Genomic DNA, 50692 nt, shown 5'->3' with positions numbered 1-50692 from the left:
TCTCTTCCTCTTAGTTTTTTTTTTTTTAACTTTGGTTACCCCATCCGGCCAAAATTAAAAGAGACATCTTATAATTGAAACAAAAATAAAAATAAAAAGTTGTAACAATAAGCATTCTCTACGTCCACTTCGTACCTTGGGAGTCGAGCAATTACAGAAAATAGAGGGTGTAAATTGAAGTTTTTCTTTTAAATGTATTTCTTAATGCAAAATCTGTGGTTTTTGGCATTATATGTTCCCTATCCCTCTTTTCTTTGGGTCGGGGAAAATTGCTTCACTACTTAGAACAGTGACAATTTCGAGGCAAAACTCAAGAGCACCTTATCATAAAACTTTCGCCGTGATCATCGGGGTCAACCCTCGTGATCTCGCTGCGATTAAGACGGATTACCAAATGTTCAACTCCTAAACCCCCACACTGATGTTCTTCTTATCTTCTAATAACGCGTCCTGTCTGGCGAAGTAACCTGGACATTTCCTAGAAACTTAGAAGACACGGTGAAGATTTGTCTTCTCCGAACAACCTTTGCGTGTCCTTTTTTAAACCATTTTCACACCGACTAATTATTATTTTTAATTTTCTAGTGATGGCGACCAAACAAATGATGACTAGACGATGAACAAATTGCGACAGAAATGACACTAATCTCGCGTGATGCTGCCGATGACGTCTCGCCAAAGAATGAGTTCAATTGTTTATTTCAAAATGATATAGATATTTTATGTCATAATAATATAATTATTAATAAAAAAAATTACGTCAAGTGATATGTGAGTCACAACGCATTCTTCTCCTGTCTTTTCTCTCGTTAAGGCATCCAAGGAGTGTCATCCGATAGAGTTTATTGGTAGTGCTTTCAAGCCGGAAAAAGTATTAAAAAATTTCTTAAATTTATTGCATTTATACCAATTTAGTACTAAACTTTTTTTTTGTTCCAATTCAGGCCTAAATTTTTTATATTTGTGCCAATTCAATCATAAATCTTTTATTGATGCCAATTGAGTATTAAACATTTTGGATTTTTGCCAATTTAGTCCTAAGACTTTTTCCATTTATACCAATTGAGTAAATCCAGTTAATTTTGATCAGAAATCGCTAACGTGGACGTCGATTGTCCTACGTGGAATGGTTGGCGTTGACATGGATTTTTTTTTCAAATATCATTTCAATAAATTTTAAATTATTTTAACTTATTTTCAAAAAATTATTTAAAACATTTCACAAAAATAATATCAAAGACGCGTCGGCCGTTCCACATAGGACAACCTACACTCATATCAGTGCTTTTCAAAACTAATCGAATTGACTCAGTTGGTACATATGTAAAAAATTTAGGACTGAATTGGCATCAATCCAAAAGGTTAAGGACTTAATTGACATCAATCTAAAAGGTTTATGACTGAATTAGCACAAATGCAAAAGGTTTGTGATTGCATTGGCACCATAAAAAGGTTTAGGACTGAATTAGCATCAATGCAATAAATTTAAAACTTTTTTTTATACTTTTCCCCTTTCAAGCCTCATTGTTTCTATTAAAACACGTTAATCATCACTTTTTTGTTCCTTCTCACATGCATTCCCCTCGAAATCGCATCAAGCGAGCTGTGTGCCGGTAAATATGCTAGACAGTTTATACAAGCAAATTTTCTGGTTCGGTGTTTACTGTGGGAATTACTTGAATGAGCACAACAACGTTCAAGGAACCCGCGGAACCGGTTCATGAAAATTTTGCGTGTGAATTTCTCAGGGAAAGGAAGAGAAAAATGTCAGTTTGAAATATACCGGTTTGTGCGATTCTTCCTAGTCTGATTAGCGATTCCTGGAGACGATGTCGTTTGTAATTTGCAGTGTAGTAAATCACTTGTGCTTTTCTTTTTTCGTGGCATTGTCTTGGCACTTTTTTTTATCATATCCCAAAGAAAATAATAGCAATCACGCGTTCTAACAGGACGTCACATAGAGACTTTTGGGTCTTGGTGGGACAAGCATCCCAACTTTTCAAGTATAAATTTTAAAGGAGGATAAAATATATCGCACATCAACACGGACAAAATAACTCGAATGATCACGGTGTAGAAGGAGTATCCTGAACCGGTTCATGAATATTTGAGCATCAATTTCCTAGTGGAAGGACGAGAAAAATGTCAGTTTGAAATCTCGACTGGAACTAACTTAAGGCAGTGGGCATTTTGCTTTCTCTCTGGTGTTGTCTAAGAAATTGTTCGCAGGTTGTTTCCGAGGATGGACGGCAAATCTCGACTGGACGACGCTGATTCCATCACCAGAAGCTTATAATAGATTAGTTAGAACGAAAATGTCGCAATATTAACCCCGACAAAGCCATGCGAGTTAAATTATAAAGTCATCAAGGTGCTTGGAATGAGTGTCCTTTTGATTTGTGTCTCGTAATGTCGCCAAGCTAGAATGTCTTATTTTTATGGGGCATGAGTATTTAGTAATGATTTATCTTTGTTTAACGTTTTAGAGAAGCAAGTATACATGATAGAGACATTAGAGGGAAAATTACCCAATTAACTCTGAACCTATTTACGAATGCCAATTTAGTTCTTAACTTAATTTTCAGTTTTGCTAATTTACTCCCATATCATTACGTGATATTCAAATATAGTCCTTTCGATCAATATTAACGGGAAATTACATACGTAACGGTTCAGTCATCACCGACCATTTTACGTGACACGTACCATGTTAGTGATTTTCTGGCAAAAATTGATCAAAAGAACTACACTGAAATTTTGGGCAAAAGTTTAAAATCAAATTAGAACTTAATTAGCATTCATGTAATAAATTTAGGATTGACGGAATAATTTTCCCCCACATTATGACAAGGCACGCCGCAAATTCTTCTTGCAGAGCAATAGTGATCACTTTGACTACAAGTTCGGCGTAGTAAAGTGGGATTTAAAGTGTGAGGTTTAACTTATAAGAGAGCGAGAGTGAGGGCGAGGGGATATAGTGCAATCATTTAGACTGTGAAATCTTACGTGTACGGGAGTGAGAGTTCATGGGACTAGGTGAAAATAATTAAGAACATTTAGAGTTTAACGTGTAAGACAATTAGAATTTTCCAAGTTTAACTAAGAAAATTATAGAGTTGACTTGATAATGGGCTCTGCTTGTGTTTGGTGGGGTTAGAGAAAAGGAAGCGGAGAAATGAAGGGCTGGTTTGTTTTACATGTCGTATGATGTTATGCATCTTCTTTTATAATGTTCCAAATTTAGATATGGGATGTAAGGCCTGCCAAGTGATGCATCAATTACCACACACTCCTAATGATCGCCACTTTGATGTGGTCACTTATAATATTCGTTTTATGGGCCAGAGGAAGAAGGAAAAAATAAAATAAAATAAAAATATAACATATACAAAAGTTATTAATAAATTTTGTCAATGTAGTGCTGGCCATGCTACGCAAAATGGATGACATCTACGTCATCGATTTCCAGCCTAAATCGGTTTGACGGACTGAATTGACACAAATGTAAAAGATTATAACTCAATTGGCAAAATTAAAAGATTCATGTTTGAATTGGTAAAAGTGAAATAAGTTTAAGAATTTTTGGACAAATTTCTCAACAAAAACACCAAGCACATCACACGTTGCACTTGTACCATGAGATCTTATGGAATGTCAAATTTTGTGGAAAGAATCACCATTTGTAAAACCAAGAAGAAAGCCTCTTTCATGGCCAGGCAAATGTACTTTTGATTGATTCTTGGTTTTTGATATAGTTGTCAACCAGAATATCGACCATACTGCCCACATTTCATGAAAGATGTCAAACTCTTACAGGGTTCGACGAAAATATAACTGAAATTAACAACAAGATCATGGAGTCCAAAAGGCTTGATTACAATGATGGTCAAAGTTTTTCGAAAGCTTTGGTGATCGCAGATTGATACTTAGGGCAAGTGTACAAGCACAACGTTTCAAGTGCCGATTGATGGACGTTGGCACCTTACACATTCGGGTCATATCATACCATGATTGACTCCATCCACCCCAATAATTTGTAATGCAACTTGGAAAAACACTCACAAGACTTCCCAATAGGAAGTGCATTGTTTACTTTCACCAGCCATATGACATACGATGTCGAAGAATCTCTGTTTCTGCTCATTCTTTTAATATTTTACGAATTACCCTCTGTTGGAATATGTAACTATTAAGCCACACCTTCTTTTATCAACTTAAGCTTTTAGAGCAATTGATCGTGGTCCCATAAAATCTTTCATGGTATCAGAGCAAGAAGTTCTGAATTCAAATCTTTTTAGGCCTCTATTTGCCTCCCCAATGAATATTTCCACGCTTAGTACTAGGCAAAAGACCAAACTAAACATGAGGAGGAGTGTTAGAATATATAACTATTAAACCACACCTTCTTCTATCAGCTTAAGCTTTTAGAGCAATTGATCGTGGTCCCATAAAATCTTTCACCCTCACTTTATCATGAACTTTTTTGGCAGTTGTTCTCTGTAACTTTTTTAACGTGTCTTCCCACGCCGGTTTGCTTTTGGAGCAAAGAGAGGACCCCGATAACTTCAAGAGCCGAATGAAGTATGTCTATGATTTTGGCAATCTTGGTTGAGATACTATTGTAATCATGTGACGATCTCTCCTAGATGGCTAGAAAGCATGCTTATTGGAAAAGCTAGAAAGCATAACAAAGAGGTATTTCCTTCCATTGTGCGACCAGGGAAAAGCTCACAAAACTTCCACATTAGTAATGGTTTTGGTTTGTTTCCATTTACCTTGTCTTTTGGTAGTCTTGTTGTGGAGTATGATGTAGGATTGGGTTTGGGTTTGTGGCTGTCGAACTGGGCCAGGACCATTTGGGCTTGTGAGGCATTTGGTCTACCCTCTCCATCTGGTAGCGATGAAGTTTTGGACATGATTTGCACAGAATTCTGCTGGCGAAGGTCTCTCTCCCTCGCCAGAAGTACTCTTTATCTTGTTTTTTTTTTTTTGGTCCAAACTCTTTATCTTGTTTAGTGCAAGAAAAGAAGTGAAATTATCTTGATTATCCCCCTAAATCCAATGACAGTATTAGACAATCTACAATGGTCGATTCGCGATAGAATATTCGCTTGATTTTGCGTTTGTTGGTCGTGTATGTATATAAATGTGATATTTTATTCATTATTAAATAACAATTTTACTAATTAAGTAAGGTTAATTCGACCTTTTCCAAGTTTTCCGTTTTTCTAAAAAAAAAATGATGTGTACTAAATGCTTCTTTACCTATGTCGAGAATTTTTTAAGAGAGTGATAAGATTGACACATGTTGTTATCTATGAATAAGGATGAACCGGAAGTTTCCTGTATCAGATTGATGTAGCGAAGTGTTGCCATTGTATGAATATGAAGTTTGGAGTTTTGCGACAAGTATTACTTTCATTAGACAATTACTTCGTTGATTATACTATCCGTTTCACATAAGAGTGTCAAGGTTGTCGGTCTTCGGCGTTAGGTGGAGATTAGCTAGCTTAAAGAGGGAAGTTGCAAGTAGATATGTTTACGTATGTTAATTTCTGTTGTTGTATCATTTGTACTAGTCTATAAATAGGCTCCATGTAGTGGTTGTCCATTCACACATTAATCTCTTTATCGTGTAATCATACATTTCTTATTCAGATTCCTTTACTTCCTCATAACATAGATTAAATGCAGTCAAAACCATGCTTCTTCTTTGAGATCTCTTGCCCTCCACTGCCAGACCCGCGATTGAGTATTCGGATCCTTCTAAACCTCGACTTTAAGACCTAAGATCGACTTCTGTTCCTTTCTCGAATGTCATTCGCTTGTTTCGACTACAATCGCGCCAAGGTTTCTGATCGGTTGAAGTCGAGCCACAATCAACCTGGCACTGACTTGCATTTTTCAGACTCGAGTGAGCCTCATCACATCTTACATACGAGGACTTAAGATAAAAAAAATGTGAGCTTGTCATGCATTCGGTGGACCCTCTCTCTTTGGCAGCAATAAAGTTCATCTAATTACCAACAAAAAAAGAAAAATGTACCGCTCGCGGAGGTCTCTACCACATACGAAGCACTCTTTACCCTAATTAGAACAAAAAAAAGTAAACCCATTGTTCATTATACCGCTTATTCTGACATAAGTATAGAGAACATATAATTAACAATCATAATTAAGTACTTATTTGAATTTTTGTTTCTATTCACTCTTAAATAAGTCTTACTAATCACGCGACGTTAATTACATTTTGCTTTTTTTTTTTTTTTTGGTAATCCAGGATCCGCCAGTCGTAATCGGGGCAACTCACCACCACCCGAAGGGCGGCGAAGACCCTTTCCGACGGCGACTATACCTGGAGGGAGGCTAGCCCCGCAGCCCACCAGCAAGGGCCCCCCACTTAAGTCCGAGAAACGCGTTGGGAGGGTTTTGAACCTTCGACCAGCTTACGCCTTAAGGCCAAAGAGCTCAAAGCTCACCAAACGCGCCATGCCCGTGGTGGGTATTACATTTTGCTTTTAGTTGTCAATTTATCTGGAAATGCATATTGCGTGCGCGTTGAAGAAAAACGGGCATGCATTCTACGACGCTTCTTTACCTAATGTTAAATTTTTTAAGAAAGTCCGTAAGACTGACGCATGTTATTGTTATCTTGGATGTAGATGAAGCCGAGAATTCGTTGTGTCGGATTTAATGCAACGAAGGGTTGGCACCGTAATATCCGAAGTCTGGACTATTTTGACTAGTATTACTTTTCTTTGCCCACTGGCTGAGACAATTGCCTCGTCGGCTCCATTACTTGTTTCACATTCTGATAAAAATCTTATATTTTAGAGAGATGTTTACGACTATTAATTCTGCTGTTGTGTCCTTTGCTGTATGTATTGTGTCCGACTAGATATTTCCTTTGTACCGGTCTATGAATAGGCTTTGTGCAGTGGTTCCCCGAACCAGATATATTAATCTCTTTATCGAGCCACAGCATAGTTCTAGTTCTTACTCTTGCACCGTTGCTTTCTTCGTAACTTGATTCAATGTCGTCAAAACCAAACATCTTCTTGAGATCTCCTGCCATCAACTACCAGAGCCCGCAATCGAGTATCCAAGCCTGTTCTAGACCTTGACTTGAAGACCTAAGATCAAGTTACTTTGCCTTTCTTGATTGTCGTTCGATTGTTTAATGTACAAGGACTGTAATCGCGCCGAAGTTTCCGATCGGTTGAAGTCGAGCCACAATCAACCTGGCACTGACTTGCATTTTTCAGACTGCGTAATTTTAACGTGAAGACGAAGAGAGGGGAAAAAAACACGTGAGACAAACAAAGTTCAAAGTCTGGCCAGGTAATTGTGGCAACCCCCGGTTTACAGGCGGAGGAGCTCCTTCGTTTCTTCATTGCTGAGGATGTGGAGAAGTTTTGCAAGGCGATTTAGAAATTTTTGGTGGCAAATGACCCAAATAACTAGCAGCGAAAAGATAAGAGTTGCATCACATCTTGCATACAAGAACTTAAAAAATAGCTAAGTGCGGCTATTTTTCAATCTCAGTAGAAGGGCAAGAACGTTATGTATGCACAACCTATAAAATAGAAGGGTTAATACCACGGAAAACCCCAAACTGGTACACTTGTGACAAATTTACCCCAAACCATTTTTTTTATCACAAAAAATCCCAAACCGGTACATACGTGACAAATTTACCCTAAACTGGTACACATGTGACAAATTTACCCTCCGTTAATTTTTTTAAAATTTAACTATCAAATTGCTGATTTGGTGACACGTGACGGTTGACGGGTATACCAGTATGGGGTTTTGACCCTCCGTTTGTCACGGGTTTATCAATTTGGGATTTTTCGTGATATTAAATCAATTTAACGGGGGGTAAATTTGTCACAAATGTACCAGTTTGAGGTATTTCTTGGTCAAAAGAATTAGTTTATGGTAAATTTGTCACAGATATACCAGTTTAGGATTTTTTGTGGTAAAAAAAATAGTTTGGGGTAAATTTGTCATAGGTGTACCGGTTTGGGGTTTTTCGTGGTAAAAAAAATAATTTAGGGTAAATTTGTCACATGTGTACCAGTTTAGGGTTTTTCATGGTATTAACCCTAAAATAGAAAAGATGATGAGAAATTTCTGATTGTGGATTCAAAGCTGCCCCTCACAACCTTCCCGATCCAAAAGGCGACAAGGGTTATGAAACAACATGAGGCAGCATCCCGCATGAGAAAACAATCATACGACATGTTTCCGTATTCGCTACAATAGGCAAACTTTCCAACGAGTCACAAAGAGATAATTGCAACATTGCCGGGTTACGCAAGGCGGAAAGATCCGGTAGCTCTTTTAAGGACGGGCAGGAAGCAACGCATAAAATCTCCAGTGATTCTGATTGCTCGAGGCCTTGAATCTCAACTAGCGCCGGGCAATTAGTAACCCTCAAATACCCCATCTTTGTTAAGCTTTGTACGTGAGATAGTCTCTCAAGGAGTTGACAGGTCAATATATGCAATTGGCCAAGGTTCTCCAACTGTCCAAGCACATCCAATGGAATTTCTATCAAGCATGACCTGGTTACCTATATTAGGAACAAATTTCTGAAGGTGTGACGGCATGACCATCCATCTGTGGACTCAAGATCAAAGAACCTCAACATCTCAATTTCCGGGGGAATCCACTCGAGAGATTGAAAGGAGGAGGCTGGTAATTCACCATTTCGGAGTTCGATAAGGGTACTAAAGTCGGTAGGCAATATGGTCTTGTCTGAGAGGTCCAATCTCAAAGATGTCAACTTAGTTAACCTCCCAATCCACTACAGATCTTGAGCTTGGCATGCGTTTGGTGGTGCATTAGGCATGTCAAGATATCTAAAACGATCATGATAAAACAAAACCAGATATTCTAAGTTGGTCGGGCTTGACAGATCCGGAATCCTCTGTAAAGATGAAGATGAGATGTCCAAAGATGTCAAACTTGTAGGAAGCTCCGGCAACAGTTGAAGCTCATGACAATTACGCAAACCCAAATCCTAAAGTTGAGAAAGCTGACTAATAGTTGGCAGCACTTCAAAAATACGGGTATCTCCTAAGCCTAGGATTTTCAATGATAATAGTGCCCCAACTTCCCTTGGAATTTCTCCCTCCAAAAATCCGCAACAGCCAACTTCTTAATATTCAAGCTGCTCCAACATCCCTATTGCCTTAGGTAGCTTTCTTAGTTTACGGCATTCCATGAGTAGTACCTCTAATCTCTTAAGCTCTCCAATCGAGTCGGGCAGCTCTATAATGTTCGTACGAGATATATTCAACTCAACTAGAGATTTCAGTTTTCCAATTGACTTCGAAAGTTACTCCACAAATGAATCACTCAAAGACAACTCTTGAAGACCAAATATGTCTCCTATTGAGTTCGGATGTTCAAGGAGTTCCAACTTTTCCATCCTTAGCGTTGATAGACGCTTTAGATGGCCCAATGAGTCTGGCCATGATTGACGTACCGTGCCTAGATTGAGCGTGGTTGGAGCTCCTTTAAGCACCCTCAAACCATTACACCCATTAATATTTCCAAGTGCTTCAAATGCAGTAGCATACTTATGGATGGAACCAGCCTTCCGCAATCCTTCACAACGAGTCTCTCCAAAGTCAAGCATGTAGAGAAGTTAAGCATCTTGATCAACCTTCTACAACCCACGAGATGATAGACGCATGAGATTTCCCAATCATGGCCAGATTCAACTCAACTAAAGATTTCAATTTCCCAATCTACTTCGAAAGTTTCTCCACAGATAAATCACTCAAAGACAACTCTTGAAGACCAGGGATCTCTCCTGTTGAATCTGCAAGTTCAAGGAGTTCTAACTTTCGCATCCTTGGCGTTGATAGATGCATGAGATTACCAAATGAGTCTAGCCACAATTGACGTAACGTGCCTAGATTGAGCATGGTCGGAGCTCCTTTAAGCACCCTCAAACCATTACTTCCAAGTGCTTCAAACGCAGCAGCATCCTAATGGATAGACCAATTCCAACCAGCCTCCCACGATCCTTCGCTACGAGTCTCTCCGAAGTCAAGCATTTAGAGAAGCTAGTCATCTTCAGTTTGGTTTGCAGTTTATTCATATTGAAATTTGGCTGAATTATATACAGAGGAGAGAAAATTGTAACTTGAATTTCTGTTCTTCTTGAAAAAAAAGAATGGCTTGAGGTTTGATTTTCTTCTGAAATTTAATTATCCTGTCGTTACATCATCTGATTAGCAGGATACGAGGGCACTAACAACGATCAACCGTCGTCAACTAATCTCTTGTATTTAAGACCGCGATGGTGCCTCTTCTGTCTTCATCGATTCGTGTGCTCACGTTTATCCGTCGTACTTCATACAACATAAAAGCAAATATAAATCACACTAGAACCCCGCCTCACCCTCTCTCTCTCTCTCTCAACATCAACATCAACCCTTGCGACGGGATAGCAAACATGGCTTTGCTCTCTGCACTGGCGACGGAGATATTCATCCCTGCCGGCGCCGTCGTTGGGATAGTATTCTCTCTGGTCCAGTGGTTCCTTGGTCTCGCGCGTCAAGCTCACGCCGGAGCAGCGCGCATTGCCCGACGACGGCGACGACAGGAAGAATGGCTTCAGCGACGGCCTCATTGAAGAAGAAGAGAGCATCAACGAGCACATCGTACTCTCCAGGTGCGCCGAAATACAACGCACCATATCGGAGGGTGAGATTGAGGTTTTTCGGTTGTTGGGTCTTCTTTGTTATTCTAGCTCGTTCAGGTGATTGCTCTCTGGTTGTTTGCGCATTTCCTTTTTTTATCTTCTAGCCTCTTTTGAGATTCTCTGGTCGCGCGTTTTCTATTCTCTAGTTGAAATTTTTAGTGCTCAGCTCTGAAATTTTCTGAAGCTTATAGTTTCTGTCCTCTGTTTGAGTTGAGACTCTTAGCTTATGTCTGGTTTCTTGAACCATGGAAGCGTAAAAATGGAAGTGTGTTCTTGTGGGTGTTCATTTAGACTAACTCAGATTGTGTTCTAATTCGACAATGATTGAGAGTTTGCGGTGAACAATAATATGGGCGAAACGAAAAGTTTGAGTCTTTAACACCTTTTGGCGACCGACTCGTCCCAAAGGTCCGGCTTTTACAGTGTCAAAGAGTTTTCATTAGGGTATTCAGGGCCGCTCAATCTGCAGAAAGCATGATTTTCGAGGTTTTGGTTTTTGTTTATTTTTATGATAAGGATAGTGTTGAATATTATTGTCGTATGGAACAACGTAAGGAGCGCCAAGCGTTGTAGTGTAGCCCTTTTCAATTTGTCTTCTGGGCATATAAAAATGGGCTGGCGTTTATCATTTTCGTCTTATGTACATAAATGAAGTCGGTCTTATTTTGTTCGGATCTTGACCGGGTCCGAGCTCTATAGAGCTTAATCACGTGACTTGCACGTGAATTCCAAGGAAAGGGCTAAAGCAATCCTAGAGCTCCTATTTCTATGTTCAGGAAATGGCTTCAGCTACAACGTAAGTCATTTCCCAAAACTCATTCAACTCGCCAACTGGGTTTGAAGCCACCTCGATGACTGTGTTCAACTTTGATTCCCTTCTTAGCAAAATTGTCAAAATGGTCTCATCGGAATACTCAAGTCTTTTATGTGAAGGTTGTTGCATAAGCAGAACGATCTTTACAAAACGAATCATTAGGTTGTTTCCCCTCTCATAATTTTGGAATATGTTGATGTGCACGGGATGTTGATTCACCTCCTAGCTTTGAAGATGTGTAAATTTCTCACATCAAACATGGGTGGTTTTTATCACAAGAAGAGTGGCGACCATGCGTATACACTGTGCAATGCACATGCTTTTGAGGATGTAATTGCTACTCTTAACAAATTGCCCATTTCAACAGTCTAAATTGCAATACGGAAGGGGCTGATCTCCAAACAAGAAAGCTATGCAGATTTCAGTCGAAAATGAAGTTAGCTTATAAGTGTTAGTTGCTTCACATGCTTTAAATCAAAATCTTCTGAGTAATATGTGGCTCTTACCTTTGAAATGGAGTAAATAGAAAGCCGCGGTTCTATCAGTCTTCTCATCCAGCCTTCCCCTCATGGTCTTGCCGCCTAAATAAAAATAGACAGTAAATGAGCCTTGATGTTGACGGAACAGAAATTAATGTTGGGGATGGACCTTAGGGCTTCCTCTCTATCTGGAAGTAGGGAATCCCTTTTCATGATCTAAACATATACAACACTATAAACACCAAAAAAACCGTAATGTAGCAGGATTTCCAAAAAATCTTGGTACTTATACTTTGTGTCATTCCAATGCCAAAAAATATTTGTATAGTCCTTACCATGATTTGTTGCTGTTTGAGAATTTTGCAAGCAGCTTTCAAAGCTTCTGCAGATCATTGTGCCAGGAAGAAATGACAGAGAATTCTCTCGTATGCATATTTTGATGCGATGGGATAAATTCATAATGACCACTATGAGTAGTTATTATGTGGGAGCTAGCCATTCTAATCAACGCATATGCTATCCTCCCTTTTCTTCTTTTTTGATGGAGATACATTGGTATTATTAACTCGATCATTGAAATGACGTTTCTAAGCATATGCAACTGAAAAATGATTGACTTGCGGACATGCGGATGTAACAGGTGGGACATCTTTTCTATTTACCGAGTATCAGTTGTTGGAGTTTTCATGATTGCCTTTGCAATGTTGATCTTCCTGTTTCTTGGTTCTGTTGAGGGCTTCAGTACTAGGAGCCAGCCTTGCACTTATGACCCATCAAGGATGTGCAAGCCTGCACTTTACACTGCCATCTTCAGTACAGTATCGTTCTTGCTTGGTGGTTTCACCTCAATCCTATCTGGCTACCTTGGAATGAAGATCGCGACTTATGCTAATGCAAGGACAACTTTGGAAGCAAGAAAAGGCGTTGGGAAAGCATTTATTACCGCATTCGCGTCTGGTGCAGTAATGGGCTTTCTACTTGCTTCCAATGGTCTTTTGGTACTTTTTGTCACCATCAATCTCTTCGAGTTGTATTATGGAGATGATTGGGAAGGTCTTTTTGAGGCTATTACTGGCTATGGTCTTGGTGGATCTTCCATGGCTCTATTTGGAAGGGTTGGTGGGGGCATTTACACCAAGGCGGCCGATGTTGGAGCTGATCTTGTTGGGAAGGTTGAGAGAAACATACCTGAAGATGATCCAAGAAACCCAGCTGTAAGTCATATCATGCTTCTTTTCAAAAGGGAAAATATAGCTCATCTTTTATCTATCAACCGCTAACATAAATTACCAAATGCATACTTGAGATTTGAAGGAGAAATTGTTTCGTCAAGCATTTCGTGTTTAAGCATTAGGATAGATATTTCTTTTCATAGAGGAAACAATCGATAAGATTTTGCCCTCTCCAACGGCAAATTTATGTTATACCTTTCTTTTTTTTTCTTTTTCTCTCCATTCGCTCATGTGTTTGGCCCTTATAAATCTCTAGTTGCTCCCGCTAATCCCTCTCCATGTCTCTTTCCCGCTCTCTTCTTCTCCTCTTTCTGCCATCTATCATCAGTAACACAATGTGGCCCGTCGAAGGCCCGTCGGAGTACCTCACCATGACCGGAGGTTCAATCAATGACATTGAGCTCGCGAAGAAGGCGTGTCGGTGTTTATATTGGGTAGTGTTTAGGTCTGAGTATGCTGATGCTTATGTTGGTAGTATTTAGGTCTAAATAGGCCTTTCTGATTTATGTCTACCATGATGGTTGATAGACACGGCTGATATATGTTTAGATTTGTGATTGCAACTTACAGTGGTATGAAAGACTAAACATCTTGCACGTTGCGTTTTACATGTTTAATTCTTTAGTTGTGTGCTTGAACAGACTATTGGTGATCGGACTTCCTTACAACAGGTGGATGTGTCCAAGGCAAAGATGAAGGGTAAAGTCGGAGCTATGCTCTATGCTGGACAGACCAAACAAAATTCTGCGAAAATTGTTGCTGAGACCAAGATCGTAGCAACTCGATGGCAAGGAGAGGGGCAGTAGGAGGAGATAATGGTCAGGACAGCAGTGAAGATGTTGGAGAACCAAAAAGAAGCTGAATTGGCCAAAGCGAACGCGAAGCAATATGGCTGCTACTATGGCGCAATGAAGGACTACCTTATGCTCAGAGGGAGCGGATTCCAAGAGCCGACCAAGTTCGGTGGAGGAGCAGAGAAGGTGCGGCTTGTGCCGAAGCCGGCATCTGGTGTAATGGGCAAGCGATCGACGGTGGGATGAAGGATGTTGCCGCCTTTGCTCAAGACACTACATGAACAGGCGCTGGGCTTGGCACCTTGCTTTCTCCGACTAAATGTTTTAGTGCTTAGTTGCCCACGTTTTAGACGGTTGTGCAACGAGACATGTTTTTCTTGAGGTTGGTTCTTCTTGCTGCTAGCACGGGCGGAGGGTGCTTTTTCTTGGCTTATAGGACCAAGAAAAATAGCTCAAAGTATACACTTAAATAAATCAACGAGATTACAAAAATTAACCAAGTCGATATAGTCGGTATAACATCGGTTTGAGTACGTGACCCGAGACCAGACAAGGTAGATATTGGCGGGATACCAATTATAGGGGCCCTTTATCAATGGCCACATTAGTCACGCAAGTTCCTATAGATGGTCATACTTGTTGATGGCCCCTACCGCCTTCCTCACCTAGGGGCAGGAAGGTCAAGGGCTTTTAGGAGACGCTGTAAATCTCCTAATTCAAGATATATTCCATGTAGGCCTAATGTTATAATCTACAAGACTACAACAAGCCAGATCGTTATATCCATCTTGGGGGCAAGATGGTTAGGCAGTTCTAGTGCAAGGTCCGGAAGATGTCCAAATGTCCGTCGGCGAGGTAGGGGAAGGCCTCCGATTTGACGGAGGAACATTAGGGCCAGGTATAGAAAACCATGTCCACGGTGGGTTGATGCTATGCCCTGTCCAAGAGGTTACAAAAATGCTCTGACTTTACTCTGTTTGCTGGGGAAGATGATCAAAGACTGCTTTCGCTTTGTTTACCAATCTACCGGCCAATTTGATTCAAAATTGGGGGGAAATGGAGACACAATTCTATGCTCAATTCTATAGATCAATCTGTGACTATACTGATTACAGGAGTCCTTTATCAATGGCCATACTGGGTTGCGTGAGTTATCGATGGCCATGATCGATTATCGATAAACGACTACTATTTATAACGATATTCATCATAGAGTTGACCGAATGCTAGTAATGGTCAAGGCCTGTCGATGGCCAGCAGAGGGAAAAAGAAAGAAGAAAGAAGAAATAAAAAGGAAACCAAAATTTATGCGAAAAAATATATTAAAATAAAAAAATTATAATATTTATAAAAATAATCCATGTAAGCGCCGGCCGTACCACATATGAAGATTGATGTGCACATCAACGATTTTTGGCAAATGTTGGTCGAGTGAACTTAATTGGCAAAGCATGAAAATGTTTAAGACTCAATTAACACAATTAAAAAGTTTATAACTAAATTAACCAAAGTACGATAGATTTAAGATCTTTTGGAAAAATTTTCTGGTAGCAGTCATTTGTCCTTATCAAGCTTTTCGTAAGTTCCTGCACTCCCATATCACCTATACAATTATTTGAAGTTATACATATATAAATATATATAGGCATATTTCGAATATAGAGGAGTCAATTACTTATTCGTTGGGACACTAACCCCTAGGGTAGGGACAAATTTGAGGATGACAGAAAAAAAAAAATAGATTAGATGGAAATAATATATACATTCTATCGAATGCTGAATTAAACCCATTAAATTATTAAGGGTCTGTTTAACAACGATTTTGATTATCTAATTATGTTTTTAGGAATAAAAAAAGATGAGAAACATGTTTGATAACATAAATGATTTGATTCTAATTCTGTTTTTGAAAACAGTTTTAGAGCAAAAACAAGAAAAAAAAAATTTTATTCTGAAAAAAAATCACTTTTGAAAATCACAAAAAAGAACAAAATTTCAATTCTTTTAAAAAGATTAAATGCACGTGGACTTCTGAAATTTGAAAAAATTAAAATTTGGATTTGAAAATTTACTAACAAGTAATTATTTTGAATACATTTTTTAAAATTAAATTTAAAAATAATTTTTAAAAATTAACAAAAATTTGGAAATTTAGAAAAAGTGGAAAATATGTAGAAAAAATTGCAATTTTTTTAAATTTTTTAAAAAATTAAAAAAGATTAAAATTAAAAAAAAATTGCCATCCAATTGTTTCCGGGAACATAAATTTAGTGCAGTTACCAAATACAATTATATTCGGGAACGTAAATTTTGTGTAATTATCAAATGGGTTTTATTCTCTAAAATTATCCAGGGAACATAATCACAAAATATGATTCTAACTAGAATTATTTTTTTGGATCAGAATTGTTATCAAAATGGCCCTAAATCTCTAGAATTATTTCAATGAAAGACCACGTCAATGATTAAGCCTATTCTAGAATCTAAATCCCAAAACTAACCTAAACAATACTAACATTTGCCTAATATGTGGAACATTGTTCACCGGCATAGAAGGTTGGTCTGTGCTCAAAAATAGATAATATACTGTTCTTTTTTCTTTATACATAGTAGAAGAGACATTTGATGAGAAGCTGGGGCGAAAAGAAATTTACTTTAGAGGTTTGGATGCGCTTATCTTAAGAAATTGATAGTTATCGCTCCCCTATATCTTACTGTTTAGTGCAAGAGAATGGATAAGAGTGCCCGCAGATTTCAGCCTATTTGCGGAGCTCGAGAAAGCAAGCTAATATTCAATCGATTAGTTATGAAATACCGGACCTACAGAAGGTGTGACAGTGGGTTGGGGTTTGGTGAATCCACTGTTCTCTAATCAGGGATGCTTTATTCCTAACTCCATACAATAATTCCCTAAAATAGGTAACTACTAGCTAGATCAAATTAAGGTAAGTATAATACTAAGATCTAATAATCTAATCAACGCCTATTTTTTCTAACCCTTTTACAAATTTTATTTTATTCTTTGTTTTAGTTAATTTTCTTTGTTTGGATTGTTTCTATTGCTTTTTCTTCAGTCCATTGTCCCTCAGTCTCTCACCCAGAATCTGCAATCACTTCTTTACTTTCATACGTTCTCCTTTTTTGCGCAGAAAATCTTAATGTTAATTCAACACAAACTCCCTTCTAATTGGCGGTCTAAGCTAATGGGCCCTTTGGAATTTAATTGAAGAGCACAAAAGTCTCTTGGCCCAACTAAAAGATGTAGAAGTGATTTATTATCCACGATGAACGAAACATTGTGTGGATTGGATTGCTAAAGCCCATCGTTTATGATCCCTCCTTTCTAATTGGATGTCTAAGCCTCCTCAACCCCTTTGGGAGTTGTTATGTTTGGATGCTAGTCAACATCGTGCTACTATATTTGCTAATTAAATGAAATTGATTTGTTTTGACCACCCCACCCCCCCCAAAAAAAAAAAAAAATCAACGCAAACTAAACTTTGAAGTGAACCCATTCATCTTCTTCACCCTGAGCCAATCACCCCGAAATTCACAATCCACCTCCTTTTCTTTCTCATGCCAACTTTACTCAAATCAGATAAAGGAAGACATGTATGAATGCGCACATCTACACTTCGATCCACTAGAACATATGCGAATACCACCAGAAATTGACGCTCGCACGCCAGCGACTCCAAGCCGTTCCTCATTAGTGGTCAACGTCGGACACCACCGGTCATCGAACATTTTCAACTCAGAGATGTACCACAGACGAATTGAACTACCAAATAGAGAGCAGGAAGTAGTCACGCTTACAGACATCGCCAAGCGGAACATCATCTCCAAACCGTTACATATCGGCGATCGCCACAAGACCGCGATAGTAGAGCAAGCATAGCAGAAACAGAGAACGAACATACTCGCCTTCATATCTCGGTAATCATGACAGATTTAAAAAATCGTGCTTAATAACCTGTGCAATCCATTAATTTCATATGTATTGTATCAAGGGCACATTCAGATATGGACGGAAGTACATATTAGCTCATGTCCATGTCTTTGAGGCATAATATCAAACAGCTCTAGAAGCTGAGAACAAATCGAGCCAAATCATGGAATCTTGACAGTTTGCATTTCTAAAATCAATGTGGGAACAAGAATACGAGCGCAAATCGTTAAGCAAAAACACTTATTCTTTTTACTTTACACACAGACAATATCAGCCCTGCCTAAAGGAATGGGTTGGCATAATGAATTCGATAAAGATTCAGGTATTGACAATAAGTGATGGCGGAAAGATCGGGTCTCATCAATCGCGTCTTAAGTATAATAATTAAAAGAGAGCAAAGTGTAGCTGCTTTTCAATCTTGGTACAAGTCGCAATCTATAAATAGAGGAGATGATCCGCGGACGAAGCAGATCACTAAACAGAGTTCCCCCATTCAAGACTCACATAGAAAGCTGTTAGCTCGGCATACCATTGAAATTCTGGACTTGAATGGGGAGGCAGCATCTTGCATCTGAAAACATTCAAACGACATTTTTCCTTATTCGCAACAGGCAAACTTTCCAAGGAGTCGCAATCAGATAAGTCCAACCGGCTCGGTTTCAGTAAGCTGGAAAGATCCGGTAGCTCTTTCAAGAACGGGCAGCAAAAAATACGTATTTGCTCCAGTGATTCTGATCGTTCAAGACCTTGAATCTCAACTAGCCGAGGGCAGTTTTCAATAAACAAGTATGTTAGCTTTCTTAAGCTTGGTAAATGGGATAGTCTCTCAAGAAATAGACAGTCGAATATCATTAGCCAGCGAAGGTTCTCCAGCTGTCGAAGCGCATCCAGTGGAATTTTGGTTAAGGACGACCTGCATATTTCAAAACGGAACAAACGTTTGAAGGTGTGAAGGTTTGACGGAGGAACATTAGGGCCAGGTATAGAAAACCATGTCCACGGTGGGTTGATGCTATGCCCTGTCCAAGAGGTTACAAAAATGGTCTGACTTTACTCTGTTTGCTGGGGAAGATGATCAAAGACTGCTTTCGCTTTGTTTACCAATCTACCGGCCAATTTGATTCAAAATTGGGGGGAAATGGAGACACAATTCTATGCTCAATTCTATAGATCAATCTGTGACTATACTGATTGCAGGAGTCCCTTATCAATGGCCATAATGGGTTACGTGAGTTATCGATGGCCATGATCGATTATCGATAAACGACTGCCATTAATCACGATATTCATCATAGAGTTGACCGAATGCTAGTAATGGTCAAGGCCTGTCGATGCCCAGCATAGGGAAAAAGAAATAAGAAATAAGAAATAAAAAGGAAACGAAAAATTATGCGAAAAAATATATTAAAATAAAAAAATTATAATATTTATAAAAATAATTCATGTAAGCGCCGGCCGTGCCACATATGAAGATTGATGTCCACATCAACGATTTTTGGCAAATGTTGGTCAAGTGAACTTAATTGGCAAAGCATGAAAATGTTTAAGACTCAATTAACACAATTAAAAAGTTTATAACTAAATTAACCAAGGTACGATAGATTTAAGATCTTTTGGACAATTTTTCTGGTAGCAGTCATTTGTCCTTATCAAGCTTTTCGTAAGTTACTGCACTCCCATATCACCTATACAATTATTTGAAGTTATACATATATAAATAAATATATATATTGGCATATTTCGAATATAGAGGAGTCAATTATTTATTCGTTGGGACAAATTTGAGGATGACAGAAAAAAAAAAAAAAGATTAGATGGAAATAATATATACATTCTTGAGGGTCATTATCGAATGTTGAATTGAACCCATTAAATTATTAAGGGTCTGTTTAACAACGATTTTGATTCTCCGATTCTGTTTTTCGGAATAAAAAAGGATGAGAAACATGTTTGATAACATAAATGATTTGATTCTAATTATGTTCCCGAAAACAATTTTAGAGCAAAAACAAGAAAAAAAAGTTGATTCTGAAAAAAAAAAAATCACTTTTGAAAATCACAAAAAAGAACAAAATCTCAATTCTTTTAAAAAGATTAAGTGCACGTGGACTTCTGAAATTTAAAAAAATTAAAATTGGATTTGAAAATTTACTAACAAGTAATTATTTTGAATACATTTTTTAAAATTAAATTTAAAAATAATTTTTAAAAATTAACAAAAAATTTGGAAATTTAGAAAAAAAAAAGTGGAAAATATGTAGAAAAAATTGCAGTTTTTTTTAAAATATTTTAAAAAATTAAAAAAGATTAAAATTAAAAAAAATTGCCATCCGGTTATTTTCGGGAACACAAATTTCATGCAGTTACCAAATACATTTATGTTCGGGAACATAAATTTTGTGTAATTATCAAATGCGTTATATTCTCTAAAATTATCCAGGGAACAGAATCACAAAATATGATTCTAACTAGAATTATTTTTTTGGATCATAATTGTTATCAAAATGGCCCTACATCTCTAGAATTATTTCGATGAAAGACCACGTCAATGATTAAGCCTAATCTAGGATCTAAATCCTAAAACTAACCTAAACAATACTAACATTCGCCTAATATGTGGAACATTGTTCACCGGCATAGAAGGTTGGTATGTGCTCAAAAATAGATAATATATCTTACTGTTTAGCGCAAGAGAATGGATAAGAGCGCCCACAAATTTCAGCCTATTTGCGGAGCTCGAGAAAGCAAGCTACTGCTCAATCGATTAGTTATGAAATACCGGACCTACAGAAGGTGTGACAGTGGGTTGGGGTTTGATGAATCCACTGTTCGCTAATCAGGGATGCTTTACTCCTAACTCCATACGATAATTCCCTAAAATAGGTAACTACTAGCTAGATCAAATTAAGGTAAGTATAATACTAAGATCTAATAATCTAATCAACGCATACTTTTTTCTAACCCTTTTACAATTTTTATTTTATTCTTTTTTTAAATTAATTTTCTTTGTTTGGATTGTTTCTATTGCTTTTTCTTCAGTCCATTGTCCCACGGTCTCTCACCCAGAATCTGCGATCACTTCTTTACTTTCATAGGTTCTCCTTTTTTGCGCAGAAAATCTTAATGTTAATTCAACACAAACTCCCTTCTAATTGGCGGTCTAAGCCCATGGGCCCTTTGGAATTTAATTGAAGAGTGCAAAAATCTATTGGCCCAACTAAAAGATGTAGAAGTAATTTATTATCCACGAGGAACGAATCATTGTGTGGATTGGATTGCTAAAACCCATCGTTAGGGTCCCTCCTTTCTAATTGAATGTCTAAGCCTCCTCAACCCCTTTGGGAGTTGTTATGTTTGGATGCTAGTCAACGTCGTGCTACTATATTTGCTAATTAAATGAAATTGATTTGTTTTGACACCCCCCCAAAAAAAAAAACAATCAACGCAAACTAAACTTTGAAGTGAACCATTCATCTTCTTCACCCTTAGCCAATCACCCCGAAATTCACAATCCACCTCCTTTTCTTTCTCCTGCCAACTTTACTCAAATCAGATAAAGGACGACATGTATGAATGCGCACATCTACACTTCAATCCACAAGAACATATGCGAACACCACCAGAAATTGACGCTCGCACGCCGGTGACTCCAAGCCGTTCCTCATTAGTGGCCACCGTCGGACACCACCGGTCATCGAACATTTTCACAGTATCTCAAAGATGTACCACAGACGAATTGAACTACCAAATAGAGAGCAGGAAGTAGTCACGCTTACAGACATCGCCAAGCGGAACATCATCTCCAAACCGTTACATATCGGCGATCGCCACAAGACCGCGATAGCAGAGCAAGCATAGCAGAAACAGAGAACGAACATACTCGCCTTCATATCTCGGTAATCATGACAGATTTAAAAAATCGTGCTTAATAACCTGTGCAATCCATTAATTTCATATGTATTGTATCAAGGGCACATTCAGATCTGGACGGAAGTACATATTAGCTCATGTCCATGTCTTTGAGGCATAATATCAAACAGTCCGGAAAGCCGAGAACAAATCAAACCAAATCATGGAATCAAAACAGTATTTATGTCTAAAATCAATGTGGGAACAAGAACACGAGTGCAAATCGATAAGAAAAACTCTTGTTCTTATTACTCTACACACGAACAACATCAGCACCGCACCGCCTAAAGAAATGGGTTGGCTTAATGAATTCGATAAAAATCCAGGTATTGACAATAAGTGATGGCGGAAAGATCGACTCTCATCACATCTTAAGTACAATAATTAAAAGAGAGCAAAGTGTAGCTACTTTTCAATCTCGGTACAAGACAAGAACGCGATGATACACAATCTATAAATAGAGGAGATGATCCGTGCACAAAGTAGATCACTAAGCAAATTTCCCATCGACAAGACTCCTATTGAAAGCCGGTCTCTCAAGATACCATTGAAATTCCGGACTTGAATGGGGAGGCAGCATCTTGCATCCGAAAACATTCAAAAGGCATGTTTCCCTATTCACAACAGGCAAACTTTCCAACGAGTCGCAATCAGATAATTGCAACCGGCTCGGTTTTCGTGAGTTGGAAAGATCCGGTAGCTCTTTCAAGTACGGGCAGCGAATCATACGTATTTCCTGCAGTGATTCCGATCGTTCAAGACCTGGAATCTCAACTAGCCGAGGGCAGTCATCAATAAACAAGAATGTCAGCTTTCTTAAGCTTGGTAAATGCGATAGTCTCTCAAGAAATTGACAATCGAATATCATTAGCCATTGAAGGTTCTCAAGCTGTCCAAGCGCATCCAATGGAATTTCGGTTAAGGACGACCTTATTATTTCAAATTGGAACAAATGTTTGAAGGTGTGAAGGTTTGACCATACATCTGTGGACTCAAGATCATAGAGCGTCAACCTACGAATATTGGGTGGAATCCACTCGAGAGATTGAAAGGTGGAGCTTGGTAATCCGAGAAACCGGAGTTCGGTTAGGGTATTTGCAAAGTCGGCAGGCAACGCGGTCCCATCAAAAAGGTCCAATGTCAACGATGACAACCTAGTCAACCTCCCAATCCACTGAAAATCTTGAGCTTCGCATGCGTTTAGGGGTGCATGAGGCATATCGACATGTTTTCTCTTAACATGATTGGATAAGTGCGGATAACGTAAGTCTGTCGGGTATGACAAATCCGGAATCCTATGTCTTGCTGAACGGTTAAGGTCCAACCAGGTCAAACTCGTGGGAAGCTCGGGCGGTTGTTGAAGCTCCGGACATAAAGTCAAAACCAATCTCGCAAGTTGAGAAAGCCGACTAATACTTGGTGGCACTTCGGAAATACGGGTTCCCACTAAAGATAAATCTTTCAAAGATGATAGTTCCCCAATTTCCATTGGAATTTCTCCCTCCAAAAATCTGCAATATGCTGCATCTAATTCTTCAAGCTTCTCCAACATCCCTATTGCCTTAGGAATCTTTCTTAATTTACATCCTACAATGTCTAGAGTCACCAATCTCTTAAGCTCTCCAATTGACTCGGGCAGCTCAACAACGTTTGTGCGAGATAAAATCAACTTGGCTAGAGATTTCAGTTTCCCAATTGACTCTGGAAGTTTCTTCACAGATGAATTACTTAAAGACAACTCTTGAAGACTATGCATCTCTCCTAATGAATCCGGAAGTTCAAGGAGTTCCAGATTTTCCATCCTTAGTGTTGATAGATGCTTTAGATTACCAAATGATTGACATACCGTGCCTAAATTGAGTGTGGTTGGAGCTCCTTTAAGCACCTTCAACCCTATACACCCCTTAATTTCCAAGTGCTTCAAATGCTGTAGCATAGTAATGGATGGGTCAATTTCAACCAACCTATCACAATCCTTCACAACGAGTCTCTCCAAAGTCGAGCATGTAGAGAAGCTAGGCGTCTTGATCAACCTTCTACAACTCACGAGATGCAGAGCTTTTAACCTACCTTCTCCCCGTAAAATTACTCATGCAAGAATGTATAAGGATCATCAGATTCACCATGCATAAAGAAAGAGTATATGTAAATTGCTCATATTACATAGTATCGTACCATGATTTGGCTCCATCCACCCCAATCATTTGTAATATCGGATTCTGAAATTTTGAGGACAACTAGATAGTTGGGAGAAAAGTTTGTAGCTTGGAACTCTGACGGACAATTTTGCCAAGAGAGCCATTTTAGCTCCAAGAGGAGATTTTGGAAGTCCCCTACAAAGTTCCCTCCATCCAATTCAAGGAACCTTAAATTTACCAGCCTTGAAATGTCTTCACTTGAAATATTGCACACTTGAGATTGTCCCCCTAGTTTGAGTGCTACTATTTCTTTGGTTCCCTGGTAAAGGAAATTAGAGCTCAATTAGCCTAAGCTATGGCGAACATAATAAAAGTGCCATGAAATTAGCATAAAATATTTCTTTTTGTTAGTAAAAAGCTGGGGAGGGACAATAGTGCAGCTACCTACGGAGACATTAGCATAAGAGTCTCACACATTCTATGGAGTGTCCGGTTTGAGTCATAGTTATTCAGTCCACCCGTAGGTGTATGAGCCCATTGAGGTAGCAAATGCCTAACACACAAGCTGGCGGGGGTTCGCTCATGACATGACTCGAACTTGTGACCTTATGGAAGATAGTGTGACTTCTTTACTACTGAACTACCATCTATGTAGTAATCTAATAGATACCGACCTACTCGATTTTCCATACAAAGTGTAAAGTAGAAATTTAATCAATACGTACCTGTTTCTTTCGAATAACATCCATGGCTACAGTGGCACACCATATTCTACTACGCTCTCCCGGATGCTTGAAGCTCTCGCTACGAACAAGTTCCCTTCCTAAATCTCCGAGTTGGTCATGCATCCAAATGCGGTCATTCTCCATTTTCATTAGAGAATTACTAATAAGAACTGGGATGTTTACATGTGGATAAAATTGACAAGCCCTCCACATAGCAATTGCGTCGCCTATTTGTTCGCCAACCATGTGACATGCAATGTCAAGGAAAATTTCTTTTTGCTCATAATCCAACATGTCATAACTTATCTTCAATACCTCCTGAACTTCTTTGTGAGGCGTTTTCTTCAACTTGGCTAATACTTCATGCCATACTTCATCTCTTTTCTGGTAAAGCGAGGATCCGATGACCTTAAGAGATAGCGGCAGTCCACCAGTGATTTTCACAATTTCTCCTGTTATTTTATCATATTCACGTGGAGGAGCATCGCTCTTAAATGCATGCCTACTGAAAAGTTGAATGGCAAAAGAATGATGCATCTCCTCCATCTCGTAGAACTGACACTCTTTAGGATGTATTGAGGCATTATTCGTGAAAATACTGCTATCCCTAGTTGTCACAATGATTCTGCTTCCCGGACCGAACCAATCGCACTTTTCTGCAAGCATCACAAGCTGGTCCCTTTTGTCCAAATTATCAAGAACAATAAGAACTTTCTTGTGGCGACATCTCCCTCTAATCATGTTGATCCCAAAGTCAGTATCGGGAACCTCTAGGGATTTGGAATTGAGGATGTCAGACAATAATCTTTTTTGCAATTTCACAATTTTACCCCGCTGTGATAATTCTCGAATATCCGATAGGAAGCTGCAACCATCAAATTGAGAAGCGATTTGGTTGAAAACAAAGTTGGCAAGAGTTGTCTTACCGATTCCACCCATTCCATGTATTACAACAAACCATACATCAAGAGAGTCTTTGCCTAACATATACATCACATTTTGCACTTGATGATCGATACCAACCAAAAGATCAGGCACTACTCGAACTCTTTTAGCCAGTCTCATTGAAACCTCATCGGTAATAAGTTTTATAAGTTCTCCTTGCCTGCCATACAAGAAACTGAGATTGAGTAACAACATAAAGGACATCAAGTTCCAGGATTTTCTGAATGTAAAGTCGGAGTTCACAACAGTGGCAGAAATAGAAATTTTTTGTAAGCTGTCGAAGCAAATTAAGGCCAAGATCTATCTTATTTATACACACACATGTATCATATCTTTTTACAATGAGAAAGGAACAAAATTACGCACACAGAGAGAGCACAAGATTTCTGGCAAATTTACCAAGTTAAAAACTTAACAATCGGAAGTTAAAGCCCACGGCATGGAACCTTGAACCCGAAAAATGACAACACATTCACGACAAAATGACCATACTGAAATATCCTTGACTAATGCAAGCATCACGTTTATGCTGTGCGAAAAAAGAGAATTGATGGAAATTTAAACCAACAAAAATAAATTTCGAATTAGTTATAACGCTACTCCCTCGTTGGGTGCTTAGAGAGCGGGGATATAACTGTCTTTCATGGCTGCGTTTGTTTCGCGGAAAATCATCCAGTAGACAAATCTTATTTCCTAAAAATGATCGTTAGTACGTATTACTTAGAAAGATTAGTCAGCGGATAATATTTTCATCATGGACAATTGTCTGTGTTTGAAAATTAATTCGTTGATGATAAATGTATGTTCTGTCCTAAATCATGATAAAGATACAGGTATCACAGTTACTGATCACTTGTAGCTAATAGTTGTAAATAAATATCAACTCCAGGAAATCAGAAATCATCTTTTCTCTTTTCTTTTGGAAGATATGCAAGAGGAGTGAATTATATAGTCTTAATGAAAAGTTCTCAAACCTCTCGTACCTTTCACCTCTGCAGTCCCATCCACCGATTGAAGCGACCTCTGTGAGAGCCTCCTTCCATGGTTGCACTTTATCGTAGCCCAACCTGTCCTCATGCTTTTTCAAGGCATCACTGTATAATTCAGTTCTGAGCTTAACATCGCGAGGATCGACATCAAGGAAAATGGGAACAATCACTTTCTCCGTTGATCTTCTCGAGCATTCCACCATGTAGGCGAGTTCGCGAAGACACCACGCACTCGATGCATAGTCTCTGGAGAAGATGGGCATATAAATTCTAGAGTCGTCGATCGCACGCCAAAGCTCTTCTCCAACCTTTTCACCTTTTCGGATCTCTTCGTTGTCCATGAAGACGCGAATTCCAGCTCCGTTCAAGGAGTGATAGAGGTAGTCGGTAAAGTTAAGGCGAGTGTCCGGCCCTCTAAAACTCAAGAACACATCGAATTCAGCTCCCAGTGACTCGTTGCCACCACTCGTCGACGAGGACGTTGCTGCGTCCGAGTCCCTTTTCCTCTTCATCGTCACCAACGCCATTTGCTGAGTTGAACTGCTTCTAGGGGGTACGATTCTCCTAGTCTGATCAGCACGATTCCTGGAGAGGATGTCGTTTGTTTTATAGAGCTATAAATCATGCGTGCTAATAGGACGTCAGAGAAAGAATATGAATGTTGGTGGGATTAGATTCCCAAAGAAAATAATACCATTCGCGTGCTGACAAAAGAAGATAAAATTCTGTTAACAACAGGAGACATTCATAACTGAAAGGAAAGTAGAGACATAGAGACTTGTCATAAAACTTTTGCCGTGATCATCGGGGTCAACCCTCGTGGTCTCGCTGCGATTAAGACAGATTACCAAATGTTCAACTCCCAAACCCCACACTGATGTTCTTCTTATATTCTAATAACGCGTCTTGTCAGGCGAAGTAACCTGGACATTTCCTACAAACTTAGAAGACACGGTGAACATTTGTCTTCTCCGAAGAACCTTTGCGTGTCCTTTTTTAAACCATTTTCACACCTACTAATTATTATTTTTAATTTTCTAGTGATGGCGACCAAACGTGTACGGGTCTTCTCTTGCAAATGATTTTTGCCTTTTGAAAGGCACTACAGAGCTGTTGGGCCCCTGTCGTTCTGGTTTCAAGGAAGCATCCATCGGTCAAAGCTATTATAGAAGTTGAGTTCACACACACACTACACAGCTTTACTAGATCTCTCCCTAGCTTTTCATCACCTCAACCGGGTCAGGTCAGATCCACGAAGAAAACTGGAAAGAGGGCTTGTTTTGGAACGTCTCATTCACTCAGGGATGCATGTAACATCACCAAAACACCAAATGGTCCTTCTTCTTTTTTATAATTACATGGTCTTTTTGCTTTCTTCATAACAATTACGTGGGAAGTTAAAAATACCATAAGCTTTGGTTTTGAATAACAATAGCCAGAGAGCTTCCTATCAAGTGAAAGGGAACTGACATTTCATGGAAACGGGGAAAATTGTTCGAAAAGTTCTAAACTTATTGCACGGCGGTCAATTCAGTCTTAAATCTTTTAATTGTGTCAATTTTTTTTGTTGAAATTATGTCAATTCAATCATAAACCTTTCAATTATGCCAATTTAATCTTAAATCTTTTAATGATTTACCAAACTAGTCCTACACCTTTTTATGAATTGCCAATTTAATCCTTCCGGCCAATCACTCGGGTAATAGGCTCGGGACTAAAATGGCAAAATTTCAAAAGATCTATGATTAAACTGGCAAATTATCAAAAGGTTTATGATTAAATTGACACATTTAAAAAGTTTAGGACTGAATTGGCATCAATCCAAAAGGTTTAGGACTCAATTGACATCAATCTAAAAGATTTAGGACTGAATTAGCATCAATGCAAAAGGTTTGTGATTGAATTGGTACCACAAAAAAGTTTAGGACTGAATTGGTATCAATCCAATAAGTTTATGACTTTTTTTATACTTTTCCCCTCTCAAGCCTCATTGTTTCTATTAAAACACGTTAATCATCATTTTTTTTGTTCCTTCTCACGTGCATTCCCCTTGAAATCGCATCGAGCGAGCCGTGTGCCGGTAAATATGCTAGCCAGTTTATCCAAACAAATTTTCTGGTTCCGTTTTTACTGTGGGAATTACTTGAATGAGCACAACAACGTTCAAGGAATCCGAGAAACCGGTTCATGAAAATTTTGCGTGTGAATTTCTCAGGGAAAGGAAGAGAAAAATGTCAGTTTGGAATATACCGGTTTGTGCGATTCTTCCTAGTCTGATAAGCGATTCCTGGAGAGGATGTCGTTTGTAATTTGCAGTGTAGTAAATCACTTGTGCTTTTCTTTTTTTGTCGCATTGTCTTGGCACCTTTTTTTTTTATCATATCCCGAAGAAAATAATAGCAATCACGCGTTCCAACAGGACGTCACATAAAGACTTTTGAGTCTTGGTGGGACAAGCATCCCAACTTTTCAAGTATAAATTTTAAAGGAGGACAAAATATATCACACATCAACACGGACAAAATATAACCACGAAATGTTACCACTTGGCTATTTAAGAATTTCAAGTTTGATCGGAATCTATTCGGAAGGACCTTCGCCGGGACTCTCGAGTAAGTCATTGTTAGAAATCGCACACTGATTTTAGAAAAAATAACTTATACAAATAACCTACACTGGCAAAATATATATAAAAATAAATAAACATAATCGAAAGAACATGCTAAAGAATATAATATCGAAATTCACCCGAGCCTGGTTTACGCCTCCACACAGAGCCTCTCAACAAATTCACTAGACTCCGAAGAAGGCGCGAATATAATGATGATCTTCTTTCAAGAACGGGGCAGAAAGAGATCGAAAACAATCACAAAGCCGCCACTGTCTCTCTTTTTCTTTTCTCTTTATTTTCTTTTCTGCCCTACTCTGCCGTTACAGTTTAATAGCTGATATATGAGGGTGTTGCTTTTAACCCAAAAGCAAAAAGAAGAGAAAAGACAAAAGAAAATTTCCTTAATAAAAACTTGGGTTAATACCATGGAAAACCCCAAACCGGTACACTTGTGACAAATTTACCCTAAATTATTTTTTTGACCACAAAAAATCCCAAACTGGTACACACGTGACAAATTTACCCTAAACTGGTACACATGTGACAAATTTACCCTCCGTTAATTTTCATTAAATTTAACTATCAAATTGTTGATTTCGTGACATGTGATAGTTGACGGGTATACCAATATGAGGTTTTAACCCTCTATTTGTTACGGGTTTATCAATTTGAGATAGGTGATCTTCGGATCCGACGGGTATGGTCTCGTGGAAGGCAAAAGCATTAGAGACGAGGTCTTCGAGCCATCGCCTTTCTTTGTAAGATCGAAGACTTGCTTTCCGTATCATTGTTACCAGGTTATCCCCATGGTCTCCATGGTCGGGATCTTCGCCGCCGGCTGCCCCTAAGGCTTACCTATTTATGTCAAATCGTGAACCTCCTTCCTTCGATAGTCTCTTCTTGTACGATGACACCATCCATAGCGCACGGATAGGTGGAGCACCAAGGGTTGTGTCCTCCCATACCATAGCGGACCAAAAGCCAAAACAAAGTGACGATTTAACGGGGGGTGAATTTGTCACATGTGTACCGGTTTAGGGTATTTCGTGGTCAAAATAATTAGTTTAGGGTAATTTTGTCACAAATATACCAGTTTAGGGTTTTTGGTGGTAAAAAAAATAGTTTGGGGTAAATTTGTCACATATGTACCAGTTTGGGGTTTTTCGTGGTCAAAAAAATAGTTTGGGGTAAATTTGTCATAGGTGTACCGGTTTAGGGTTTTTCATGGTATTAACCCTAAAAACTTTGGCTTCACTAGCCTGCGGTCATCGGAGGGGAATTCTCCTTTTAAAAACCTATGCGTCATTAGTACTTTGTTTAACATTTTTTCAACGACTAATTAGTCTGTTAATTTTCCAGTGATGTCCCGCCAAAGAACGAGTTCAATTGTTTATTTATAGCGCGATATAAAATATTATATATCATACGATATAACAATTCATAGTAGACTCCATAAATTAAATGCGAGTCATAATGCATTCTCCTCTCGTCTTCTCTCTCCAGTTCTGTGCTTATAGCATACTAAAATTTTTGTTGCAAAGTGATCTGGATTTATGTGAGGCGCATTTCGGATTCGGTTTTACCGTGGGAATAACTCAAGTGATCACCGAGTTGAAGGAGTATCCTGAAGGACCTGAACCGGTTCATGAAATTTTGAGCATCAATTTCCTAGTGGAAGGACGAGAAAAATGCCAGTTTGAAATCTCGACAGGAACTAACTTAAGGCAGTGGGCATTTTGCTTTCTCTCTGGTGTTGTCTAAGAAATTGTTCGCAGGTTGTTTCCGAGGATGGACGGCAAATCCCGACTGGACGACGTTGATTCTATCACCAGAAGCTTATAATAGATTGGGAAAAGTGTCAAAATCTTAATGTTAATTCAACACAAACTCCCTTCTAATTGGCGGTCTAAGCCCATGGGCCCTTTGGGATTTAATTGAAGGGTGCAAAAATCTCTTGGCCCAATTAAAAGGTGTAGAAGTGATTTATTATCCACGAGGAACGAATCATTGTGTGGATTAGATTGCTAAAACCCATCGTTTATGATCCCTCCTCTCTAATTGGATGTCTAAACCTCATCAACCCCCCCCCCTTTTTTTTTTGGTCGAACTCATCAACCCCTTTGGGAGTTGTTATGTTTGGATACTAGTCAACGTCGTGCTACTATATTTGCTAATTAAATGAAATTGATTTGTTTTGAACCCGCCCCCCCCCCCCCCCACAAAAAAAAAAAAAAATCAACGCAAACTAAACTTTGAAGTGAACCATTCATCTTCTTCACCCTTAGCCAATCACCCCGAAATTCACAATCCACCTCCTTTTCTTTCTACTGCCAACTTTACTCAAATCAGATAAAGGACGACATGTATGAATGCGCACATCTACCCTTCGATCCACAAGAACATATGCGAACACCACCAGAAATTGACGCCCGCACGCTAGTGACTCCAAGCCGTTCCTCATTAGTGGCCACCATCGGACACCACCGATCATCGAACATTTTCACAGTATCTCGGAGATGTACCACGGACGAATTGAACTACCAAATAGAGAGCAGGAAGTAATCACGCTTACAGACATCGCCAAGCGGAACATCATCTCCAAACCGTTACATATCGGCGACCGCCACATCACCGCAGTAGCAGAGCAAGCATAGCAGAAACAGAGAACGAACATACTCGCCTTCATATCTCGGTAATCATGACAGATTTAAAAAATCGTGCTTAATAACCTGTGCAATCCATTAATTCCATATGTATTGTATCAAGGGCACATTCAGATCTGGACGGAAGTACATATCAGCTCATGTCCATGTCTTTGAGGCATAATATCAAATAGCTCCAGGCGCTGAGAACAAATCGAGCCAAATCATGGAATCATGACAGCTTGCATTTCTAAAATCAATGTGGGAACAAGAATACGAGCGCAAATCGTTAAGCAAAAACTCTTATTCTTTTTACTTTACACGCACACAATATCAGCACTGCCTAAAGGAATGGGTTGGCATAATGAATTCGATAAAGATTCAGGTATCGACAATAAGTGATGGCGGAAAAATCGGGTCTCATCAATCGCGTCTTAAGTACAATAATTAAAAGAGAGCAAAGTGTAGCTGCTTTTCAATCTTGGTACAAGACAAGAACGTGATGATTCGCAATCTATCAATAGAGGAGATGATCCGCGGACGAAGCGGATCACTAAGCAGAGTTCCCCGAGTCGGGACTCGCATAGAAAGCTTTTAGCTCGGCACGCCATTGAAATTCCGGACTTGAATGGGGAGGCAGCATCTTGCATCTGAAAACATTCAAAAGACATGTTTCCTTATTCACAACAGGCAAACTTTCCAACGAGTCGCAATCAGATAATTCCAACCGGTTCGGTTTACGTAAGCTAGAAAGATCCAGTAGCTCTTTCAAGAACGGGCAGCAAAAAATACGTATTTGCTCCAGTGATTCTGATCGTTCAAGACCTTGAATCTCAACTAGCCGAGGGCGGTTTGCAATAAACAAGCATATTAGCTTTCTTAAGCTTGGTAAATGGGATAGTCTCTCAAGAAATAGACAATCGAATATCATTAGCCAGCGAAGGTTCTCCAGCTGTCCAAGCGCATCCAGTGGAATTTCGGTTAAGGACGACCTGCCTATTTCAAAACGGACCAAATGTTTGAAGGTGTGAAGGTTTGACCATACATCCGTGGACTCAAGATCAAAGAACTTCAACCCCTCAATATTGGGTGGAATCCACTCAAGAGATTGAAAGGTGGAGCTTGGTAATTTGAGACGCCCGAGTCCGGTTAGGGTATTTGCAAAGTCGGCAGGCAACGTGGTCCCGTCTATAAGGTCCAATGCCAACTCTGACAACCTAGTTAACCTCCCAATCCACTGAAAATCTTGAGCTTCGCATGCGTTTAGGGGTGCATGAGGCATATCAACATATCTTCTTCCACCAACATGATCGGATAAGTGCAGATCACATAAGTTTGTCAGGTATGACAAATCCGGAATCCTGTGTAATGCTGAAGACGAAATGTTCAAATGGGTCAAACTCGTAGGAAGCTCGGGCGGTTGTTGAAGCTCCGGACAACAAGACAAAACCAATCTCGTCGGTTGAGAAAGCCGGCTAATACTTGGTGGCACTTCAGAAATACGGGTTCCCACTAAAAATAACCGTTTCAAAGATGATAGTTCCCCAATTTCCATTGGAATTTCTCCCTCCAAACATCCGCAATGTGCTGCATCTAATTCTTCAAACTTCTCCAACATCCCTACCGCCTTGGGAAGCTTTCTTAATTTACATCCCGACATGTCTAAATCTTCCAATCTCTTAAGCTCTCCAATTGACTCGGGCAGCTCAACAACGTTCGTGCGAGATAAAATCAACTTGGCTAGAGATTTCAGTTTTCCAATCGACCCTGGAAGTTTCTCCACGGATGAATTACTTAAAGACAACTCTTGAAGACTATGCATCTCTCCTAATGAATCCGGAAGTTCAAGGAGTTCTAGATTTTCCATCCTTAGTGTTGACAGATGCTTTAGATTACCAAATGATTGACATACCGTGCCTAAATTGAGCGTGGTTGGAGCTCCTTTAAGCACCCTCAACCCTATACACCCCTTAATTTCCAAGTGCTTCAAATGTTGTAGCATAGTAATGGATGGGTCAATTTCAACCAGCCTATCACAATCCTTCACAACGAGTCTCTCCAAAGTCGAGCATGTAGAGAAGCTAGGCGTCTTGATCAACCTTCTACAACTCACGAGATGCAGAGCTTTTAATCTACCTTCTCCCTGTAAAATTACTCATGCAAGAATGCATAAGGATCATCAGATTCACTATGCATAAAGAAAGAGTATATGTAAATTGCTCATATTACATAGTATCGTACCATGATTTGGCTCCATCCACCCCAATCATTTGTAATATCAGATTCTGAAATTTTGAGGACAACTAGATAGCTAGGAGAAAAGTTTGTAGCTTGGAACTCTGAAGGACAATTTTGCCAAGAGAGCCATTTTAGCTCAAAGAGGAGATTTTGGAAGTCCCCTACAAAGTTTCCTCCATCCAATTCAAGGAACCTTAAATTTACCAGCCTTGAAATGTCTTCACTTGAAATATTGCACACTTGAGATTGTCCCCCTAGTTTGAGTGCTACTATTTCTTTGGTTCCCTGGTAAAGGAAATTAGAGCTCAATTAGCCTAAGTTGTGGCGAACTTAATAAAAGTGCCATGAAATTAGCATAAAATATTTCTTTTTCTTAGTAAAAAGCTGGGGAGGGACAATAGTGCAGCTACCTACGGAGACATTAGCATAAGAGTCTCACACATTCTATGGAGTGTCTGGTTTGAGTCATATTTATTCAGTCCACCCGTAGGTGTATGAGCCCATTGAGGTAGCAAATGCCTAACACACAAGCTAGCGGGGGTTCGCTCATGATATGACTCGAACTTGTGACCTTATGGAAGATAATGTGACCTCTTTACTACTGAACTACCATCTATGTAGTAATCTAATAGATACCGACCTACTCGATTTTCTATACAAAGTGTAAAGTAGAAATTTAATCAATACGTACCTGTTTCTTTCGAATAACATCCATGGCTACAGTGGTACACCATATTCTACTACGCTCTCCAGGATGCTTGAAGCTCTCACTACGAACAAGTTCCCTCCCAAAATCTCTGAATTGGTCATGCATCCAAATGTGGTCATTCTCCATTTTCATTAGAGAATTAATAATAAGAACTGGGATGTTTACATTTGGATAAAATTGACAAGCCCACCACATAGCAATTGCGTCGCCTATTCGTTCGCCAGCCATGTGACATGCAATGTCAAGGAAAATTTCTTTCTGCTCATAATCCAACATGTCATAACTTACCTTCAATACCTCCCGAACTTCTTTGTGAGGCGTTTTCTTCAGCTTGGCTAATACTTGATGCCATACTTCATCTCTTTTCCGGTAAAGTGAGGATCCGATGACCTTAAGAGATAGCGGTAGTCCACCAATGATTTTCACAATTTCTCTTGTTATTTTATCATATTCACGTGGAGGAGCATCGCTCTTAAATGCATGCCTACTGAAAAGTTGAATGGCAAAAGAATGATGCATCTCCTCCATCTCGTAGAAGTGATACTCTTTAGGATGTATTGAGGCATTATTCGTGAAAATACTGCTATCCCTAGTTGTCACAATGATTCTACTTCCCGGACCAAACCACTCGCACTTTTCTGCAAGCATCACAAGCTGGTCCCTTTTGTCCAAATTATCAAGAACAATAAGAACTTTCTTGTGGCGACATCTCCCTCTAATCATGTTGATCCCAAAGTCGGTATCATGAACCTCTATGGATTTGAAATTGAGGATGTCAGACAATAATCTTTTTTGCAATTTCACAATTTTACCCCGCTGTGATAATTCTCGAATATCTGACAGGAAGCTACAACCATCAAATTGAGAAGCGATTTGGTTGAAAACAATATTGGCAAGAGTTGTCTTACCGATTCCACCCATTCCGTGTATTATGACAAACCGTACATCAAGAGAGTCTTTGCCTAACATATACATCACGTTTTGCACTTGATGATCGATACCAACCAAAAGATCAGGCACTACTCGAACTCTTTTTAGCCAGTCTCATTGAAACCTCATCGGTAATAAGTTTTATAAGTTCTCCTTGCCTGCCATACAAGAAACTGAGATTGTGTAACAACATAAAGGACATCAAGTTCCAGGATTTTCTGAATGTAAAGTCGGAGTTCACAACAGCGGCAGAAATAGAAATTTTTTGTAAGCTGTCGAAGCAAATTAAGGCCAAGATCTATCTTATTTATACACACACATGTATCATATCTTTTTACAATGAGAAAGGAACAAAATTACGCACACAGAGAGAGCACAAGATTTCTAGCAAATTTACCAAGTTAAAAACACAACAATCGGAAGTTAAAGCCCACGGCATGGAACCTTGAACCCGAAAAATGACAACACATTCACGACAAAATAACCATACTGAAATATCCTTGACTAATGCAAGCATCACGTTTATGCTGTGCGAAAAAAGAGAATTGATGGAAATTTAAACTAACAAAAATAAATTTCGAATTAGTTATAACGCTACTCTTGTTAGAAATTAAACCCAATTCATGTATATCAACTTCCAAGACGCATGTACCAGCTTGTGCATGTACCGAGACCTATCTTTATTAGTTGAGCGTTTCAAAGAGTCTTTTTGTATTTCGATGCGTAGTAAATGCTATGTATATACATCATGACTGTTCATGTATCTAGTGTAGATCAAGAGTCGTGTTTTAAACCTATAAATAGGGGTGTCTTGTAACCATTTCAGTGTGGGTGAATCGATTGTGAATACAGTATATTGAAAAGCCAACTTTCGTCTCCTCTTCCTTGTGTGAACAAAGTTCCTTTGTGAGTGCTTGTTGAGTGCCCCACAGTCGATTTCTCCCATCAACTCTCTCGTTGCATGCTCAAAGAGCGGGGATATAACTGTCTTTCATGGCTGCGTTTGTTTCGCGGAAAATCATCCAGTAGACAAATCTTATTTCTTAAAAATGATCGTTAGTACATATCACTTCGAAAGATTAGTCAGCAGACGATATTTTCATCATCGACAGTTGTCTGTGTTTGAAAATTAATTCGTTGATGATAAATGTAAGTTCTGTCCTAAATCATGATAAAGATACAGGTATCACAGTTACTGATCACTTGTAGCTAATAGTTGTAAATAAATATCAACTCCAGGAAATCAGAAATCGTCTTTTCTCTTTTCTTTTGGAAGATATGCAAGAGGAGTGAATTATATAGTCTTAAAGAAAAGTTCTCAAAACTCTCGTACCTTTCACCTCTGCAGTCCCATCCACCGATTGAAGCGACCTCTGTCAGAGCCTCCTTCCATGGTTGCACTTTATCGTAGCCCAACCTGTCCTCATGCTTTTTCAAGGCATCACTGTATAATTCAGTTCTGAGCTTAACATCGCGAGGATCAACATCAAGGAAAATGGGAACAATCACTTTCTCCGTTGATCTTCTCGAGCATTCCACCATGTAGGCGAGTTCGCGAAGACACCACGCACTCGATGCATAGTCTCTGGAGAAGATGGGAACGTAAATTCTGGAGTCGTCGATCGCACGCCAAAGCTCTTCTCCAACCTTTTCGCCTTTTCGGATCTCTTCGTTGTCCATGAAGACGCGAATTCCAGCTCCATTCAGGGAGTGATAGAGGTGATCGGTAAAATTAAGGCGAGTGTCCGGCCCTCTAAAATTCAAGAACACATCGAATTCAGCTCCCAGTGACTCGTTACCTCCACTCGTCGACGAGGACGTTGCTGCGTCCGAGTCCCTTTTCCTCTTCATCGTCACCAACGCCATTTGCTGAGTTGAACTACTTCTAGTGGGTACGATTCTCCTAGTCTGATCAGCACGACTCCTGGAGAGGATGTCGTTTGTTTTATAGAGCTATAAATCATGCGTGCTAATAGGACGTCAGAGAAAGAATATGAATGTTGGTGGGATTAGATTCCCAAAGAAAATAGTACCATTCGCGTGCTGACAAAAGAAGATAAAATTCTGTTAACAACAGAAGACATTCAAAACTGAAAGGAAAGTAGAGACATAGAGACTTAAATCAGATTTCGAAATTATTTGATGGAGATTCTTTAAAAACATGCCACTTCATTTGTAGATATTTGGAGACGGAAAAGGACAACACAATCGTTTCTAGTATTTGTGATTCTTTTACGATTATTTTAAACTTTGAAGTATTTTTCCATGAATCTGCAAAAAGCCCGGGTATCAAATTCATCATGTAAATTAAAGTGAGTTTGTGACATTGATAATGATTTTTTATTTATTATTTTCTGTACCATCTGAAAGTTAGAAAAAGGTTTTGCAACAAAAGGAAAAGGCAATAAAAGGTAACTAAGGAAAGTCCTTTGGGTATGTTAATGATTATTGAAAGGAAAGTGCTTCCTTGACATTACTATCCGGAACGGTGTAATTTCAATCGGAAATCCACGCATTATCACCACGTATTTTGTATAAATCACTTTCTGTTTCAAATAAGGATTTGAAGTGGCCTTATTATGTCAAAAAAGGGCCTGAAGTGCATATTGTTTCAAATAAGGACCTAAAGTTAGTATATTAGTCTAAAAAAATAGCCCGAATCGCTTTAGTTAGAGGCATCTTGGTCATTTACTCTTTTAACTTCTTTTTTCCCTTTTTTTTTAGAGATTTTGAAAAAAATAATAAAAAAAGAAACACGCGAGCAGGAGGATTGAGTCGGGAGAGGGCTTGCTGGCCCTCGCATGAGTAGGGAGAGGGCCGTGACCCTCTCCTAGATTTGGGCAATGGTTGACGGCCCTTGCCCGGGTTTGGCCTAGGGCCGCGGCCATCAGCCGGGACCGAGGGTGGGTCAAAGGGCGTCGTCTACCTTGATCTAGTTCCGGTTGATGGCCGTGGCCCTCTCTCGGCTCAAGCGGGGCCTAGCAGGCCCTTACCTGTGGTCGGCGGGGTCGCCGGCCCTCGCCAAGGCACCGACAATCCCGATGGCCTCAAGCGGGAGGCCAGTCCTCCTACTTATGTTTTTTACTTTCTTTTAATTTTTCTTGTTTTAATTTAATTTAACAAAAAGTTAGGTTAAATTTATACTTTTACAATAATGCCCCCGATTGGCAAGAAAATTTGACCGGCCGGCTAACAGATGAGATGAGGCCCTTAATTGAAACAACCATAGCCACTTGAGGTCTTTCTTTGAGACAATGATGACACTTTAGACCTTTATTTGAAATAAAATCCATTTTATGCCCTTATTTGAGAAAATGGGGACACTTGAGGCCGTTTTTTAAATTTTTTCCCTAAGATAATCTCTTCCTCTTTGTTTTTTTTTTTTTTTTTTTCTTTGGTTACCCCATCCGGCCAAAATTAAAAGAGACATCTTATAATTGAAACAAAAATAAAAATAAAAACTTGTAACCATAAGTATTCTCTACGTCCACTTTGTACGTTGGGAGTCGAGCAATTACAGAAAATAGAGGGTGTAAATTGAATTTTTTCTTTTAAATGTATTTCTTAATACAAAATCTGTGGTTTTTGGCATTATATGTTCCCTATCCCTCTTTTCTTTGGGTCGGGGAAAATTGCTTCACTACTTAGAACAGTGACAATTTCGAGGCAAAACTCAAGAGCACCTTATCATAAAACTTTCGGCGTGATCATCGGGGTTAGCCCTCGTGGTCTCGCTGCGATTAAGACGGATTACCAAATGTTCAACTCGTAAACCCCACACTGATGTTCTTCTTATCTTCTAATGACGCGTCTTGTCAGGCGAAATAACCTGGACATTTCCTAGAAACTTAGAAGACACGGTGAACATTTGTCTTCTCCGAAGGACCTTTGCGTCCTTAGTCCTTTTTTAATATATTTTTACACCGACTAATTATTATTTTTAATTTTCTAGTGATGGCGACCAAACAAATGATGACTAGACGATGAACAAATTGCGACAGAAATGACACTAATCTCGTGTAATGCTGCCGATGATGTCTCGCCAAAGAATGAGTTCAATTGTTTATTTCAAAATGATATAGATATTTTATGTCATAATAATATAATTATTAATAAAAAAAAATTACGTCAAGTGATATGTGAGTCACAACGCATTGTTCTCCTGTCTTTTTTCTCGTTAGCATCCAAGGAGTGTCATCCAATAGAGTTTATTTGGTAGTGCTTTCAAGCCGGAAAAAGTGTTAAAAAAATCTTAAATTTATTACATTTATACCAATTTAGTACTAAACTTTTTTTGTGCCAATTCAGGTCTAAAATTTTTGCATTTGTGTCAATTCAATCATAAATTTTTTATTGATGTCAATTGAGTCTTAAACTTTTTACATTTATGCCAATTGAGTTCTAAGACTTTTTGCATTTATACCAATTGAGTAAATCTAGTTAATTTTGATCAGAAATCGCTAACGTGTACGTCGGTTGTCCTATGTGGAATGGCCGGCATTGACATGGATTTTTTTTTTTAAATATCATTTCAATAAATTTTAAATTATTTTCAAAAAATTATTTAAAACATTTAAAAAATAAATATTAAAGATGCGTCGGCCGTTCCACGTAGGATAACCGACGTTCATATCGGTGATTTTCAAAACTAATCGAATTGACTCAATTGATACAAATGCAAAAAATTTAGGACTGAATTGGCACCAATCCAAAAAGTTTGGGACTCAATTGACATCAATCTAAAAGATTTAGGACTGAATTAACACCAATGCAAAATGTTTGTGATTGAATTGGCACCAAAAAAAGGTTTAGGACTGAATTTGCATCAATACAATAAATTTAGGACTTTTTTTATACTTTTCCCCTTTCAAGACTCATTGTTTCTATTAAAACACGTTAATCATCATTTTTTGTTCCTTCTCACGTGGATTCCCCATGAAATCGCATCAAACGAGCTGCGTGCCGGTAAATATGCTAGCCAGTTTATACAAGCAAATTTTCTGGTTCGGTTTTTACTGTGGGGATTGCTTGAATGAGCACAACAACGGTCAAGGAATCCGCGGGACCGGTTCATGAAAATTTTGCGTGTGAATTTCTCAGGGAAAGGAAGAGAAAAATGTCAGTTTGGAATATACCGGTTTGTGCGATTCTTCTTAGTCTGATCAGCGATTCCTGGAGAGGATGTCGTTTGTAATTTGCAGTGTAGTAAATCACTTGTACTTTTCTTTTTTCGTGGCATTGTCTTGGCACTCTTTTTTTATCATATCCCGAAGAATAATAGCAAGCACGCGTTCTAACAGGACGTCACATAAAGACTTTTGAGTCTTGGTGGGACAAGCATCCCAACTTTTCAAGTATAAATTTTAAAGGAGGACAAAATATATCGCACACCAACACGGACAAAATATAACCACAAAATGTTACCACTTGGCAATTTAAGAATTTTGAGTTTGATCGGAATCTATTCAGAAGGACTTTTGCTAGGACTCTTGAGTAAGTCATTGTTAGAAATCGCACACTGATTTCAGAAAAAATAACTTATATAAATAACCTACACTGGCAAAATATAAAAATAAATAAACATAATCAAAAGTACGTGCTAAAGAATTTAATATCGAAATTCACCCAAATCTGGGTTACGTCTCCACGCACAGCCACTCTACGAATTCACTAGACTCCGAAGAAGGCACGAATATAATGATGATCTTCTTTCAAGAACGGGGCACAAAGAGATGGAAAACAATCACAAAGCCGCCACGGTCTCTCTTTTTCTTTTCTCTTTATTTTCTTTTCTGCCCTACTCCGCCGTTACAGTTTAATAGCTGATATATGAGGGTGTTGCTTTTAACCCAAAAGCAAAAAGAAGAGAAAAGACAAAAGAAAAATCCTTAATAAAGACTTTGGCTTCACTCGCCTACGGTCATCGGAGGGGAATTCTCCTTTTAAAAACCTATGCGTCATTAGTACTTTGTTTAACATTTTTTCAACGACTAATTAGTCTGTTAATTTTCCAGTGATGTCCCACCAAAGAACGAGTTCAATTGTTTATTTATAGCGCGATATAAAATATTATATATCATAAGATATAACAATTCATAGTAGACTCCACAAATTAAGTGCGAGTCATAAAGCGTTCTCCTCTCGTCTTTTCTCTCGAGTTCTGTGCTTATAGTATACTAAATTTTTTGTTGCAAAGTGATCTGGATTTATGTGAGGCGCATTTCGGGTTCGGTTTTACCGTGGGAATAACTCGAATGATCATGGTGTTGAAGGAGTATCCTGAACCGGTTCATGAAATTTTGAGCGTCAATTTCGTAGTGGAAGGACGAGAAAAATGTCAGTTTGAAGTCTCGACTGGAACTAACTTAAGGCCGTGGGTATTTTGCTTTCTCTCTGGTGTTGTCTAAGAAATTGTTCGCAGGTTGTTTCCGAGGATGGACGGCAAATCTCGACTGGACGACATTGATTCCATCACCAGAAGCTTATAATAGATTAGTTAGAACGAAAATGTCGCAATATTAACCCCGACAAAGCCATGCGAGTTAAATTATAAAGTCACCAAGGTGCTTGGAATGAGTGCCCTTTTGATTTATGTCTCGTAATGTCGCCAAGATAGAATGTCTTATTTTTATGGGGCATGAGTATTTTGTAATGATTTATCTTTGTTTAACGTTTTAGAGAAGCAAGTATACATGATAGAGACATTAGAGGGAAAATTACCCAATCAACTCTGAACCTATTTACGAATGCCGATTCAGTTCTTAACTTTTCAGTTTTACTAATTTACTCCTATATCATTACGTGATATCCAAATATAGTCCTTTCGATCAATATTGACGGGAAATTGCATACGTAACGGTTCAGTCATCACCGGCCATTTTACGTGGCACACACCACTTTAGTGATTTTCTGGAAAAAATTGATCGAAAGGACTACACTAAAATTTTGGGAAAAAATTTAAAACTAAATTAGAACTGAATTAGCATTCATGTAATAAATTTAGAATTGACGGGATAATTTGCCCCACGTTATGACAAGCACGCTGCAAATTCTTCTTGCAGAGCAATAGTGGTCACTTTGACTACAAGTTCGGCGTAGTAAAGTGGGATTTAAAGTATGGGGTTTAACTTATAAGAGAGCGAGAGTGAGGGCGAGGGGATATAGTGCAATCATTTAGACTCTAAGATCTTACGTGTACGGGAGTGAGAGTTCATGGGATTAGGTGAAAATAATTAAGAACATTTAGATTTTAACGTGCAAGACAATTAGAATTTTGCAAGTTTAACTAAGAAAATTATAGAGTTGACTTGAGAGCAGGCTCTGCTTGTGTTTGGTGGGGTTAGAGAAAAGGAAGCGGGGAAATGAAGGGCTGGTTTGTTTTACATGTCGTATGATGTTATGCATCTTCTTTTATAATGTTCCAAATTTAGACATGGGACGTAAGGCCTGCCAAGTGATGTATCAATTACCACACACTCCTAATGATCACCACTTTGATGTGGTCACTTATAATATTCGTTTTATGGGCCAGAGGAAGAAGGAAAAAGAAAAGAAAATAAAAATATAACATATTCAAAAGTTATTAAAAAATTTTGTCAACGTAGTGCTGGCCATGCTACGCAAGATGGATGACTTCTACGTCATCAATTTCCAGCCTAAATTGGCCTGACGGACTGAATTGGCACAAATGTAAAAGATTATGACTCAATTGGCAAAATTAAAAGAATCATGTTTGAATTGGTAAAAGTGAAATAAGTTTAGGACTTTTTGGACAAATTTCTCAACAAAAACACCAAGCACATCACACGTTGCACTTGTACCATGAGATCTTATGGAATGTCAAATTTTGTGGAAAGAATCACCATTTGTAAAACCAATAAGAAAGCCTCTTTCATGGCCAGGCAAATGTACTTTTGATTGATTCTTGGTTTTTGATATAGTTGTGTTGACACTTAAAATAATCCAAGAGAGACTCGTGACAAGCACGTGAGGAAGCGATAATCAGCTACGGGAAGAAACACTGAAGCAAGGAACGTTTCAATCAGAAAGTTGCCACGTGTCGGGATAAATTCTGGCGCCACTTCCTTCTAGAACAAGAAAAGCGCGCGGAGGGAGGCCACGATCGAAGCGGTTGGCGGTAATCCCCACGAGGTAAAAAGAAAAGGCGCGAAGACTAGGAAACCGTCATCCACGTGGCTTATGGAAAAAAGCAAAGCGTGGGGCCAAAGGAAGAAACCGCTCAGCGGTTACTAAAGAGCTTGCCTATAAATACCTCGCAATAGCAAGATACACGGACACACAACAAATCCAAAACACCTGCATTATCAAACTAGCTCTTAGCTCTTAACCTTTAGCCTTTAGCCTAGCCTAGCTGTAGCTTTGAGATTCCCGTCGTCGATTCAATTCCGGCGAGTATCATATCCAGAGTTAGGTGTCGTCGATTAGATTCCGGCGTCTACTCGTTAGGTTCAATACCGTCGATTAAATTCCGGTGTTGCACCATTCACCCATCCTGTCCAATACCGTCGATTCAATTCCGGTATTGTGTCCTATAATTCCCCGTCCAGTGCTGTCGATTGAATTCCAGCATTGTGTCCTACGTTATTCCCCGATCCTGTCGATTCAATTCCAGGGTCACGTCGAAGTCTGTCAACGTCATGTCACTATTGCGCATTGGGCCGTCGAAGTTGTCGGAAGCCCGTTTGTAACGCGCCCTTTTGTGTAAATCTATTGCATTTGACACTCTCTGTCCAAAAATGACCTAGAACCCCTTTTCGGAAAACGAACGGATTAAGTTCGATAAAAGATTCTCGCGCAAGCAACCTTCTTTGGGCCATAGTCAATCCGGGCCTAGAACCCATAACCAGCAAAGCCTTGTCGAAGGATTTTAACGCGCAACAATCTTTTTTTGGCACGCCCGGTGGGACCTTTGGTGTCGGTTCGAGAGAAGTGCTATGCCACGCACACGAGGACGTAACAACATAGACGGTGGTGGAGACGAACCCCAGGAAGAAATGCAACGAATGGAGTCATCCACGGCCCATCAAGAGGACGTCGAGGTCTCTCGACGTAACGTTGAGGAGCCAAGGAGAAATCCAGAAATGACGCCCGTCATGCTAACATCGATAAGGCGGACCATCGAAGAAGTCCAGAACGAGTTTGCTGATCACATGGTCCAGCGAATGACCGAGGTTGTCGGGCCATTAATCATCAACACGTATCACGAATGTGCTGCAGGACAACATGGGATTACAATTAACCCACCTCATGCTCAAGAAGGGAATGGTTTCGTACCAGCAGCAAGTGGCGGTTTACCAAGAACGGCACCGCCAAATATAGGCCTTGCGGGACGGAATACTCAGCCTTTAGCACCTCCCCGGATTCTACAACGAGGAGAGGCGTTACCGGCCAACGAACCTAGACCCCCGGTAAATGCGGACACAGGTATGTTCCCTAGACATCCTATTCGTCAAGATATACCTGCGGATACCGTTATGTTTCCGGGACACCCTGTTCGACAAGACGAGAATATTGCTCGTTAGGAGGTAGTTGCTCAACATAACCCTGTCCCTAATGAACAACCGGTACCCATGATTATCGAAAATCAGGGGGCAATGCCCTTTAGGGGGCAATGGCGGGCTAGGGGGCAAGATCGCTTACCCCAAGTCGGGGGCAAGGACAAGTACGGACACCAGGCTGTACGACCTGGATATCAGCAGATGAATCAAGCTCTACAACCACCAGGCCCCGAGCCAATGTTTCAGCCTGTTGTGCAACCTATATATCATCCGCCACAACCTGGATATCAAATGCCATATCAACCACAGTACCATCAGCCGGTGTTCGACCAGGCACCCGTATACATTGACCCAATGGTAGGATACCGGGCTAATGTTTACCGAAAACCGTACCCGGATTGGATGGATACGATCCCGTACCCAAGAGGGTTTAAAATACCCGAGTTCACACTTTTTTCTGGCGAGGATGATCAGTCCACGTATGAACATATCAATCGTTTCCTAGCACTATGCGGGGATGCTACACATGCGGATCACTGGAAATTAAGGCTCTTTCCATTATCCTTGTCAAAAACAGCCTTTACGTGGTATACCGCACTACCACCCAATTCGGTGTTAACATGGGAGCAGATGGAGCGATTGTTTTATGGCCAATTTCGGAGGGCGGTGTCGAACTTATCAGCAGCGGATTTGTCGACAATGAAGCAGATGACAAACGAGGCGGTCGACCGGTTTATTGCAAGGTTTAAACGGGCTAGGAACAAATGCTTAGTTCCTTTACCGGAAAAGACATTTGCTGAGTTCGCTTTCAACGGATTGAAATTCGAAATACGAGATAGGATGGTGGGGCATCCATGTGCGGATCTATTCGAATTATCCACGATGGCAACAAAGCATGAAAGCTTGCTCAAGGAAAAAGACAAAAGGCATACCCGAAGAGGAGATGTAAGTTTTGTCGAGCCACCTGATTTTGACGAAGAGTCAACGGAGCCTGTCAAAGTAGCCGTCGCCCGATTAACCATCGACAAGCCATACACTTGCCAAGCATTGAAGCCAGCAAGGATGAAGGAAAAGTCAACTATAATGGCTAAAGCAAAAGAGGCAAGGTACTATTCATTCGATGTGAATCGAGCAGAAGAAATTTTCGACATATTGCTGGTCGACGGACAAATCAGCCTGACAGAGGGGCGAAAGATACCGTCCAAATGGCACCACTCATGGAGCCATAACACATCGGATTGTCTAGTCCTTAAAAAGAACATTCAAGAAGCGATTCGACAAGGAAAGATCAAATTCGGCGAAGACAAAGGGAAACCCCCGATGGATGTGGACGCGGATCCTTTTCCGGTGATGACTGGAATGGTATCTTTAAAGCAATCGAGTAAAGGCCATACGTCAGCAAATTTATGCGCTTATTGCAGGCGAAAATTGGAAAACATGAGTACGCCCGAGGAAAGGTACCGAAAGAGCGGTCAAACTAGTCAGAGAGATAAGACGCCTTTTCACATTGAAAGTGCCATACCTCGAAGAAGTTCCAATCATCGGAAAGTTTATAAGTCACTTAAGCAGAGATACGATGAAGGGGACCCCACAATTGGTACTTTAGGTGAGCCAAGTGGCAAGTTTGATTATTACGTAAGCTATGGTCCACCAACCCCACATCCTCAAGAAAGAATCCACTATGGATGGGGAAAGGAGTTCGACAGAAATTTTCGACAAGGCCTTCATAAGCCGCATCGTCGACGCACTCTTAAGATACCAAGCAACCCCGTAGAGGGGTCATGGTATGAGGTGACGGAAGATCAAGAAAAGGAGAAAACCTTGACCCGAACTCGGAAGAGAAGGGTGCAAAGAAAGAACGGGGTCCGCATACTACGGCAACAGGAGATTCCAGCTAGTCATGACTCGATGGCAGCAGCTCCTAACCACACCAAACTGCGGAGGCCGAGAAATCTGGTTTGGCGACGACGACCAGAGGAGACACACCCAGCTCAAGAAAAAGAGGACAAGGGTACAAAGACACATAAAACATTTGCGTCCAAATCCCGATTTAAAACCCCTGTTAGCGGGTCAGTATCCCCTCTAAGCTCTTGTATGGTACGAGTTAAATTGCCACGCGAGTTTCGGCTCGAATCAACCTCGGCTGACGGCGGCGACAAGGAAACGACGCAAGAAAAGGAAGGGGCTCGGTTTTGCTTCGGCGATGAAGAGACCATGGAATTCAGGAAACCCATGGAAGATCTCTCAAATCATTTGAGGTCGCTCAATATAAATGCCAAGATCAACGAACGGCCAGCAATGAAAGTACTTGTGGATGGGGGTTCAACATTAAATCTCATTCCATACCGCTTCTTCAAGAAAATAGGAAGAAATGATGACGAAATAATCCCATCGAATATACAAATGTCTGATTTCACTGGCGAAATTACTCAAGTAAAGGGAGTGTATGTCGCTGACGCGACCGTCGGATCAAAAACATCGAGGACGTCTTTCTGCGTCGTCGACGCCGACGGATCTTATAACTTGCTGTTGGGACGAGATTGGATGCATGGAAACCAATGTGTCCCATCGACGCTTCACCAGATGTTGGCATTTTGGAATGGGGACAAAGTCGAATATGTAAAAGCCAATCCCCGGACTTGTGTTACCTGGACCCGTATATCCGGCCGGGACAAAGTGATGCCAGATGATTGCCTTCGCATATCCAAACCGCCCGAAATGGACCCAAGAGATATTGCATTCTGCCGTTTCGACAAAGGGAATACCGAATGGATCCCAAGAAAGGAACCGGTGGAACCAATCGACCGGTTTTCCGATGGAAAGTCGGTCATTTGCGCAAAACCTCGCTAAGAGGTATGCGGCCTACGGGGGCGAGCAAAGTGATCAAGCTAGACAGCTTGCAGATGGCATTTTAGATTTTGAAGAATCCCCAATTAAGGATGACGACAAGGTAATTCAAGCTCAAGACCCACTGGAAGAGGTCAATCTCGGAGATGAGGCCTGTCCTCAACCTACTTATGTGAGCCAACTACTCGATCAGCGGTACAAGGTTCAAATGGTAAACCTGTTGAGAAAATATAAGGATTGTTTTGCCTGGAATTACCATGAGATGCCTGGTCTTTCGAGGAGCATAGTTGAGCATCGATTGCCAATTAAGAGGGGATTTCGGCCACACCAACAGTCTGCTAGAAGGTTCGCTCCCGAAGTAATCCTTAAAATCAAGGAGGAGATCGAGCGTCTCCTTTCGGCCGGATTCATAAGATCAGCAAGGTACGTCGAATGGTTATCGAATATTGTGCCTGTCAAGAAGAAGAATGGCAAACTCCGAGTATGTGTTGATTTCCGCGACCTTAACGCGGCCACCCCGAAAGACGAGTACCGGATGCCCATGGCCGATGTGTTGATCGATTCGGCCTCCAATAATGAAAAGATGTCCCTCATGGACGGACATTCCGGGTATAATCAGATATTTATAGCAGCAGAGGATGTTCACAAGACAGCATTTAGATGCCCTGGGGCCATTGGTACGTTCGAATGGGTCGTCATGCCTTTCGGATTGAAGAATGCCGGTGCTACGTATCAAAGGGCAATGAATTACATTTTCTACGATATGATTGGGGAATTCTTGGAGGTCTACATCGATGACGTCATCGTCAAGACAGACCCGGTAAGTCATCTGGACCACCTAGAACAAGCTTTTGAGAGAATGCGCAAATTTAAGTTAAAAATGAATCCTTTGAAATGCGCCTTCGGGATAGAAGCTGGTAATTTTCTTGGTTTTCTGGTTCATCAAAGAGGTATAGAGGTAGACATGAATAAAGCTAAGGCTATTTCAGAGTTATCGTCTCCTGATAATAAAAAACAGCTGCAAATGTTAATCGGGAAATTAAATTTCTTGCGGCGTTTTATAGCTAACCTCTCGGGAAAAATCGAGGTTTTCTCCCCGTTGCTCAAATTGAAGAATGAGCGAGAGTTTGTGTGGGAAGAGAAACATCAGGTGGCTTTCGACGGGTTAAAAGAGTATCTCATCAAGCCACCAGTGTTGACACCACCAAAGGCGGGACGGCCATTGAAGTTGTATTTATCGGCCGCCGATACAACGATCGGGAGTATGTTGGCTCAAGAAAACGACGAAGGGAAAGAGCAGGCCATGTACTACCTAAGTAGGATGCTCAATGATGCCGAGACGAGATACACGTCCATCGAAAAACTATGTTTATCAATGTACTACGCCTGTACAAAATTACGACATTATATGTTGCCGACTACGGTACATGTAATTTGTAAAACAGACGTGATTAAGTACATGTTGTCCAGGCCAATCATTAGGGGCCGGATTGCAAAATGGGCATTCACTCTAATAGAAATCGATCTGATTTATGTGCCGCTCAAAGCAAAAAAAGGGCAGGCAATATCTGATTTCATTACCGAATATCCTTCGGGTTTAAAAGTCGAGGATGATGAAAATTATCTGGGTATTGCGCCTTGGATATTATATTTCGATGGGTCGGTGGCATCCGGTTCAGCGGGCGCAGGAATCATGGTCATATCACCTTTTCGACAGAAAACAAAACTCATATTCAGGCTTGACTTTGAATGCTCAAATAATCAAGCCGAATATGAAGCCCCGATCGTGGGGTCGAATGTTTTAATTGACATGGGGATCGGGTCAATTAAAGTGAAGGGCGATTCTCACCTGGTGATCAAACGGCTAAATGGTGAGTATCAATGTTCGAATGAAAACATTATTAGGCATCACCACCTGGCAAAAGAATTGTTGTCGAAGTTCGTCGAATACGAGCTAATCCATGTCAAAAGGAGTGAAAATTCAGAGGCTAATGAATTGGCTCGGATGGCGTCGGGATATCGTATATCGAAGGAATTAGCGGACCACATCATTACTCGGGTAAGGACCTTACCATCAATAGATGCCCGGGTAATGATGATTGAGCGATCTGAAAGCTCGGGAGAAACCAACGGCCAACAAGATTGGAGAACCCCTTTGGTAAACTACTTCAAGAACCCGGGTTCTGGCGGTAGGGACTTCAAAAGGAAAGCCTTAAAATATTTGTTGATCGACAACGAGTTGTATCGAAAGACAATCGACGGATCGCTTCTCAAATTCTTAGGGCGGGAGGAAGCAATGCTAGTCATGACGGAAGTCCATGAAGGGATCTGTGGTGCACATCAGCCTGGATTGAAAACAAAGTGGTTGTTAAGGCGACATGGGTATTTTTGGCCAACAATCACCCAAGACTGCATCGATTACGCGAAGGGGTGTCAATCGTGCCAAAGGCATGGGCCAATCCAGCAAGTACACGCCGCACCGATGAACCCAATTATCAAG

General features: G+C 39.9%; 3 protein-coding genes across 3 annotated transcripts; all 3 read right to left on the bottom strand.

Annotated features, from left to right (window-relative positions):
- Positions 1-8176: 8176 nt before the first annotated feature.
- On the bottom strand, positions 8177-39663 carry LOC125313947 (disease resistance protein L6-like). The gene is made up of 6 exons (XM_048275312.1): positions 39657-39663; positions 38652-38654; positions 34880-35927; positions 34192-34473; positions 33926-34093; positions 8177-9559 (listed from the first exon to the last, which is right to left on the bottom strand). Exons 3-6 carry the CDS (start codon positions 35870-35872, stop codon positions 9347-9349), a joined length of 1656 nt encoding a protein of 551 aa, XP_048131269.1. The 5' UTR covers positions 35873-35927; positions 38652-38654; positions 39657-39663; the 3' UTR covers positions 8177-9346.
- Positions 23830-24843, bottom strand: LOC125313948 (disease resistance protein L6-like). The gene is made up of 3 exons (XM_048275313.1): positions 24764-24843; positions 24076-24357; positions 23830-23966 (listed from the first exon to the last, which is right to left on the bottom strand). Exons 1-3 carry the CDS (start codon positions 24785-24787, stop codon positions 23937-23939), a joined length of 336 nt encoding a protein of 111 aa, XP_048131270.1. The 5' UTR covers positions 24788-24843; the 3' UTR covers positions 23830-23936.
- LOC125313685 (disease resistance protein L6-like) lies at positions 35910-37693 on the bottom strand. The gene is made up of 2 exons (XM_048273507.1): positions 37161-37693; positions 35910-35985 (listed from the first exon to the last, which is right to left on the bottom strand). The coding sequence occupies exons 1-2, from the start codon at positions 37691-37693 to the stop codon at positions 35910-35912; spliced, it is 609 nt and encodes a 202-aa protein (XP_048129464.1).
- Positions 39664-50692: the final 11029 nt, after the last annotated feature.

Source organism: Rhodamnia argentea, chromosome 2 (assembly GCF_020921035.1).
Source record: "Rhodamnia argentea isolate NSW1041297 chromosome 2, ASM2092103v1, whole genome shotgun sequence".
In the NCBI taxonomy this organism is placed as follows: Eukaryota; Viridiplantae; Streptophyta; class Magnoliopsida; order Myrtales; family Myrtaceae; genus Rhodamnia; species Rhodamnia argentea.
This window is presented reverse-complemented; position numbering and strand designations above follow the sequence as displayed.

Coding starts and splice junctions, on each gene's coding strand:
- LOC125313948 (XM_048275313.1), bottom strand. CDS start 24,787: ATGGATGTTATTCGAAAGAAACAG. Junction 24,358..24,763: donor ATGTTATTCGAAAGAAACAG/GTACGTATTGAT, acceptor TTCCTTTACCAG/GGAACCAAAGAAATAGTAGC. Junction 23,967..24,075: donor GTGGATGGAGCCAAATCATG/GTACGATACTAT, acceptor GGGAGAAGGTAG/GTTAAAAGCTCTGCATCTCG.
- LOC125313947 (XM_048275312.1), bottom strand. CDS start 35,872: ATGTATATGTTAGGCAAAGACTCTCTTGATGTACGGTTTGTCATAATA. Junction 34,474..34,879: donor ATGTTATTCGAAAGAAACAG/GTACGTATTGAT, acceptor TTCCTTTACCAG/GGAACCAAAGAAATAGTAGC. Junction 34,094..34,191: donor GTGGATGGAGCCAAATCATG/GTACGATACTAT, acceptor GTAATTTTACAG/GGAGAAGGTAGATTAAAAGC.
- LOC125313685 (XM_048273507.1), bottom strand. CDS start 37,693: ATGGCGTTGGTGACGATGAAGAGGAAAAGGGACTCGGACGCAGCAACG. Junction 35,986..37,160: donor TGGGACTGCAGAGGTGAAAG/GTACGAGAGTTT, acceptor CTTGTATGGCAG/GCAAGGAGAACTTATAAAAC.